Source organism: Oncorhynchus clarkii, chromosome 4 (assembly GCF_045791955.1).
Source record: "Oncorhynchus clarkii lewisi isolate Uvic-CL-2024 chromosome 4, UVic_Ocla_1.0, whole genome shotgun sequence".
Taxonomy (NCBI): Eukaryota; Metazoa; Chordata; class Actinopteri; order Salmoniformes; family Salmonidae; genus Oncorhynchus; species Oncorhynchus clarkii.
In genome coordinates, this window is record NC_092150.1 from 56,273,865 (window position 1) to 56,340,766 (window position 66,902).

The following is a 66,902-nucleotide window of genomic DNA, read 5'->3' on the forward strand; positions in this document are numbered from 1 at the left end:
ACGGTTAGCCTGTCCAGGCAGATATTTCTCTGTGAGAGCCCACTGAGTGGTCTTCTTTTGTTTGTGTCCCAAATGGCACCCCATTCCCTACTACTTTTGACCTCGGCCCATAGGGTTCTGGTCAAAAGTAGTGCACTAAATTTGGGACAGAAGCGGTGCATCTGATTGAGCCGTTCCCATGCAGGGAGGTTATTATTTAACTGTACCGTCACATCAAGTGCAGGCAGCGAAAGGATAGAGAGCTGCAGGCAGGCCAGGCGGGCAGTTTTCACCTTGGAGCACAGACTGAGGCTCAGCCGGGGCAGAGAGGAAGGATGCACTAGAGGTCACGACCTCCCCGTGGATACACCCCGCTTGTTTATGTCGACGCTCCAGACCCACTTCCTCCTTCCCTCCCTCTCTCGGCCTTCTCAATAAATGTACTGCACACAGCTACAGTGTAGACTGTACATGCATTATAGCACACTCATAATAAGTATGTCTACACCTCTCTCAAATGCATGCATGTGCATAGTGTGTACGCACAGCACACACACAGCCCGGGGGTGCGATAACTTTTCGACACCTTTCTGTAAGCTTCTCTCAGAGAGTGCTGCTGCACATAAACAGACCTGATGAGGACCAGTCATTTTGTTTATGCAGCATTCTCCTTCAAACCCGGTCTCGGTGGGTGTCGGGGCTTGACACAAAAACATAGATCTGTTGTTCTGCTTCCCGATCGATATCATGAGGTGTTAAATTGAGCTCAACACTGCTTTCTATGAATTTTAGCAGAACGTAGCTCTTTGCTTTGCCTCTTTTATCTGCAGTTGCAGGTAGTCTTAGATCTGCAGAGAAAATAACTATACTTTGAGTGTAGGTTTTAGGGGGGGGGGGAACCTCGTCATTTCAGTTGAACCATCAGTAACTACACTTTTTCAGAGAGAATTGACCTTGCTGGAGGTTGGTTGGAACACAGGCCGTAATGTCAGAGTGACTTTGTGCACTGATTGACTCATTTCAAAGCAGCCGTACTGTGTTTGAACACGGCGCCAAAGGCAATTAAGAGAAACCGCTGTGCTAGCTTGGTGCCTTGACATTGTCAGAGGCAGAGGACATGGAAGGCGGCATTTAAGACAACTGGGTCCTGTTCTGTAATGGAGAAAATGTATTGAAACAGTGTGCACTACGGTGTGCACTACTGAACACGACATTGGATAGGATCGTTCTGTACTTTAGCACCAATCGTGTAATACAGTAGTCTCTATTCCACTCTACTCTCAGAATGTTTTATAGTTCAACTTCATACTGTTAAACGTGTAGATTGACAATGACTAACTCACAGTAAAGTGTCCCTCTGGGCGCTTTGTGTAAGAGACATGGGGCTCTTCTTGGGTGACCTTGTAGGACAGAACATATGTTCGGATGAACACCATCCGCTCAGCTCCTAATGCTGCTGTAACATAACAGACATAGCAAAGGTCAAGTTCAGGACAAACTGCATTAGCCGCTGGGTGAAATCCCACTGGTCTGGTCTTGATTATCATTGATGGTGATTGAATATTGACCCTGGCCTCCTGCATGGCTTAATCATAGCCTGGAAGGGGACACATCCCAATAATACTAAGCAGCAGCATCCTTTCATATGGCCTATTTCCTTGTGCTCGCTGATTTAAACAGACTTGATGGAGTCCTGTCGAATCAGTGCAGGGTTACAGTAAGTACATGGCAAAGGAAACCATGAATAGTATTGGGATGAAGCCTCGTAGTATCTTTGTGTCTGCAACAAGGGAGTGTGCTGCGTTTGGTGTCAGGCTGGGGGAGGAAGGCAGGACTAATTGTGGCACTTCTCTGCTGGAATGGCGACCCTGTCATTGTGGTGCTGGCAACCCCATAGAAAGACGAAGCCCACATTTTAGGACCCTCCCGAGATCAGAGCTAGCTAGTCTATTCCTCTGAGCTCAGTGGCATATTTCTAAACGGCTCCGCTCCTTTAAAGAGTAACGTTATAGTACTAATGACTCATCATACTGAAGGATGGAAATAGCCTTTTTCTATGCCAAGGGTTTTATCTATATACAATATGGTGTCTCCATGTGCATGTTATAAAAGTGGTCGATGGCTGCAATAAGATATGATTTGATTATGTCCACTCTTTGCTTAAATGACTACTAGCGGGCATATAGTGGATTATATGTGTTGCATTTGATGATAGTTTCAACTAAAGCTTACAACCTCTGTCTTTAAATGATGTTTATTTTATTTTTATACCACCCTCTGTAGGTGTGACTTGGACCTGTGTATGTTTAGGCTTCTATTTGTTTCTGGTAACAGAGGACCTTTGCACAGCATCTATAAAATAAAATCTAAGCTAAACACCACTGTCACCATGGAGAGAGACAGAGCCGTCAGAAACAAAACTTTCTATTCTAGCTTTGGGAATGACACTGGGAAGGTAGTCTAAGTTGATGTCCTCTTTTTATGTCCCTCTCTCTCTCTCTGTCTCCTCTTTGTCCATGGCAGCTCCTGGAACTGTTTGACAGTGAGGACCCCCGGGAGAGGGACTTCCTGAAGACTGTCCTGCATCGGATCTACGGGAAGTTCCTGGGGTTGCGGGCTTTCATCAGGAAGCAGATCAACAACATCTTCTTGCGGTGAGTGAATAGTGAAGTGCCCCTCGTTCACCGGAACAAACAGCAGGGCATCCTTCAAAGACCCACACAGGGATCCTTAAAACTGGGTTCAAATCCCCCGCAGCTCAGCCCATAAAAAGTCCATGGCCGTATTCATTAGGGCCTACGGTAGCAAAATGTTTCACAACGGAATAGAAATGAACATTTCTCATTGGAAGAGTTCAGGTAGTCCCGCCGTGTTTCAGTCCATTTTCCTCCGCTTGTTGCCTAATGAATACGACCCTTGTGTTTTTCTCCAGTTGGCTCCTTTTACAATGCCACCACTGACCACCACCTCCTTTCAAACTGCAACCACCCGTATGTCTCTGAAAGCCCACACCTGTCAGTTAGTTTCCCCTCTTCTTTCTGTCAATGCCCTGGCTGAGAAGGGGAACTGTGCTGCTGTGAGTGTTTCCTTGGCAGGCTTTCCCAGCCATGCTCTTTTAGACAGAAACAGCAGCAGCGGCTTGGGGACAACTGATAGATGGGAAATTATCATGACTATCTCTGTCAGACCCCACTGCACATCTGTTGTCAGTGCAGAGGAAATGTCCTTTGGTCATAGGGTCAAAAGTCAAATGTGATTCTCATAATGGATAGTTTCAGACTTTCGAGATGCAGTGCTATGATGACAGTAGAGTCATTATTTTGGATTGCAATGATGTTGAGCCTTTCTCAATCCTTCGGGCTCCACTCCTAACCCCAAACATAATGTCTCATCTCAAGTCACGACCACTAGCAAAACTGTACCTCCATTCACATTACTCAAGTATAGTAAAATAATTAAATAATCATGAGACACAGAAGCACAGCAGAGATTCCTGTTGCTGTGGTTACAGAGAAACGCTTTACTCCTTGTTGATTGAGGGAGGAGCCCACTCAACGTTGGCCACCAGGATTAAAAATGACATCGGAGGGCATTCAAGTGCTCCATTAGAGCCTCCATGCCCACTGCACAGTCTGACTGGCAGGGCTGTACCAACGGCTTCCAGACAGCCCAAAATGGGTCACTCAAAAATAAAAATCATTGTTTGGGGGTGGGGGGGAGCTCTGTTTGGGCTGTTGGGTCTACTGCTCTGCTTTCTGCAAATGAGGTAGGGGGGGTTAGTTGAGTTAGGAGCACTACAGTGGCTGAGCACATTTCACAGCTTTTACCCGTTGTGATTCGACTCAGTGAGCATCAAAGTCAGCAGAGGGAGCCATTTTAGCCTTCCTAATGCACTGTCTCTCTCTCTCTGCTCCATTGTGTCCCATCAGAACCATACGCTCCTGTAGTCTCTGTGTAGTCATTTGAAGTTTGATTGTGGTTTGTGTTGTCTGATTCTGGTAGGTTCATCTACGAAACCGATCACTTCAATGGAGTGGCCGAGCTCCTGGAGATACTGGGGAGGTGAGTCCAGAGATTTTTGGTGTGATTTCAAGCATGCATCGACAAAATCAACATACATGTTATCACACGTTATCAAGCATCTTTGACTCTAGCTGCATGTTGCACAAAACTGCAGTAGCACAGCAAGCACATGACATTATATTAGGTGGAACTAGGACATGAAACCTTGTACACTCATGCCATAATATCTCCATTTTACCTGATTTACTCATATCGCTACACTAGAGGTTCCCTTGAGTGCTTCTACAGGCTGCTCTGCTGTTAACATCTTAACACCACAGAATTATGTGAATCTCAGTTGCACTGCGGACCTCTGTCCTTTTCAACTATTTGAGTTAAGGTCATCTGGGGGCGCTTCCTGTTAAAAGAAAAATTAAGCTTTGTTATTTTGTTCCACAGTGAAATGTCTCCCTGGTTCTACCTATGAATACTCATCTCTCTCTGCCTCTCAGACCACCCACCCTGTGTGTGTGTACAGTCTCTCATGCATGCGTGTTTGCTTCTCAAGGCGATGATTGGAGTGTTGTATTTGTATATCTGCAGCATCATCAATGGCTTTGCACTGCCGTTGAAGGCGGAACACAAGCAGTTCCTGATGAAGGTGCTCATCCCCATGCACACCGGCAAAGGACTGGCCCTGTTCCACGCACAGGTAACCAAACACCTTATACAAGATCAATAAATAACCCATTTTAAGAATTTGCTTTAACTACTCTCTCTCAGTAGACAACCGCTCTTCTGTTTTTAGCACCTATCTAAATCTGAGAAATGTAACTGGCATTATGTGGAATTATAGGTCAAATGTTATACAATATCATGACATAGTAATTAGCTTAGCTAGCCGTTTGTACTGTCAGGTCAGTCTTTTTGAACAGTAGATGATGTAGAAGCCTGTGTAATCATAACTCATGAGCTAAAATGAACTGTGCTCTGAAAAAAGCCTTGGATAACAGTGCCTTCTAGAGGCCGTATTATACACTTGAAAGCTCTGATAGGGTTGTATGCACTGAGTGTACAAAACATTCCATAACATAGACTGACCAGGGGAAATCTATGATCCCTTATTGATGTCAACTGTTAAATCCACTTCAATCAGTGTAGATTAAGGGGAGGAGACTGGTTAAAGAATGATTTTTAAGCCTTGAGACATGTATGTGTGCTATTCAAAGGGTGAATGGGCTTTTGAACAGGGTATGGTAAAAGATACCAGGATCACCGGTTTGAGTGTGTCAAGAACTGCATTGCTGCTGGATTTTATACGCTCAACAGTTTCCCGTGTGTATCAAAAATGTTCAACCACCCAAAGGACATCCAGCAAACTTAACATAACTGTGGGAAACATTGGAGTCAACATGAGCCACCATCCCTGTGGACCGCTTGACACCTTGTAGAGTCCATACCCTGACGAATTGAGGCTGTTCTGAGGGGAAAAGGTGGTGCAACTCAATATTAGGAAGGTGTTCCTAATGTTTTATACACTCGGTGTATAGTACACACCTCATTGGAATGTTTATGTTAACATTAAATACATAAACTCACTTGCCTGTTCTTTGTCCTTTCAGCTGGCCTACTGTGTTGTCCAGTTCCTGGAGAAGGACCCCACCCTCACTGAGCCGGTACTCTAACTAACTAACTAACTAACTAACATTCCTTACAATCTACTATGGAGACACTAGGTTCCCATAAGAAAAAGTAATATATGGCTCTATATATATATATATATTATATATATATACAGTGCCTTGCGAAAGTATTCGGCCCCCTTGAACTTTGCGACCTTTTGCCACATTTCAGGCTTCAAACATAAAGATATAAAACTGTATTTTTTTGTGAAGAATCAGCAACAAGTGGGACACAATCATGAAGTGGAACGACATTTATTGGATATTTCAAACATTTTTAACAAATCAAAAACTTAAAAATTGGGCGTGCAAAATTATTCAGCCCCTTTACTTTCAGTGCAGCAAACTCTCTACAGAAGTTCAGTGAGGATCTCTGAATGATCCAATGTTGACCTAAATGACTAATGATGATAAATACAATCCACCTGTGTGTAATCAAGTCTCCGTATAAATGCACCTGCACTGTGATAGTCTCAGAGGTCCGTTAAAAGCGCAGAGAGCATCATGAAGAACAAGGAACACACCAGGCAGGTCCGAGATACTGTTGTGAAGAAGTTTAAAGCCGGATTTGGATACAAAAAGATTTCCCAAGCTTTAAACATCCCAAGGAGCACTGTGCAAGCGATAATATTGAAATGGAAGGAGTATCAGACCACTGCAAATCTACCAAGACCTGGCCGTCCCTCTAAACTTTCAGCTCATACAAGGAGAAGACTGATCAGAGATGCAGCCAAGAGGCTGATCACTCTGGATGAACTGCAGAGATCTACAGCTGAGGTGGGAGACTCTGTCCATAGGACAACAATCAGTCGCATATTGCACAAATCTGGCCTTTATGGAAGAGTGGCAAGAAGAAAGCCATTTCTTAATGATATCCATAAAAAGTGTTGTTTAAAGTTTGCCACAAGCCACCTGGGAGACACACCAAACATGTGGAAGAAGGTGCTCTGGTCAGATGAAACCAAAATGGAACTTTTTGGCAACAATGCAAAACGTTATGTTTGGCATAAAAGCAACACAGCTGAACACACCATCCCCACTGTCAAACATGGTGGTGGCAGCATCAAGGTTTGGGCCTGCTTTTCTTCAGCAGGGACAGGGAAGATGGTTAAAATTGATGGGAAGATGGATGGAGAAATACAGGACCATTCTGGAAGAAAACCTGATGGAGTCTGCAAAAGACCTGAGACTGGGACGGAGATTTGTCTTCCAACAAGACAATGATCCAAAACATAAAGCAAAATCTACAATGGAATGGTTCAAAAATTAACATTTCCAGGTGTTAGAATGGCCAAGTCAAAGTCCAGACCTGAATCCAATCGAGAATCTGTGGAAAGAACTGAAAACTGCTGTTCACAAATGCTCTCCATCCAACCTCACTGAGCTCGAGCTGTTTTGCAAGGAGGAATGGGAAAAAATTTCAGTCTCTCGATGTGCAAAACTGATAGAGACATACCCCAAGCGACTTACAGCTGTAATCGCAGCAAAAGGTGGCGCTTCACAGTATTAACTTAAGGGGGCTGAATAATTTTGCACACCCAATTTTTCAGTTTTTGATTTGTTAAAAAAGTTTGAAATATCCAATAAATGTCGTTCCACTTCATGATTGTGTCCCACTTGTTGTTGATTCTTCACAAAAAAATACAGTTTTATATCTTTATGTTTGAAGCCTGAAATGTGGCAAAAGGTCGCAAAGTTCAAGGGGGCCGAATACTTTCGCAAGGCACTGTATGTATGTGTGTGTGTGTACACTACCGTTCAAAAGTTTGGGATCACTTAGAAATGTCCTTGTTTTTGAAAGAAAAGCACACTTTTTTGTCCATTAAAATAACATCAAATTGATCAGAAATACAGTGCAGACATTGTTAATGTTGTAAATGACTATTTTAGCTGGAAACGGATGATTTTTAATGGAATATCTACATAGGCGTACAGAGGCCCATTATAGCAACCATCACCCCTGTGTTCCAATGGCACGTTGTGTTAGCTAATCCAAGTTTATAATTTTAGAAGGCTAATTGATCGTTAGAAAACCCTTTATGTTAACACAGCTGAAAACTGTTGTTTTGATTAAAGAAGCAATAAAACTGTCCTTCTTTAGACTAGTTGAATATCTGGAGCATCAGCAATTGTGGGTTTGATTACATGCTCAAAATGGCCAGAAACAAATACCTTTCTTCTGAAACTCGTCAGTATATTCTTGTTCTGAGAAATTAAGGCTATTCCATGCGAGAAATTGCCAAGAAACTGAAGATCTCGTACAACTCTGTGTACTACTCCCTTCACAGAACAGCGCATGTGGGAGGGCCCCGGTGCACAACTGAGCAAGAGGACAAGTACATTAGTGGCTAGTTTGAGAAACAGACGCCTCACAAGTCCTCAACTGGCAGCTTCATTAAATGGTACCCACAGAACACCAGTCTCAACGCCAACAGTGAAGATGCTGGCCTTTCAAACAGTCCATTTATATTTTCCAATGGGGCTATACATTTGGGTGAGGTTTTTTTCTCACCTGAGTAGCCTCGTTTCACTGCCAAAAATCAAATTAAACCATCTAGTGTTAAGCGAAATAACAGCACAATGTCAAATGCAGGTAGCCAAGTAAAATAATTAGCATCCAATCACGTTAACCGTTACTCTTTCGTGGGAATTCCATTAACTGTCCATATGTAGCCAAACGTAGCTGCTGCTAATGTTGGTATCTGTACTGATGGCTCAAAAGCCATGACAGGGAGACATAGTGGAGTGGTAACGCGCATGCAAGCAGTTGCTCCTGACGCCACTTGGGTACACTGCAGCATCCACCAAGAGGCTCTTGCTGCCAAGGGAATGCCTGGCAGCTTGAAAGATGTTTTGGACACTACAGTGAAAATGCTTAACTTTGTTAAAGCAAGACCACTGAACTCTCGTGTATTTTCTGCACTGTGCAATGATATGTGCAGTGACCATGTAATGCCTTTACAACATACAGAAGTGCGCTGGTTATCAAGAGGCAAAGTATTGACACGTTTTTTTAAATTGAAAGATAAGCTTAAAGTTTTATTTACTGACCATAATTGTCATGATAATTGTCATCACCATGATGACGAGTTTCTCACATGACTGGTCTATCTGGGTGATGTTTTTTCTTGCCTGAATGAATTGAATCTAGGATTACAGGGACTCTCCACAACTAAACTCAGCAAAAAAAGAAACTCACTGTCAACTGCGTTTATTTTCAGCAAACTTAACGTGTAAATATTTGTTTGAACATAAGATTCAACAAATGAGACATAAACTGAACAAGTTCCACAGACATGTGACTAACAGAAATTGAATAATGTGTCCCTGAACAAAGGGGGGTCAAAATCAAAAGTAACAGTCAGTATCTGGTGTAGCCACCAGCTGCATTAAGTACTGCAGTGCATCTCCTCCTCGTGGACTGCACCAGATTTGCCCGTTCTTGCTGTGAGATGTTACCCCACTCTTCCACCAAGGCACCTGCAAGTTCCCGGACATTTCTGGGGGGAATGGCCCTAGCCCTCACCCTCTAATCTAACAGGTCCCAGATGTGCTCATTGGGATTGAGATCCGGGCTCTTCGCTGGCCATGGCAGAACACTGACAGAACGAGCAGTATTGCTGGTGGCATTGTCATGCTGGAGGGTCATGTCAGGATGAGCCTGCATGAAGGGTACCACATGAGAGAGGATGATGTCTTCCCTGTAACGCACAGCGTTGAGATTGCCTGTAATGACAACAAGCTCAATCCGATGATGCTGTGACACACCGCCCCAGACCTTGACGGACCCTCCATCTCCAAATTGATCCCACTCCAGAGTACAGGCCTCGGTATAACGCTCATTCCTTCGACGATAAATGCGAATCCGACCATCACCCCTGGTGAGACAAAACCGCGCCTCATCAGTGAAGAGCCCTTTTTGCCCGTCCTGTCTGGTCCTGCGGCGGTGGGTTTGTGCCCATAGGCAACGTTGTTACCGGTGATGTCTGGTCAGGACCTGTCTTAAAACAGGCTTACAAGCCCTCAGTCAGCCTCTCTCAGCATATTGCAGACAGTCTGAGCACTGATGGAGGGATTGTGCGTTCCTGGTGTAACTAGGGCAGTTGTTGCCATCCTGTACCTGTCCCGCAGGTGTGATGTTCGGATGTACCGATCCTGTGCAGGTGTTGTTACACGTGGTCTGCCACTACGAGGATGATCAGTCCTGTCTCCCTGTAGCGATGTCTTAGGCGTCTCATAGTACGGACATTGCAATTTATTGCCCTGGCCACATCTGCAGTCCTCATGCCTCCTTGCAGCATGCCTAAGGCACGTTCACGCAGATGATCAGGGACCCTGGGCATCTTTCTTTTGGTGTTTTTCCAGAGTCTGTAGACAGGCCTCTTTTAGTGTCCTATGTTTTCATAACTGTGACCTTAATTGCCTACCGTCTGTAAGCTGTTTTTATGGTTCATTGAACAAGCATGGGAAACAGTGTTTAACCTGTTGAGTGTAGGGGGCAGTATTTTGATGTTTGGATGAAAAATGTACTCAAATGAAACTGCCTATTTCTCAGGCCCAGAATCTAGAATATGCGTATAATTGTCAGATTAGGATAGAAAACACTCTAAAGTTTCCAAAACGGTCAAAATATTGTCTGTGAGTATAACAGAACTGATATTGCAGGCGAAAACCTGAGGAAAATCCAACCTGGACGTGCTGTTTATCCTGAAATACTCTCTGTTTCATAGCCTGCCTTCGCTCCATTTAAAGGGATATCAACCAGATTTATTTTCCTATGGCTTCCCCATGGTGTGAACAGTCTTTAGACATAGTTTCAGGCTTTTATTTTGAAAAATGAGCGAGAAAGATTACATCGCGTCATTGGATGGCTGGGTGCCAGCAGCGTTTTGCATGTGCAACAGCTTGGAGCAGACATTTTCTCTCTCCTATTGAAGAAGCTACAGCCCCGGTTGAAATATTATCGATTATGTATTGTAGAAACAAGCTGAGGATTGATTATAAAAAACTTTTGACATGTTTCTACGAACTTTACGGATACTATTTGGACTTTTCGTCTGCCTGCTCGAGCCTGTGGATTTCTGAACAAAACGCGCCAAATAAATGGAGGTATTTTGGATATAAAAATAATCTTTATGGAACAAAAGGAACATTTATTGTGTAACTGGGAGTCTCGTGAGGGCAAACATCCGAAAATCATCAAAGGTAAGCGATTCATTTTATTGCTTTTCTGACTTTCGTGACCAATCTACTTGGCTGCTAGCTGTTTGTAATATGAGAGAGATGTCCTTACATAAACGCTTGGTATGCTTTCACCGAAAAGCTTTTTTGAAATCTGACACGCCAGGTGGATTAACAACAAGCTAAACTGTGTTTTGCTATATTGCACTAATGATTTCATGAAAATTTAATATTTTTAGTCATTTAATTTGAATTTGGTGCTCTGCAATTCAGCGGATGTTGACGAAAATGATCCCGGTAACGGGATGGGTGCACCAAGAAGTTAAACCCTTTACAATGAAGATCTGTGAAGTTATTTGGATTATTGCGAATTATCTTTGAAAGACAGGGTCCTGAAAAGGGGATGTTTCTTTTTTTGCGAGTTGATATTCAATGTGCAGGACAAAATTGAGGCTATGATTAAGAAGTTGGAGTCTTCTCTGTCTGCAATAACAAGGACAACACACGGGTCTTTCCATCATTGTATGATTTTTTTTGTGTGCAAGAAAACTCAAGTTTACGGACAATGTGAAATGTGATATAGCGAAGCACCTGAGTGAGTTGGGTGTGCGGTTACGTTATCCCTTTCATGCCATGCCTCCAGTCCACTTACCGATGTCTGAACAAGAGAGCCTCATCGAAATTGCAACAAGCGGTTCTGTGAAAATGTAATTTAATCAGAAGCCACTGCCAGATTTCTGGATTGGGATGCGCTCAGAGTATCCTGCCTTGGCAAATCGCGCTAAGACACCGATGCCCTTTGCAACCACTTACCTATATGAGAGTGGATTCTTGGCCCTCACGAGCATGAAAACTAAATACAGGCACAGACTGTGTGTGGAAAATGATTTAAGACAGACTCTCTCCAATACAACCCAACATTGCAGAGTTATGTGCGTCCTTTCAAGCACACCCTTCTTGTTAACCTGTGGTGAGTTATTCACAATTTTCGATGAACAAATCATGTTTTATATGTAAGATGGTTAAATAAAGAGCAAAATTATTGATTATTATTGTATTATTATTTGTGCCCTGGTCCTATAAGAGCTCTTTGTCACTTCTCACAAGCCGGGTTGTGACAAAAACTCACACTCCGGAGGTGGCTCCAGCGACCTGTTCGGTGGCTACAAGGAAGAAGCAGCTGCGTCGAGACAGCCCCACAAGATGGCCTCCAACAATTTCGCCCCACCAGAGCCCCAGGGTGTCATCAGGCAAACCAACCCCCCAGGACCTGAGCCCTAGGACCTTGCCTCAGGACTACCTGGGCTGGTGACTCCTTGCTGTTCTCAGTCCACCTGGTCGTGCTGCTGCTCCAGTTTCAACTGTTCTGCCTGCGGCTATGGAGCCCTGACCTGTTCACCAGATGTGCTACCTTGTCCCGGACCTGCTGTTTTCGACTCTCTACCGCACCTGCTGTCTCTAACTCTGAATGATCGGCTACGAAAAGCCAACTGACATTTACTTCTGAGGTGCAGGCCTGTTTCATCCTCTACAACCACTGTGATTATTATTATTTGACCCTGCTAGTCATCAATGAATGTTTGAACATCTTGGCCATGTACTGTTGTAATCTCCACCCGGCACAGCCAGAAGAGGACTGGCCACCCCTCAGAGCCTGGTTCGTCTCTAGGTGACTACCTAGGTTCCTTCCTTTTTAGGGAGTTTTTCCTAGCCATTGTGCTTCTACATCTGCATTACTTGCTATTTGGGGTTTAGGCTGGGTTTCTGTATAGCACTTTGTGACATCGGCTGATGTAAAAAGGGCTTTATAAATACATTTAATTGATTGATGATTGATAATAAATCTATCCTATAGTGTGTGTGTGGCAGGCTTACAATGATGGCAAAAAACAACATTTGAGAATGCGCTGAACCTGACGCTAGAGGGGGTACGGTACGCAGCTGGAGGTTGAATGTTTGAAGGGGTACGGGACTATAAAAAGTTTGGGAACCACTGGTCTACGCCATCTCGATCTAATCTCAATGAGATGACAAGTATCATCTACAGTAGATACAAGAAACAACAATGTAGTCATAAGGTTGCACGGAATGCAATTAGAAAATAATGAATCCCTACCTGTGAGTGTTGCTTTTAAATCTATTGTTTTTAAATACATGCCATGTAAAAAATAAATAAATTAAAAAAAATTCTGGAATACATGTCAAATCAATAAATGCATTGAACAAAAATAAATCTGAGTAAATTTTGCATGATGAAAATGCATATCCATATTATTCTTTTTTTCTATGGGGGTGTGAGATTTATGTTCGACTATATCGTCATCTATTTTAAAATGTATGTCACGTTTGTAAACTACGTGGCAGTAGAATGTTCCGTACTGAAAAACTCAGGGACTTTCAACTTGGCACCGTCCAACAAGTCAGTTTGTCAAATGTCTGCCCTGCTAGAGCTGCCCCGGTCAACTGTAAGTGTTATTGTGGAGTGGAAACGTCTAGGAGCAACAACGGCTCAGCCGCGAAGTGGTAGGACACACAAGTTCACAGAACGGGACCGTTGAGTGCTGAAGCATGTAGCGAGTAAAACTCGTTTGTCCTCGGTTGCAACACTCACTACCGAGTTCAAAACTGTCTCTGGAAGCGACGTCGGCACAAGAACTGTTCGTTGAGAGTGTCATGGAGTGAGTTTCCATGGCTGAGCAGCCGTACAGAAGCCTAAGATCACCATGCGCTAGCCAAGCGTCGGCTAGAATAGTGTAAATCTCGAATCCATTGTACTCTGGAGCAGTGGAAACACGTTCTCTGAAATGATGAATCATGCTTCACCATCTGACAGTCTGAGAACAAATCTGGGTTTGGTGGATGCAAGGAGATACCTGCCCCAATGCATAGTGCCAACTGTAAAGTTTGGTGGAAGAAGAATAATGCTCTGGGGCTGTTTTTCATGGTTTGGGCTAGGCCACTTAGTTCCAGTGAAGGGAAATATTAATGCTACAGCAATACAAAAAACAAAAAAAATAGACGATTCTGTGCTTCCAACTTTGTGGCAACAGTTTGGGGAAGGCCCTTTCCTGTTTCAGCATTACAGTGCCCCGTGCACAAAGCAAGATGCATACAGAAATTATTTGATCTGTGTGGAAGAACTTGACTGGTCTGCACAGAGTTCTGACCTCAACCCCATCGAACACCTTTAAGATGAATTGCAACACCGACTGCGAGCCAGGCCTAATCGCCCAACATCAGTACCCGGCCTCACCAATGCTATTTTGGCTGAATGGATTTAAGTCCCCGCAGCAATTTTTCAACATCTAGTGGAAAGCCTTCCCATAATAATGGGGGCTGTTATAGCAGCAAAGGGTGGACCAACTCCATATTAATGACCATGATTTTGGAATTAAATGTTCAATGTGCAGGTGTCCACATACTGGAGTGTATATGGGTTTTAAATATATGGTCAATGCCATATATTACTTTTCCATATTGGGTTGTGGATGTCAGCTCTCCTGTAAAGCTGTAGGAATGTGTCTGTTTCCTATAGGGAACTAACAGTGCTAGCTTCCTCAAACTGTTATTTTTTTTTTTTTTCAAAATCATGAATTACTCATATTGTACCAAGGTAAATAGCATGTAGCGCTATCGTCCTATGCACATTACCGTTGTTGTTTTTTGACTAAAGACAGACAGAAAAAATGAAAGGCTCTTCCTTGGAACTAAATGTCATCTGTTCAATCCTCAGGTGATTCGGGGGCTGTTGAAGTTTTGGCCCAAAACCTGTAGCCAGAAGGAGGTATGTCTGTCTGGCTCTTTCGGTCTGTTTCTCTGTTATGACTGCCAGATTACACCGCACACTGGAGCAGATACTTGTAAAAAAAAAAGTGTACCGGCATCTCTTGAACATTTGTGTCTTGTTGTTTCCCACCTACCCTAGGTGATGTACCTAGGGGAAATCGAGGAGATCCTGGATGTCATTGAGCCCACCCAGTTCAAGAAGATCCAAGAGCCCCTGTTCAAGCAGATCTCCAGATGTGTGGCCAACCCCCACTTCCAGGTACAGTCTTGACTTCCAACTTACTTTTAGCTCCTAGTGGAAAGGAAGTTGGCAAAGGGCCTCAATTAAAAAGTATCTCCAGCAAACCCTTATCATTTTAAAAGGCTATTTGATCATTAGAAAACCCTTTTGCAAGTATGTTAGCACAGCTGAAAAAAACACCAGTCTCAACGTCAACAGTGAAGAGGCGACTTCAGTTTGCTGGCCTTCTAGGCAGAGTTCCTCTGTCCAGTGTCTGTGTACTTTTGCCCATCTTAATCTTTTCTTTTTATTGGCCAGTCTGGGATATGGCTTTTTCTTTGCAACTCTGCCTAGAAGGTCAGCAAACCGGAGTTGACTTTGAGACTGGTGTTTTGCGGGTACTGTTTTATGAAGCTGCCAGTTGAGGACTTGTAAGGCATCTGTTTCTCAAACTAGACACTATTTCTGATCTATTTGATGTTATTTTAATGGATAATATTTTTCAATGTTGCTTTTCTTTCAATAACAAGGACATTTCTAAGTGACCCCACACTTTTGAACGGTAGGGTACCTACAGTGCATTCGGAAAGTATTCAGACCCCTTGACTTTTTCCACATTTTGTTACGATACAGCCTTGTTATAAAATGGATTAAATTAGATTTTTTTCCCTCATCAATCTACGCTAGGGATGCACGATATATCGGTGAACATATCGGAATCGGACGATATTAGCTAAAAATGCCAACATCGGTATTGGCCAATGTCTAGTTTAGGCCGATGTGCAAAACCAACCTGACGTGCATACCTATGTAACGTAGGTATATGACGCCACGTAAAAGTTTTGCGCTACACGTGCAACACAGCATTCCTAACCTTGCCCGCAATGTCGAGCAGTCATTTGAAAGACTAAGAAAAATTTCAGCGAGACAACTCAAAAGGTCAAATCCATTAAAGCCACGATAATGGATTTCATTGCACTTGACAATCAACCGTTCTCTGTCGTGGGTGATGTTGGCTTTCGCCAACTGGTTGAGCACCGGTACACACTACCAAGTGCGCTATTTTTTCAGATGTTACCCTACCGGAGTTTCACAGTAAAGGCGTCACTGCTATTAGCTTCACGTCATACATACTATGGAACACCGTTTGGGTCTTTGTGTTTCAAAAAATATACAGTAGCACTGTCAAAGCTGTACAAAAAAAGTCTGCAAACACCGGCCACGAACGATGTTTACAATACCGCGTTGGTAATAAAGCATAATTTGTTTGACCACAACTTCTGGGGTAGCTAGCTTTAGTTTGGTACCCAGCTAGCACCAATACAACCAGCCTGATAACAATGACCAGTAGAAACTGCAGTCATTTTCATTATTCTTAGCAATGATTTAGGAATCCTTGTAAGTATTAGCTAGGTTGCCACTTGTTGTTTGCCTATTGAAATTGAACTTCAGTTCATGAAAATAAATAGCTAGCCAGCTACTTAACCCTGTTTCCCAAAGCTAACGTTATAAGCAGCCAGCTAGCTTCATCTGGCTAGTGAGGCTCGACCTGACCGGTCGTGTGTTGTGAAGCTAGCCACAATAAAGATTAGGCACAATAGTGGAAATTGCGGTTTGCCTTCAAAATTAAAGTATGTCATTGACAGTGATGCAAAATAATCTAAATAGTAGAATTATGCCATATATGTGTTTATATGCTGTTATGTACAAAATGTGAAAAAAGCCAAGGGGTCTGAATACTTTCCAAATGCACTGTATTATATTCCGGACTCTGGTCCGGAAGCTAATTTCCTGCAATTCTATTCATTTTACCATAGGTTTTTGTACTGTGTGTTTAAATACTGTATTCGCGACATAGCTCATTCTAATATTTCGACTACATTGCATTTTAATTACTGTTTATACATGCCACATATTTATTTATATACTATATTCTTGACATACAGTAGCTCACTAATATATATACTGCTATACGTATTATTCTTAGTATATCTTGTGTTTATTTATTTTTGATTTATTTTATTTATCTGTTATTTTACCAGGTAAGTTGATTGAGAACACTTTCTCATTTACAGCAACGACCTGGGGAATAGTTACAGGGGAGAGGAGGGGGATGAATGAACCAATTGTAAACTGGGTATTCTTAGGTGACCGTAATGGTTTGAGGGCCAGATTGGGAATTTAGCCAGGACCCTGGGGTTAACACCCCTACTCGTACGATAAGTGCCATGGGATCTTTAATGACATCAGAGAGTCAGGACACCCGTTTAACGTCCCATCCGAAAGACGGCACCCTACACAGGGCAGTAGGATATTTTTTTAGACCAGAGGAAAGAGTGACTCCTACTGGCCCTCCAACACCACTTCCAGCAGCATCTGGTCTCCCATCCAGGGACTGACCAGGACCAACCCTGCTTAGCTTCAGAAGCAAACCAGCAGTGGTATGCAGGGTGGTATGCTGCTGGTGTAAATTAATCCGGTGTACACTCAGTAGCCAGTTTATTAGGTACACCCATCTAGTACCAGAACAGCCTGAATTATTTTGGGCATGGACATGTTGCTCAATTGGTATCAAGGGATCTAACATCTGCCAGGAAAACACTCCCTACACCACCACCACCATCCTGTACCGTTGACACCAGGCAGGATGCCATGAAATCCTGACTGCCATTAGCATGATGCAACTGGGATTTGTCGGACCAGGCTATGTTTTTCCACTCATCAATTGTCCAGTGTTTGGTTATCGCATGCCCACCGGAGCATGCGATAACTGTTTAGCTGATAGGAGGGGAACCTGGTGTGGTTATCTGTTGCAATAGCCAATCCGTGACAATGGCCGACGAGTTGTGCGTTTCGAAATGCCATTCTGCATACCGCTGTTGTACTGTGCCGTTATTTTCCTGTTTGTGGCCCGCCTGTTAGCTTGTACGATTCTTGCCAATCTCCTTCGACCTCTCATCAACGAGCTGTTTTCGCCCACAGGATGTTTTTAGTTTGTCGCACCATTCTCTGTAAACCCTAGACACTGTCGTGCGGGAAAACCCAGGAGGTCGGCCGTTTCTGAGATAATGGAACCGGCACGCCTGGCACCAATAATGATTCTTTTGCCCGTTCTAACAATAAAATGGAACAGTAAGTCATTGCCTCGATACCTGTCTGCCTGCTTTATATAGCAAGCCACGGCCACGTGACTCACGGTCTGTAGGAGCGAACCATTTTCAGTGAACGGGGTGGCATACCTAATAAACTGGCCACTGATCGTATATACGTATAGATTGCATTTGGATTAGTGTTAATTGGATTCGTTCCAACATTTCTTGTGTATTTATTTATTTTGTTTGTCTACTTGTTTGACATGTTACTGCATTGTTAGGAGCTAGTAACAAAAGCATTTCGCTGCACCCGCTGCAACACAATACCTCATAATGACAATGCAAAAATGGGTTTTTAGAAACTTTTTATAATTTATAAAAAAATAAAAACGGCTTTCACATTTACAAGTATTCAGACCCTTTACTCAGTACTTCGTTGAAGCACCTTTGGCAGCAGATACAGCCTCATGTCTTCTTGGGTATGATGCTACAAGCTTGGTACACCTGTATTTGGGGAGTTTTAACCATTCTTCTCTGCAGATCCTCACAAGCTCTGTCAGGTTGGATGGGGAGCGTTGCTGCAAAGCTATTTTGAGGTCTCTCCAGAGATGTTCGATTGGTTTCTAGTCCGAGCTCTGGCTGGGCCACTCAAGGACATTCAGAGACTTGTCCCAAAGCCTCTCCTGCATTGTCTTGGCTGTGTGCTTAGGGTCGTAGTCTTGTTGGAAGGTGAACCTTCGCCCCAGTGTGAGGTCCTGAGCGCTCTGGAGCACGTTTTTAACAAGGATCTATGTACTTTGCAGAGTTTAACTTTGCCTCCATCCTGACTGGTCTCCCAGTCCCTGCCACTGAAAAACACCCCCACAGCATGATGCTGCCACCACCATGCTTCATCGTAGGGATGTTGCCAGGTTTATTCCAGACGTGACGCTTGGTATTCAGGCCAAGCTGTTCAGTCTTGGTTTCCTCAGACCAGAGAATGTTGTTTCTCATGGTCTGAGAGTCCTTGAGGTGCCTGTTGGCAAACTCCAAGCGGGCTGTCATGTGCCTTTTACTGAGGTGTCTTCCATCTGGCCACTCTACCATAAAGGCCTGATTAGTGGAGTGCTGCAGAGATGGTTGTCCTTCTGGAAAATTCTCCCATCTCCACAGAGGAACTCTTGAGCTCTGTCAGAGTGACCATCGGGTTCTTGGTCACCTCCCTGACCAAGGCCCTTCTCCCCCGATTGCTCAGTTAGGCTGGGCGGCCAGCTCTAGGAAGAGTCTTGGTGGTGTCAAACATCTTCCATTTAAGAATGATGGAGGCTACTGTGTTCTTGGGGACCTTCAATGCTTCAGAAATGTTTTGGTTCCCTTCCCCAGATCTGTGCCTCGACACAATCCCCAATCAAGTTGTAGCAACATCAAGAATGATCAATGGAAACAGGATGCACTTGAGTTTAATTTCGAGTCTCATAGCAAAGGGTCTGAATACTTTAGACATGTTTGCATATTCCATTATAGTCAATGGTAAGTGATGACTCAACAAAATGTGACAACCAATTTTCGCTGTAATGAAACAAAATATTTATAAAACGATTTTGGAAATAAACTACCAGCACAGAAAGAGTGAAAGTAAGGCCACATGTAAAAATGGGTGAACTTAATGTGACTGTCATTTGTTAGACTGCCAGCCCAGCTCATTTCCTCTTGATCCCTACAGGTAGCAGAGCGAGCCCTCTACTTCTGGAACAACGAGTATATCCTGAGCCTCATTGAGGAGAACATTGACAAGATTCTTCCTATCATGTTTGGTAGCCTGTACAGAATCTCCAAAGAACACTGGAACCCGTACGTACTCCACTCTCAGGTTCTCAACCCATTGCCCTCAGGGTAAAGCAGTAACAAGTAACAACGCAATGCTTAATACTGAACTCTTAACTAGAGTTTGGGGTTTTAAGTTTTCTGCGATATCCCTATAACTGTATGTATGACATGGTATTGCTTTATTGGGGCGTAATGCAAGTTTGTTTTTTTCTAGTTATCTAATCCTAGCATTGCTACTGTAGGATTGAGTGAGAGCCAGTGAACATCTCCGGATGTGTTTAATTCTGATGCCATTATCCCCTGTATGTTTCCAGGACAATTGTAGCTCTGGTCTACAATGTGCTGAAGACCCTGATGGAGATGAACAGCACGCTATTTGATGAGCTGACAGCCTCCTACAAATCAGACAGACAGCGGTGAGTGAGCTCTTCCAGTTCATATATTCATTTTAGTTCTTCAATCTAACCAAGTAGTGTGAGCAAACTAGTACAATAAATAGTAAGGGATAGAGTTGGGAAACAACTCTGGCTTGTTTGCTTTGTACAACACATAATACATTGGATTACATTACCTCTGTTAATTACCCTTTTTTGAGGACAGTCAGTCCTTTAGTCCCCCTCTGTACCTAAGGTCTGAAATTGGTGTGTGTGTCCAGGGAGAAGAAGAAGGAGCAGGAGAGGGAGGAGCTGTGGAAAAAGCTAGATGAATTGAAGCTGAGCGATGCGGCAGCACTGGTGCAGAACAACAGCCACGGGCTACAGAACGCTGCCCAAAACATCAACAACAACAACAACAACAATCACCACGACAACCAGGAGAAGAGCACCGCTATCTCCGTGGACCATGAAGACCCCGTTGTCGCCATGGATACCACGGAGGGTGTTGAGGTTGTCACAAGTGCCAAATGACACAGGACTCCATTTTGTACTCCGTAACGGTTTCGAGGCCGTCTCAGAACTGTCAGGGAGGGGTGACGGGGAGGAGGGGTCTGAGAAAATAGCAACAAAAAAAAGATAAACCTCAGCAGTATGTTCAATCTATATACAGTAAAACTATTTCAAATGCCAGCAATTGTCCTTTGGCAGAAAACGTATATTTCAATTTAAGAATATTTTGGGATGTTACAGTGTGGCCACAGTATATTGGTAAACTTTTTTGTCTGATCAAAGAATTTATCCTTTCACATTTACTTTCTTAACTGAGAAAAGATGTTTGTGATATTCAATGTATAAACAATATGAGGGGGGGGGGGGGGGGATAATGACTTGAAAAAAACATTTCTGATTGTGCTGCACTTAGAGAAGCTAAATGGCTATTTTAAGATTTGTCTTTTGTATGTGCTTTCATCACTGCTCCCAACACGGTTGCAAACTTAAGGGAAGAGGGGTTCAGGGGGCGAGCTTTAGGGGGTGGGTGGGAGACCATGGAGACAGGAGTGTGTTCATAATCCCTACATAGGAGACCTGAGTGAGTGACACTATCATGAGGTCTCATGTTTTCGGGTGTTTAATATTCTTATCTGAATACATGATGCTTAACGTTATAGCTGCCATTATAACACATTCAAAACCTGCAGCCATAAAACCTATTTACAGTAAGTATTTGAAATGAGCTTAGTTTAGAGAAACAAATGATGAAATGGTCACAGATTTAAGTACGTATAACATATTTTTCCAGTCTAAATAGAGAATCGATTAATAATTAAAAAAGCTGATGTAGAAAAAATAAATGAGCCATATATTTTTTTTCCAGAGTATTGTTAAGGACAGAGATGTTGATTTTTGAAACCAGGTGGTGGCAAATTGTCTGGTTTCTGCAGATTAAACATGGCTGGATGCAGTGTGTGCGTGTATGGGGGAGTTTGCTTTAACGTGAGTGTCTGTTCTCTATTGTAGGTCCAGTCTTTTCTGATGCCTTTCTGTCAGAGTGTATGTACCATTCCAATCTCTGTGATATACAACTGTGTGGGGAACCTGTTTTGTAATGACAGACCTTATCTAGGTTTTGAACACCATCAAAATAAAGTCTACCTTATGTTTCTACTCAAAAAACCCATGGGTATGGCTCTCTTTTTCTTTCGTCTTGAGTAGCAGCAACATTTTAAGTCACTAGATGGCCCCAGAGTTTAAAATGAATCTTGTGTGTTGGGGAATTATAGAATGCTAATTTAAAACCCTATTTATCAAAAGTTAAATATAGTTTCTTAAAGAATTCAAAGCCAGCACAGGTTTCAGATTTTGTTGCCCTAAAGTTTCCTGTTAAAATATTAATTTAGGATTTTTCCCCACTGATCTTCTACACAACCTCCACATTTAAAATGAAAACATTTTTAGAAAATGTCAAATTGATTAGGCCATACAGATGTTATTAAATGTTTAACGGATTTTACTTTTGGAAAAGTGAGGCGAGCAAGCAAAGTTTTTACAATGAAGTAGACAAGTCTTAAAATATCATAGCATCCTTAGTTCAACACCTAACGGCTTAATCAATCGATTTTAGCCTCTTGTGGAGGTTAGAAGAAGCATAGTTCAGACTTAATCCGAGTGGAAGTTGTGTATCTCTTTACTGGAAACTTCAAGACATATTTTTCTATGTATTTTTGTTGAGAAAAGTAAAAAGGGGCATTTAATTAAATTTGTACAGCCTTACAAATAGTAAACCGGAATGTCTTGATTGCAACAGTTTCCTCAGAGGTTGGGATGTAATCTGTAATCTTTTTTGAGAATATTTAAAATAAATCATTTGGGCTCTGATGGGGTACGGCAGATGAATTAAGATCATGAGGCCTTTATAAGAATCAATGGATACATACCATTATTTAACAACTACAAATTGCCCCTTTAAATATTATACCCCAAAATGTGGACTATAAAGTGTAAAAGGGGGGAAAGGAGAAATGATTTGAATACGTTGGAAAAGTGTCTTCATATTAAGATAATTTGATAGTGACAATCTACAGTAGGTACTGCAGTCTGTGTACCTGAATAGTGAGACGCTCACACGAAACAGCCTATCTGTCGCTACTCGGGTACAGTGTTTATAGCATGCCCATTGAACACAGCGAGAATAAATACTCCTGTATAGAGCAGTCCTCACTTCAGAGCCTGACCAAAGAGTCCCATAATAATTATCTTCAGAGACAGCGGCTGTGAGAAGAGAATACACATGATAATTGAGCAAGCAAAGGACGTTATGCTAATTAGGAAGTATGAGGAGACTGACACGAATATGTGATCCAATGCCACACATATTTAGCTTTTGCTGGCCATTAAATGTTGAGGTAGAGTCAGAAGTCTTCAAGTTTCGTGAGGTGATTTACCCTTTCCCGAAATGTTATCAAAAATTATCCTTCTGAACTCTGTATACACAGTTGTGGGTGCGATCGGCACTGTCTCTATTTTCTCCTCCAAACTCGTGCCTGTTGCTGACATACATTACCGTCCAAAAGTTTGGGGTCACTTAGAAATGTCCTTGTTTTCCCTGAAAACATGCATGAAATGAGTTGCAAAATCAATAGGAAATATAGTCAAGATGTTGAAAAGGTTATAAATAATGATTTTTAATTGAAATAAAAATTGTGTCCTTCAAACTTTGCTTTCGTCAAAGATTCCTCCATTTGCAGCAGTAAAGCAGTTTGACACATACAACAACACAGAGATACACATGGAGTAAAACAAACATACAGTCAATAATACAGTAGAAAAATAAGTCTATATACAATGTGAGCAAATGAGGTGAGATAAGGGAGGTAAAGGCAAAAAAGTAAATACAATATAACAAGTAAAACACTGGAATGATAGATTTGCAGTGGAAGAATGTGCAAGGTAGAGAGAAATAATGGGGTGCAAAGGAGCAAAATAAATAAATACAGTAGGGGGAGAGGTAGTTGTTTGGGCTAAATTATAGATGGGCTATGTACAGGTGCAGTAATCTGTGAGCTGCTCTGACAGCTGGTGCTTAAAGCTAGTGAGGGAGATGTGTTTCCAGTTCCAGAGATGTTTGTAGTTCGTTCCAGTCATTGGCAGCAGAGAACTGGAAGGACAGGTGGACAAAGGAAGAATTGGTTTTGGGGGTGACCAGAGAGATATACCTGCTGAAGTGCGTGCTACAGGTGGGTGCTGCTATGATGACCAGCGAGCTGAGATAAGGGGGGACTTTACCTAGCAGGGTCTTGTAGATGACCTGGAGCTAGTGGGTTTGGCGACGAGTATGAAGCGAGGGCCAACCAACGAGAGCGTACAGGTCGCAGTGGTGGGTAGTATATGGGGCTTTGGTGACAAAACGGATGGCACTGTGATAGACTGCATGCAATTTATTGAGTAGGGTATTGGAGGCTATTTTGTAAATGACATCGCCGAAGTCGAGGATCGGTATGATGGTCAGTTTTACAAGGGTATGTTTGGCAGCATGAGTGAAGGATGCTTTGTTGCGAAATAGGAAGCCAATTCTAGATTTAACTTTGGATTGGAGATGTTTGATGTGAGTCTGGAAGGAGAGTTTACAGTCTAACCAGACACCTAGGTATTTGTAGTTGTCCACATATTCTAAGTCAGAACCGTCCAGAGTAGTGATGTTGGACTGGCGGGCAGGTGCAGGCAGCGATCGGTTGAAGACCATGCATTTAGTTAGGGGGAGTGATGAGCTCTACAGCAGTCTCACAACTCAATCGCTGGTTGAAAACTGTTTTCTGCCCCTCCCAAAATATAGAATTTGTAGATAATTGGCCCTCTTTCTGGGACTCACCCACAAACAGGACCAAGCCCGACCTGCTGATGGGTGACGGACTCCATCCTAGCTGGAGGGGTGCTCTCATCTTATCTACCAAAATAGACAGGGCTCTAACTCCTCTAGCTCCACAATGAAATAGGGTGCAGGCCAGGCAGCAGGCTGTTAGCCAGCCTGCCATCTTAGTGGAGTCTGCCACTAGCACAGTCAGTGTAGTCAGCTCAGCTATCCCCATTGAGACCGTGTCTGTGCCTCAACCTAGGTTGGGCAAAACTAAACATAGCGGTGTTCGCCTTAGCAATCTCACTAGGATAAAGACCTCCTCCATTCCTGTCATTATTGAAAGAGATCGTGATACCTCACATCTCAAAATAGGGCTACTTAATGTTAGATCCCTTACTTCAAAGGCAATTATAGTCAATGAACTAATCACTGATCATAATCTTGATGTGATTGGCTTGACGGAAACATGGCTTAAGCCTGATGAATTTACTGTGTTAAATGAGGCCTCACCTCCTGGCTACACTAGTGACCATATCCCCCATGCATCCCGCAAAGGCAGAGGTGTTGCTAACATTTACGATAGCAAATTTCAATTTACAAAAAAAAAAATACATTTTCGTCTTTTGAGCTTCTAGTCATGAAATCTATGCAGCCTACTCAATTGTAGTCATAGCAGACAATATTCACATTTTTGGTGACTTTAATATTCACATGGAAAAGTCCACAGACCCACTCCAAAAGGCTTTCGGAGCCATCATCGACTCAGTGGGTTTTGTCCAACACTACTCACTGTCACAGTCATTTACAGTCATTCGAAAACATAATGTTAACTTTCACTGCTATGCGGATGACACACAGCTGTACATTTCAATGAAACATGGTGAAGCCCCAAAATTGCCCTCGCTAGAAGCCTGTGTGTCAGACAAAAGGAGGTGGATGGCTGCAAACTTTATACTTTTAAACTCGGACAAAACAGAGATGCTTGTACTAGGTCCCAAGAAACAAAGAGATCTTTTGTTGAATCTGACAATTAATCTTAATGGTTGTACAGTCGCCTCATAAAACTGAAGGACCTCGGCGTTACTCTGGACCCTGATCTCTCTTTTGACGAACATATGAAGACTGTTTCAAGTACAGCTTTTTTCCATCTACATAACATTGCAAAAATCAGAAACTTTCTGTCCAAAAATGATGCAGAAAAATTAATCCATGCTTTTGTTACTTCTAGGTTAGACTACTGCAATGCTCTACTTTCCGGCTACCCGGATAAAGCACAAAATAAACTTCAGTTAGTGCTAAATACGGCTGCTAGAATCCTGACTAGAACCAAAGAAATGGATCATATTACTCCAGTGCTAGCCTCCCTACACTGGCTTCCTAACAAGGCAAGGGCTGATTTCAAGGTTTTCTGCTAACCTACAAAGCATTACATGGGCTTGCTCCTACCTATCTCTCTGATTTGGTCCTGCCGTACATACCTACACGTACGCTACGGTCACAAGACACAGGCCTCCTGATTGTCCCTAGAATTTCTAGGCAAACAGCTGGAGGCAGGGCTTTCTCCTACAGAGCTCCATTTTTATGGAATGGTCTGCCTACCCATGTGAGAGATGCAAACTCGGTCTCAACCTTTAAGTCTTTACTGAAGACTCATCTTTTCAGTGGGTCATATGATTGAGTGTAGTCTGGCCTAGGAGTGTGAAGGTGAACGGAAAGGCTCTGGAGCAACAAACCGCCCTTGCTGTCTCTGCCTGGCCGGTTCCCCTCTTTCCACTGGGATTCTTTGCCTCCAACCCTATTACAGGGGCTGAGTCACTGGCTTACTGGTGCTCTTTCATGCCGTCCCTAGGAGGGGTGCGTCACTTGAGTGGGTTGAGTCACTGATGTGATCTTCCTGTCTGGGTTGGCGCCCCCCCTTGGGTTGTGCCGTGGCGGAGATCTTTGTGGGCTATACTCGGCCTTGTCTCAGGATGGTAAGTTTGTGGTTGAAGATATCCCTCTAGTGGTGTGGGGGCTGTGCTTTGGCAAAGTGGGTGGAGTTATATCCTTCCTTTTTGGCCCAGTCCGGGCGTATCATCGGATGGGGCCACTGTGTCTCCTGACCCCTCCTGTCTCAGCCTCCAGTATTTATGCTGCAGTAGTTTATGTGTCGGGGGGCTAGGGTCAGTTTGTTATATCTGGAGTACTTCTCCTGTCTTATCTGGTGTCCTGTGTGAATTTAAGTATGCTCTCTCTAATTCTCTCTTTCTTTCTTTCTCTCGGCGGACCTGAGCCCTAGGACCATGCTTTAGGACTACTTGGCATGATGACTCCTTGCTGTCCCCAGTCCACCTGGCCGTGCTGCTGCTCCAGTTTCAACTGTTCTGCCTGTGATTATTATTATTTGACCATGCTGGTCATTTATGAACATTTGAACATCTTGGCCATGTTCTGTTATAATCTCCACCCGGCACAGCCAGAAGAGGACTGGCCACCCCTCATAGCCTGGTTCCTCTCTAGGTTTCTTCCTAGGTTTTGGCCTTTCTGGGGAGTTTTTCCTAGCCACCGTGCTTCTACACCTGCATTGCTTGCTGTTTGGGCTTTTAGGCTGGGTTTCTGTACAGCACTTTGAGATATCAGCTGATGTACAAAGGGCTATATTTATCAATTTGATTTGATTTGATTTATTTCCATGAAAAACTTGCTAAATCTATTGACAAAGTTGATAAGTTGGCAACACTGAATGGGAAATTAAATAATGCATCAATCTGTGGCGTGATTTGTTGAATCAATTCATCTGACATAACAGAAAGTACATTCCATTACATGAGCCACATCAGTTAGCATCATTTCAACCAACATTCTACAGTACCATGGAAATGTACACTTGAGTTAACCTCTAAAACTGCCAGAGCCAAGCCTTTTGCACACCTGTTGCGTCAAACGGTATGTGTTCCGACAGAAGTCTATTCATTTCATTGGGAGGCTTATCTACAATGTGTAGCAGTGTGTGCAGTGTGTCGAATGCATTGGATTTCCTCAATTTGTGTGTTGCATTGCCGTGCAGTACCAGTAGTAAACCGCCGAAGAATTTGTTAATTTGTCATTTTATTTTTTGGGTTGTGATGCGGCGCATGAATTGTGAAGATTAACTCAAATGTACCCATGGCAAATAACCTGTGTGCACACGGCGTTAGAAGCTCCATGCCCAAGGGAACTAAGTGGAGCATCACAGTATTTTTACGAAACTCATATATCACTGCCAGTCTCTAAAGCAGCTTTGATCAAGCCAGACATGAAAACTCTGACACGCTCGTGATTGTCTACGTGCTGCACTTTTGTATTATCCAATGGAAGCATTGGCATTATCGTTTTTTCCCATAAGACATGGAAAGGCTGGCATGTAATGTGCATAACAATAACTTTTACATGGTTTCTGTCAAATGTGTTATTGGCATATCGCACCCAATATTTGTTTGATATGACGCTGTCATGTTTGTAGAGAAATTGCTTCAGTGAATTTCAGAAATCTTGGCTTGTCAAGGAAAGATGTGATTGGTGATGATACATTTCTTTGCATTCCTATACACTTCCACATTAGGGATATCAGACTCAAGTCATCCACATCCTCTTTGGTGATCAGGGTTCAGATCTGAATCTACCTTCTGAATTCATCTGCCTAATGATGATGGCACTGAAGCTTGGTTCCCATGGGAAATCTTAGCAAAGGTCGAGTGAGAGGGTAGAATCATAATAGCTATTTGGAAAATAGTCATGTAACCTCCTGGCTTTGTATCTACTGCGATAGGATATTTTCCATCATATCACACTCCAATTCACACAAACACATCCAGACCTGAAAGGTTGTGTGCATGTGTGCCTTTTCATGTGTGTGTGTGACCCCCCTCTTTCCTGAGATATTGTTGGGGCTGGTTGTCACGGCCGTGCCTTCTCGTTAGCCTGAAACTAGGGGCGAGCACTTTGGTGGGACGCCCAGCGATCTCATTACTACAGGAAGCCTGTCCGAGCATAGAGATGGAGGGATGACGGGGCTGTGGGTACAACAGGCCAAGGTCAAGCAGAACCCTGTTTCCTTTTTTGTCCCGGGGGCCTCCATTGTTCTAAACCCTCATTAGCCCTAGCTGAAAAAGCCAGTCGGTAGGACCCTGTGCCCCTCCTGTGTACTGTAGAGCCCCACTATTCTACTCTCACAAGTCCCACCACTGTTCCCCTGCACTCCGCTCCACATGCAGACTGGACAGGAACACGGACAGGGATACATGGACACAGACATGGAAGCTCCAAGAACACGAACATTGGAAGATCTTGGGATCGCAGTGATGAGGAGGGGAAGCTATGACGAAGCTGCGGCTTTAGGACTACATCCTGTGAGTACTAACCAACTTTAGTAGGAGTCTTTGTAGCCTTCGTGGTTAAATTTTGAGTGGTGCAGATATTTTTCATTTTTACTTCACCTTTATTTAACCAGGTAGGCTAGTTGAGAACAAGTTCTCATTTACAACTGCGACCTGGCCAAGATAAAGCAAAGCAGTTCGACACATACAACAACACAGAGTTACACATGGAATAAACAAATATACAGTCAAAAAATACAGTCAAAAAATCTATATACAGCATGTGCAAATGAGGTAGGATAAGAGAGGTAAGGCAATAAATAGGCCATGGTGGTGAAGTAATTACAATATAGCAATTAAACACTGGAATGGTAGAATGTGCAGAAGATGAATGTGCAAGTAGAGATACTGGGATGCAAAGGAGCAAGATAAATAAATAAATACAGTATGGGGATGAGGTAGATTGGATGGGCTATTTACAGATGAGCTATGAACAGGTTCAGTGATCTGTCAGCTGCTCTGACAGCTGAATATAGGGTATTGATATAGCAAGGGTCAAATCATAATGGCTTCATTGGTGTTGCCATGTGATGGCTTTATGCATTGTTTTCAATAGCGCCATTTTTGTCAAAAGATTTATCCTGCATAATTGGCTTGACATTCAATTAGAAAGACAAAGACATCACAGAGGCGAAGTTATTTGACCATATTTTCAAACAACAGCCTTTTGCATCATTATCAACAGAAAAATGGACTAATGGCTACACAGACAAAACTCATAAACAACCTACCTACGACTCATGTTTGTCATGGATGCAAGAACACACACACTGCCACACCCTGAACATAACTCTGGAAGCTTTGAATAAACTTTGCAAAAGCATTTGGAGAGGGTGACCTCTCCACCCTAACCTGTGTGTGACAGTAGGGCCTTATGTACATCTCCACGCACACCATGCTGTGCTTGGGCTCAGTCGAGAGGAAGAGATCTCCCACACCTCAGCTCAGCCACAGAGCTGAGGTGTGTGAATAATTTATCCCTTTCTGAATCAGGATCAAATGCTACACAATATGTACAAAAGTATTAAAGTAAATTAATGGATTCGGCTATTTCAGCCACAACCGTTGCTGACAGGTGTATAAAATTTAGCACACAGCCATGCAATCTCCATATGCAAACACTGGCAGTAGAATGGCCTTACAGAAGAGCTCAGTGACTTTCAATGTGGGGCCGTCATAGGGTGCCACCTTTCCAACAAGTCAGTTTGTCAAATTTCTGCCCTGCTAGACCTGCGCCTGTAAGTGCTTTTATTGTGAAGTGGAAACGTCGAGGGGCAACAACGGCGAGCCCATGAAGTTGTAGGCCACACAAGCTCAAAGAATGGGGCCGTCGAGTGCTGAAGTGCGTAGGGCATCTTTCCTCGGTTGCAACACTCACTACTGAGTTCCAAACTGCCCCTGGATGCAACGTCAGCACAATAACTGTTCGTCGGTAGCTTCATGAAATGAAATGGGTTTCCATAGCCGAGCAGGCGCACCCAAGCATAAGATCACCATGCGCAATGCCAAGCATCGGCTGGAGTGATGAATCACACTCTGCAATCTGGCAGTCCGACGGACCAATCTGGGTTTGATGGATGTTAGGAGAATGCTACCTGCCTCAATGCATAGTGCCAACTGTAAAGTTTGGTGCAGGAGGAATAATGGTCTGGGGCTATTTTTAATGGTTCGGGCTAGGTACCTTAGTTCCAGTGAAGGGAAATCTTAATGCTACAGCATACAAAGACATTCTAGAGGATGTTGTGCTTCCAACTTTGTGGCAACAGTTTGGGGAAGGACCTTTTCTGTTTCAGCATGACAATGTCCCTGTGCACAAAGCGAGGTCCATACAGAGATGGTTTGTCGAGATAAGTGTGGAAGAACTTGACTGGCCTGCACAGAGCCCTGACCTCAACCCCATCGAACACCTTTGAGATGAATTGGAATGCCAATTGCGAGCCAGGCCTAATTTCCCAACGTCAGTGCCCAACCTCACTAATGCTCTTGGGGCTGAATGGAAGCAAGTCTCTGCAGCAAAGTTCCAACATCTAGTGGAAAGCCTTCCCAGAAGAGTGGAGGCTGTTATAGCAATAAAAGGGGTAACAACTCCATATTAAAGCCCATGAATTTGGAATGAGATGTTCAACGAGCAGGTGTCCACACACTTTGGTCATGTAGTGTATGTTGGCATCTTGGGAAAACCTTGTAACTCTATTTTTGCGTATTTCAACGTTTTTCTTCTCACAAATTGAAAGTAGTAAATTCCATCTGCTGTTGATGTGCTATGAAAGTTTCATGAAAAAGTATGCTTTTTTTCCAGGATGCCAACAGAATACTGGTATTGACATTTGGTATTTAAGATTTCTCTCCACCATGTAGCAAAATGAGTAAAATTGTCTATTTTTTTAATACAATTGTTCTCTCAGCCCCATGGGAAATATGTGTTGACTTGCAGAAAACTTGCTTTATAATTGCAGCATTTTATCTCCCCTGTCGAGGGGGGCCACTAAAATGTTTGGTCCGCGAGGTGGGGGACCCCCCCAACAAAATTTTGCTTAGGACTCCCAAAAGGGGGTAGGTTTTCATGAGCTTGGGTCCCAGGAAAACACAGAATTGTTTATTTGGGTCCCAGGCTGAAAAAGTAAATATGTTGTTTTGAACTGTTATTATGGTGGAAATTTGACACAATTACAATCATGGTCTTGAATTGGACTCGCATTTTTCTGGTCTCGGTCTTGATGATCTCAGACCCCCCCCCCCCCCCCCCCCCCCCCCCCCCGGTCTTGGTCTTGACTCGGACACGATTTGCTCCAGTCTTGGTCTTGAATCGGTCTCGCTTTAGGTGGTCTCAAACACAACACTAGCTCTAACAGCACCTTCTGAACTGTTGTGATGGGCATGGCAATGTTTTGTGCATACCTGCAATATATCAGGCAAGAAAAAACTGTTTTTGGTCACGAAAATAAACAAATTTTTTCAGATTTAAAAAGTCCAGGTAGCACCACGTTTAATTTAATTTCAAAATATTTTCTCCCCTCTGAACATGACCCTGAACTCTCCGATGGCACATTTCCAAACAGGATTTAAACACAAACACTTTTTCACAAATCTACCACTCCTGGTAGTCACTTCGGATAGTTCCATGGCGTTATGTACTTCCGCGGCTTCCATGGCTGAGTCATTGGCATGTTCTGGAACGCTAAACACAAGTTGCAAAAGAGTGTGTCAAAAGTGTTTGACATTCCTGATGAGGTTATAGCCATCTTCTGTGCTCACTAGTTCAAATGAGTTGTCTTAGGTGTGTCTCAGTAACATGCAACTAAGCGTGTCTCTCAGAACTTGGCATCCATTCACCGTACTTGCGATGTGCACAATGTCTCCAACATCAAAGTTTGGCTCTGTTTGTTTTGTCAGCATATTGTTTTATCTTCTGTTTGTAGGTTTTGTAGTGATTTTGATTGTCTTTTGCTTTTAGTTTATTCCTTCATCTTCTCAATGCTTGGCAACTTTGTTCGATTGTCTCTTCCAAACACGAGAAAGGCTGGTGTTTCTCCTGAAGTGTGATGAGGTGTTGAGCAATAGACTAGAATAGCAATAGACTAGAATATTCCAGCTCTTCCCTTCACTTTTGGCTGTTCTCAAGGCTTTCTTAAGGTATCGATGGAATCACTCGATTTTCCCATTGCTCTTAGGATTATACAGTGATGCTATGATCCCACACTTTGTCAACATTTTTTTTTAAGTCTGTCCAACGAATTGTCTGCCATTATCTGTAACCACCTCTAGGGGGTGTCTAAAGCATGGAAAGACGTTCAATATCTCTGAATACACTGCATTTGAAGATACTGTATGTCAGATATGACAGTTTGTGGGTAAGAGGTGTAATAGTAAATTATGGTAAGTACAGTCGTGGCCAAATATATTGGCGTCCTTGCACTTTTCTTAAAGAATTCCTTATTTCTTCTAAAACAAGTTGACATTTTAAAACTTTTTTGAATCTGCAACATTTGTCTTTTTCGTGATGTGCTCAAACTTGTAGTTGTATGGTTTTGGGCTCCTGAGTGGCGCAGCGGTCTAAGGCACTGCATTTCAATGCTAGAAGTGTCACTATAGACACCCTGGTTCGAATCTAGGCTGTATCATAACTGGCCGTGTTTGGGAGTTCCATAGGGTGGCGCACAATTGGCCCAGCGTTGTCTGGGTTTGGCGGGTGTAGGCCGTCATTGTAAATAAGAAATTCTTCTTAAATGACTTGCCTAGATAAATAAAGGTTAAATATTTTTTTTTATAAAAAATAGTTGTAGTCTGAGTTCAAGTCTTTGAATTCTCGTCGGACACAGACTCAACTTCTCTGGATTGACCATGTAGATCAGTGGCTTGTGATAGTTTTTTAGTCAAAACTTGACTCCATTTAGAAAAGTTCCAAAGTGTTCTACTGCCCATAGGCATCCAAGGGCCTCTCGCTCAATCTGAGAGTATCTTCTAGGGGTCAGTGAACGACTTGTGTAAGAAATTGGCCTGTTCTGTCCATTTTCCTGTAGCAATATAGCTCCAAGTCCTACTGGGCTTGTGTCACTAATCACTACTGTTCATACATCTAGATTTTTTTATGTTTAAAAAAAAAAACGTTTTACCCCAATTTCTTGATATCCAGTTGGTAGTTACAATCTTTTCCCATCACTCCAACTCCTGTACAGGCAAAGTTCAAGAGCCATGCATCCTCTGAAACATGACAATACCAAGCCACACTGCTTCCTGACACACTGCTCGCTTAACCCGGAAGCCAGCCGCACCAATGTGTTGGAAGAAACACCGTACAACTGGCAACCATGTTAGCGCCCAGCCTGCCACAGCAGTCGCTAGAGGGACAAGGACATCCTGGCCGGCCAAACCCTCCTCTAACCTGGACGACGCTGAGCCAATTGCACACCACCTCATGGGTCTCCCGGTCGGTGGCCAGCTGCGACACAGCCTGGGATCAAACCCGGATCTGTAGTGACGCCTCAAGCACAGCAGTGCCTGAGACCGCTGCGCCAGGCGGGAGGCCTGGTACATCTAGTTTAAAGTATATTTTTGTCATCTTTTTGTTTTACATTGTTTCACTTTGAAGACACTATCTATGAGTGGCGATGGCCCCTAGTAAAATAGACAGTCAACATGGGTTATAATCTATAGTAAGACACTATCTCTGAGTGGCGATGGCCCCTAGTAAAGTAGACAGTCAACATGGGTTATAATCTATAGTAAGACACTATCTCTGAGTGGCGATGGCCCCTAGTAAAGTAGACAGTCAACATGGGTTATAATCTATAGTAAGACACTATCTATGAGTGGTGATGGCCCCTAGTAAAATAGAGTGTCAACCTGGGCTTTAATCTATAGTAAGACACTATCTATGAGTGGTGATGGCCCCTAGTAAAATAGAGTGTCAACCTGGGCTTTAATCTATAGTAAGACACTATCTATGAGTGGCGATGGCCCCTAGTAAAATAGACAGTCAACATGGGTTATAATCTATAGTAAGACACTATCAATGAGTGGCGATGGCCCCTAGTAAAGTAGACAGTCATCATGGGTTATAATCTATAGTAAGACACTATCTATGAGTGGTGATGGCCCCTAGTAAAATAGAGTGTCAACCTGGGCTTTAATCTATAGTAAGACACTATCTATGAGTGGCGATGGCCCCTAGTAAAATAGACAGTCAACATGGGTTATAATCTATAGTAAGACACTATCAATGAGTGGCGATGGCCCCTAGTAAAGTAGACAGTCATCATGAGTTATAATCTATACTAAAACATTATCTATGAGCAATGTGTGCCACAGGAGTTGCTGGTGTGCAAGATCCCTACCGGCCAAACCCGGACGACACTAGGCCAATTGTGCGTCGCCCCACGGACCTCCCAGTCACGGGCGGCTGCGACAGAGCCTGGGCACGAACCCAGAGTCTCTGGTGGCACAGCTAGCGCTGCGATGAGTCCTATGAGCCCTAGACCACTGCACCACCTGGGAGGCCCTATGCTAGTAGTTCTTGCCTAAGAAAATGTGTGGGGTTCCCATTTAATTCAGTAAAAGTACTTTCTGTTGTGCCTCTTTCAGCCCTTATGCTGCCAGTCATCCAGTCATTTATGATGCAGTACTATCACTTTATTTAGGCTACTCATTATGTTTGTACAAATACAAAACTTTCAATCAATCATTCGACCAATCAATCATTGTGTCATCACTATAATTTCCATTCCGACATTCTATCCATCACAGTGTCATTCTATACTGTCGAAGTACAGTTCTAGGTCATTGTGCATACCGTATGTAGGTCATATGAACTTCATCCACAACAATTCTGACGATTTTGGAGCTGTATAGGACTGAGACCAACACATCTCTTATTATGTGACTTGTTAAGCAAATTTTTACTCCTGAACTTATTTAGGCTTGCCATAACAAAGGGGTTGAATACTTACTGAATCAAGACATTTCAACTTTTTATTTTGAATGAATCTGTAAACATTACTAAAAACATAATTCCCCTTTAACATTATGGGGTATTGTGTGTAGGCCAGTGACACAATCTCAATGTAATCTGTGAGGACAGATGCTGGAGACGAGAAGCAAGTACAGGGAGTGAACATGAACAGGAACAAGGGAAAACAAAACGACAATAATGCTGACACAGGGATAAAAGAGTCAGATATAGGGAAGGCAATCAAAACGTGAAGGAGTCCAGGTGAGTCCAATGAGTGCAGATGAGAGGGCAAACGGGATCAGGCGTAACAGTAATCCCCCCTCAAGGGGCGCCACCCGTTGTCCCAGCTGGGCGAGCCTGACGGGCCGGGCGAGGCATTGGCGCTGGACTAGCCGGCTGAGGCGTAGAAGCACGACAAGCCGGCTGAGGCGTGGGATCCTGACGATCCAGCTGAGGCGTGAAAGCCTGATGATCTCGCTGAGGTGTGGGAGCCTGATGAGCCTGCTGAGGCAAAGCAACATCACACCTCCTCCTCCATGCTTCATGTGGGAACCACACATGCAGAGATCATCGATTCACCTACTCTGCATCTCACAGAGACACGGCAGTTGGAACAAAAAATCTCAAATTTTGACTCAGATCAAAGGACAGATTTACACCGGTCTAATGGCCATTGCTCCTGTTTCTTGGCCCAAGCAAGTCTCTTCGTCTTATTGGTGTCCTTTAGTAGTGGTTTCTTTGCAGCAATTCAACCATGAAGGCCTGATTCACGCAGTCTCCTCTGAACAGTTGATGTTGAGGTGTGTCTGTTACTTGACCTCTGTGAAGCAGTTATTTGGGCTACAAAGGCTGGTAACTCTAATTTTATTGAAACACTCACTCCCTGAACTTGCTTCCCGACTCTCAGCGCACATTGTTAATATTTACCGGCTCTTTAAGTCGTTTTGTTTGTCTTTTCTTATTATCTGCTAAGCCAGTATAATTTGAACAGGCTCTACTTATTTCACCTTTGACCTTTCTGATTGGAACATATGTCATTGATGGCTTTGGTATGCGGATAAGGCTGTTTTCTAGTGCCTGAAGAGTCAAATTTCTCCCAGAAAGGTTGTGTTCCAGGAAAAGAGATAGCCTTTTTCAAGATGGAATGAGGAAATCCATATGTGGTTGTTTGACTGGGGATGTGAGTAGGACAACAGAAGAATGACTATCCAAACCAATTGGACCTTTCTTGACCATTCTGTTTGTAGGCCAAAGAATACAAACCCATCATGCCTACTATATTTATAGCATTTGTAAGTTCAGATAAATTTTGCCTACTGTCAATTTGAACACAGCTTTCACCCTATGTGACTCCTCCAAAGCTCTGTGTGGTGACTTTATAAGTTTGACACAAAATTGAATGGTGCACAGGGGCATTCATGTTGCGAGTTCGTCGTCACACATTGTCAACACGAACCCTCATTCGTTTATAACAAAGAATATAGAGCGGCAGATGAGGGTGGTGAATTAGGGAGGCTGTGTTTTAGGTTTCCCATGCCTGAACAAGCTGTCATTGTTTTAGCCTGAGCCAGTTTGCTCTAGAATGTTGTGGGCCTGACAATGGGACTGTAGCCCTGGTTCCACAGTGATGGGGTGGGGGCTGGGGAAACGGGCTGGACAGAGCCTGTGTCCCAAATGGCATGCTATTGCCTATATATGGGCCCTGGCCTTAGGTAGTGCACTATATAGGGAATAGGGTGGCATTTGGGACACAGACAATGTCAGTCCATTTCCCTCGGGCACTCATGTAGAACAATCTGGACGAGAACGGTCTAAATCAAGCTTTGCCAAACCAAAACATAAACTCATCGGGGACCCAGGACTGAGTTTCAGGAACACTGGTCTGAAAGATGGCTGTACAAATGAGGTCCAAATGAGGTCAATTTGGAGGACCATTATAGGTCCAGTTTGTCATAATGAGCCTGTACAGACAAAGATATGGCTATAATGGATTTCTGAAATCCAATTGAGAATGTCACAGCAACTCAGTTTGCAGTTACTGTATCTATGAATCCTAACCTTTTACCATTGTTCTATTCCTGTGCCGTTTACCCCGAAGTGATTGATTTGATCCACTTACTCAGAGAAAGTGTGAAATGGCAGGGATATGTATGTGTGACAATGTACAGTATATGCTAACATTATGATCAAACCTTCTGTTCTCTCACAGCACCTTCGCAGTTTGGCCCAGAGGCGTCGCTCCGCCCCCTCCCTGGCTTTTGAGAAGGCTCTGGGCAGCATGCCGTGGTCCTCCGTCAGGTGAGTTTGCTCTGCTCCTCTCTACTCTGTTATCACAGTAGTATCTGCTGCCACCACCCGTCCCAAGGGGGCAGTAGAAAGCCCCTCCACTCACAGCCAGCTGCCACTTTGTCAGATTCAATAGATACAAATGGGATAAAAAGATTTCAATGGAAAGAAATGGGACGGAAAGGTATTTCGAACTTCAATGGATAGACACACCTCTATTCGTTACAATCTTTTTGTTTGAATTTTCTCACTTTGATACACATTTATGAACTTTGCTTCTAAAAAACTCCCTCACTTACTCGTGAAAAGACTTGGCTTTATTCAATACCGTCAAACTATTTCTTCAAAAGCAAAGCACAAAGAGTAATTCCAAGAGACATGTCATTTACACAAGAACACATTATTTTATTGCAACTAAAACATAATTTCATAGGCTTTCATACATACAGTACCAGTCAAAAGTTTGGACACTTACTGATTCAAGGGTTTTTCTTAATTTTTTACTATTTTCTACATTGTAGAAAAATTGTGAAGACATAACTATGAAATAACACATGGAATCATGTAGTAACCAAAAAAAAGTGTTAAACAAATCAAAATATATTTTAGATTTGATCTTCAAATAGCCACTCTTTGCCTTGACAGCTTTGTGCACTCCTGGCATTCTCTCAACCAGCTTTATGAGGTAGTCACCTGGAATGCATTTCAATTAGCAGGTGTGACTTGTTAAGTTAGTTTATAGAATTTCTTAATGCGTTTGAGCCAATCACTTGTGACTAGGTAGGGGTGGTATACAGAAGAGAGCCCTATTTGGTAAAAGACCAAGTCCATATGGCAAAAACGGCTCAAATAAGCAAAGAGAAATGACAGTCCATTTCTTTGACTGACCTTCATGTCTTAATCAGGAAAATGTCAAGAACTTTGAAAGTTTCCCTAAGTGCAGTCGCAAAAACCATCAAGCGCTATGATGAAACTGGTTCTCATGAGAACCGCCACAGAACCGGAAGACCCAGAGCTACCTCTGCTGCAGAGGATAAGTTCATTAGTTACCTGCCTCAGAAATTGCAGCCCAAATAGATGCTTCACTGAGTTCAATTAACAGACACATCTCAACATCTGTTCAGATGAGACTGCGTGAATCAGGCCTTCATGGTTGAATTGCTGCAAAGAAACTACTACTTAAGGACACCAATAAGAAGAGACTTGCTAAGGGCCAAGAAACACGAGCAATGGCCATTAGACTGGTGGAAATCTGTCCTTTGGTCTGAGTCCAAATTTGAGATTTTTGGTTCCAACCGCCGTGTCTTTGTGAGACGCAGAGTAGGTGAATGGATGATCTCTGCATGTATGGGTCCCACTGTGAAGCATGGAGGTGTGATGGTTTGGGGGTGCTTTGCTGGTGACGCTGTTGCTGATTTAGAATTCAAGGCACGCTTAACCAGCATGGCTACCACAGCATTTTGCAGCAATACACCATGCCATCTGGTTTGCCCTTAGTCACACTATTATTTATTTTCAACAGGACAATGACCCAAAACACACCTCCAGGCTGTGTAAGGGCTATTTGACCAAGAAGGAGAGTGTTGGAATGCTGCATCAGATGACTTGGCCTCCACAATCACTCAACCCAATTGAGATGGTTTGGGATGAGATGTACCGCAGAGTGATGGAAAAGCTACCAACAAGTGCTCAGCATACGTGGGAACTCCTTCAAGACCGCTGGAAAGAATTCCAGGTGAAGCTGGTTGAGAGAATGCCAAGCGTGTGCAAAGGGTTGCTTCTTTGAAGAATCTCAAAACATTTTGATTTGTATAACACTTTTTGTGGTCACTACATGATTCCATGTGTTAATCGTTTTGATGTCTTCACCATCCTACAATGTAGAAAATAGTAAAGAATTAAGAAAAACCCTTGAATGAGTAGGTGTCAACTTTGACTGGTACTGTACGAACAAACATAAGCTCAAACTTCCCCCTGCTGTGACCACTAGTTGAATGGTGTCACTAGGCCTCCCAGTGACACATCAGTCGGTGTACAGGGGGCTGCAATGCCCACTCTCTACGGTAACTGGGGACAAAGGTCTGGCAACTGTTGTCTAAACCCACTCAGGGCTCCCTCGTCACTCCCAATGTTCAAGACTAGGGGAACTCTGTTTCTTCAGACAGATTAGGGGCGATGGAAAATGAAATCAGAAAACAAACAAGTGTGGGGTTGTGAGGACTGGCGAAGATACCAAAAAAAACATGATATTTACTTTATTTGTTTATTGTTTATCAGGACAAAGGTGAATAATCTTACAACCCCAGCAATAACTGACTGTCCATCACATTACATATTCAAGGTCTGTAACGGCGTTCGTCTGTAGGAGGAAGAGAAGCGGACCAAAGCGCAGCGTGGTGGTTATTCATGTTTTAATAAATCGCTACACATGAACAAACTAACAAAAACAAGAAATGTGAAAACGCAAAACAGTCCTATCCTGTGACACCAAACACAGTGACAGGAACAATCACCCACAAACAAACAGTGAAACCCAGGCTACCTAAGTATGATTCTCAATCAGAGACAACTAATGACACCTGCCTCTGATTGAGAACCATACTAGGCCGAAAACATAGAACTGACCCAAAACATAGAAAAACAAACATAGACTGCCCACCCAACTCACGCCCTGACCATACTAAATAAATACAAAAACAAAGGAAATAGAGGTCAGAACGTGACAGTACCCCCCCCCAAAGGTGCGGACTCCGGCCGCAAAACCTTGACCTATAGGGGAGGGTCTGGGTGGGCGTCTGTCCGCGGTGGCGGCTCTGGCGCGGGACGCGGACCCCACTTCGCCATTGTCTTAGTCCGCCGTATTGTCCACCTCCGTGGCTTACTCCCCATGCCCACCCCTCTCAATGACCCCACTGGACAGAGGGGCTGCTCGGGACAGAGGTGAAGCAGCAGCTCGGGACAGAGGGGCAGCTGCTCGGGACAGAGGGGCAGCTGCTCGGGACAGAGGGGCAGCTGCTCGGGACAGAGGGGCAGCTGCTCGGGACAGAGGGGCAGCTGCTCGGGACAGAGGGACAGCTGCTCGGGACAGAGGGGCAGCTACTCCGGGCGGAGGGGCTCTAGCGGCCCCTGGCTGACTGGCGGCACTGGCGGCCCCTGGCTGACTGGCGGCACTGGCGGCCCCTGGTTGACTGGCGGCACTGGCGGCCCCTGGCTGACTGGCGGCACTGGCGGCCCCTGGCTGACGGGCGGCACTGGCGGCCCCTGGCTGACTGGCGGCACTGGCGGCCCCTGGCTGACGGGCGGCACTGGCGGCCCCTGGCTGACGGGCGGCACTGGCGGCCCCTGGCTGACGGGCGGCACTGGCGGCCCCTGGCTGACGGGCGGCACTGGCGGCCCCTGGCTGACGGGCGGCGCTGGCGGCGCTGGGCAGACGGGCGGCGCTGGGCAGACGGGCGGCGCTGGCGGCGCTGGGCAGACGGGCGGCGCTGGCGGCGTTGGGCAGACGGGCGGCGCCGGGCAGACGGGAGGCTCCGGCAGAGGCGCCGGACAGACGGGAGGCTCCGGCAGAGGCGCCGGACAGGCGGGAGGCTCCGGCAGAGGCGCCGGACAGGCGGGAGGCTCCGGCAGAGGCGCCGGACAGGCGGGAGGCTCCGGCAGAGGCGCCGGACAGGCGGGAGGCTCCGGCAGAGGCGCCGGACAGGCGGGAGGCTCCGGCAGAGGCGCCGGACAGGCGGGAGGCTCCGGCAGAGGCGCCGGACAGGCGGGAGGCTCCGGCAGAGGCGCCGGACAGGCGGGAGGCTCCGGCAGAGGCGCCGGACAGGCGGGAGGCTCCGGCAGAGGCGCCGGACAGGCGGGAGGCTCCGGCAGAGGCGCCGGACAGGCGGGAGACTCCGGCAGAGGCGCCGGACAGGCGGGAGACTCCGGCAGCGCTGGAGAGGAGGAAGGCTCTGGTAGCGCCGGAGAGGCGGGAGACTCCGGCAGCGCTGGAGAGGAGGAAGGCTCTGGACGGATGGGCCGGAGAGACAGCCTGGTACGGGGAGCTGCCACCGGAGGGCTGGGGTGTGGAGGTGGTGACGGATAGACCGGGCCGTGCAGGCGCACTGGAGCTCTTGAGCACCGAGCCTGCCCAACCTTACCCGGTTGAATGGTCCCGGTCGCCCTGCCAGTGCGGCGAGGTGGAATAGCCCGCACTGGGCTATGCAGGCGAACCGGGGACACCGTGCGCAAGGCTGGTGCCATGTAAGCCGGCCCAAGGAGACGCACTGGAGACCAGATGCTTAGAGCCGGCTTCATGGCACTTGGCTCGATGCCCACTCTAGCCCGGCCGATACGAGGAGCTGGAATGTACCGCACCGGGCTGTGCACCCGCACTGGGGACACCGTGCGCTCCACAGCATAACACGGTGCCTGCCCGGTCTCTCTAGCCCCCCGGTAACCACAGGAAGTTGGCTCAGGTCTCCTACCTGGCGTAGCCATACTCCCTGTTAGCCCCCCCCCAAGAAATTTTTGGGTCTGACTCCCGGGCTTCCATCCACGACGCCGCGCTGCCTCCTCATACCAGCGCCTCTCCGCTTTCGCCGCCTCCCGTTCTTCCTTGGGGCGGCGATATTCTCCTGGCTGAGCCCAAGGTCCTTTACCGTCTAATTCGTCCTCCCATGTCCAATCCTCCTCGCGCTGCTCCTGCTGCTGCTTTCTCCTTTGCCCATTACCACACCGCTTGGTCCTGTTGTGGTGGGTGATTCTGTAACGGCGTTCGTCTGTAGGAGGAAGAGAAGCGGACCAAAGCGCAGCGTGGTGGTTATTCATGTTTTAATAAATCGCTACACATGAACAAACTAACAAAAACAAGAAATGTGAAAACTCAAAACAGTCCTATCCTGTGACACCAAACACAGTGACAGGAACAATCACCCACAAACAAACAGTGAAACCCAGGCTACCTAAGTATGATTCTCAATCAGAGACAACTAATGACACCTGCCTCTGATTGAGAACCATACTAGGCCGAAAACATAGAACTGACCCAAAACATAGAAAAACAAACATAGACTGCCCACCCAACTCACGCCCTGACCATACTAAATAAATACAAAAACAAAGGAAATAGAGGTCAGAACGTGACAAGGTCAGTCTTCAAACATAAAGTGTTCTTCCCAGCCTGTGGTTCAAGGGATTACTAGTAAAAGCAATCCATATAAGGTTGATCTAATGTGGCTCACATTAATACAGTACTTTGACAACTGGTTGCTGACAACTATGCCCATCAATTTATTTTCTCATATATCGAACACTACCCAGTGGTGGAAAAATGACTCAAGTGAAAGTCACCCAGTAAACTACTAATTGAGTAAAATTGTTTGTTTTAAAATATACTTAAGTATCAAAAGTTAAATTCCTTATATTAAGTAAACCAGACACCAGTATTTTATTTTTTATTTCCAGATAGCCAGGGGCACACTCCAACAACCAGACATCATTGTTACGTTCGTCGTTAGATGAATGAGACCAAAGCGCATTGTGGAAAGTGTTCATGATTTTCAATGCTGAACTCCGACAAAACAACAAAATACAAAACCGAACGTAAAGTTCTGCAGGGCTTAGACAGCAACTATGCAAAAAACAAGTTCCCACAATCTAAGGTGGGAAAAAGGGCTGCCTAAGTATGATCCCCAATCAGAGACAACGATAGACAGCTGCCTCTGATTGGGAACCATACTAGGCCAACAAAGAAATAGAAACACAGACCTAACCAAATAGAGAATAAAAAAGGCTCTCTAAGGTTAGGGCGTGACAATCATTTACAAACGACGCATGTGTTTTAAGTGATTCAACCTGAACAGCAGCAGTATGGATGACCAGGGATGTTCTCTTGTTAAGTGCATAAATGTTTCCATTTTCTTGTCATGCTAAGCATTCGAAATGTAACGAATAGTTTTGGGTATAAGGGAAAATGTACATTTAAAAAGTACATTTATTTTCTTTAGGAATGTAGTGAAGTAACACAAAAAGTTGTCAAAAATATAAATAGTAGGGACTCCTGAGTGGTGCAGCGGTCTAAGGCAGTGCTTGAGGCATTACTACAGGCCCGGGTTCGATCCCAGGTTGTCACAGTTGGCCGTGACCGAGAGACCCACGAGCTGGCGCACAATTGGCCCAGCGTCATGCGGGTTAGGGAAGGGTTTGGCCGGCCGTGATTTCGTTGTCCCATCGCATTCTAGCGACTCCTTGTGGCGGGCCGTGTGCCTACAAGATGACTTTGGTCATCAGCTGGACGGTGTTTCCTCCGACACATTGGTGCGTCTGGCATCCGGGTTATGCGAGCAGTGTCAAGAAGCACTGCAGCTTAGCAGGGTAGTGTTTTAGTGGATGCATGGCTCTGACCTTCACCTCTCCTGAGTCCGTAGGGGAGTTGCAGCGATGGGACAAAACTGTAACAACTACCAATTGGGGAGAAAAAAAGGGGTTAAAGTACAAAAAATATATATGTAAATAGTAAAAGTACAAAAAATATATATGTAAATAGTAAAAGTACAAAACATATATATGTAAATAGTAAAAGTACAAAAATATATATGTAAATAGTAAAAGTACAAAAAAGATATATGTAAATAGTAAAAGTACAAAAAATATATATGTAAATAGTAAAAGTACAAAAATATATATGTAAATAGTAAAAGTACAAAAATATATATGTAAATAGTAAAAGTACAAAAAATATATATGTAAATAGTAAAAGTACAAAAATATATATGTAAATAGTAAAAGTACAAAAATATATATGTAAATAGTAAAAGTACAAAAATATATATGTAAATAGTAAAAGTACAAAAAATATATATGTAAATAGTAAAAGTACAAAATATATACAGTGCCTTGCGAAAGTATTCGGCCCCCTTGAACTTTGCGACCTTTTGCCACATTTCAGGCTTCAAACATAAAGATATAAAACTGTATTTTTTTGTGAAGAATCAACAACAAGTGGGACACAATCATGAAGTGGAACGACATTTATTGGATATTTCAAACTTTTCAACAAATCAAAAACTGAAAAATTGGGCGTGCAAAATTATTCAGCCCCCTTAAGTTAATACTTTGTAGCGCCACCTTTTGCTGCGATTACAGCTGTAAGTCGCTTGGGGTATGTCTCTATCAGTTTTGCACATCGAGAGACTGACATTTTTTCCCATTCCTCCTTGCAAAACAGCTCGAGCTCAGTGAGGTTGGATGGAGAGCATTTGTGAACAGCAGTTTTCAGTTCTTTCCACAGATTCTCGATTGGATTCAGGTCTGGACTTTGACTTGGCCATTCTAACACCTGGATATGTTTATTTTTGAACCATTCCATTGTAGATTTTGCTTTATGTTTTGGATCATTGTCTTGTTGGAAGACAAATCTCCGTCCCAGTCTCAGGTCTTTTGCAGACTCCATCAGGTTTTCTTCCAGAATGGTCCTGTATTTGGCTCCATCCATCTTCCCATCAATTTTAACCATCTTCCCTGTCCCTGCTGAAGAAAAGCAGGCCCAAACCATGATGCTGCCACCACCATGTTTGACAGTGGGGATGGTGTGTTCAGCTGTGTTGCTTTTACGCCAAACATAACGTTTTGCATTGTTGCCAAAAAGTTACATTTTGGTTTCATCTGACCAGAGCACCTTCTTCCACATGTTTGGTGTGTCTCCCAGGTGGCTTGTGGCAAACTTTAAACGACACGTTTTATGGATATCTTTAAGAAATGGCTTTCTTCTTGCCATTCTTCCATAAAGGCCAGATTTGTGCAATATACGACTGATTGTTGTCCTATGGACAGAGTCTCCTACCTCAGCTGTAGATCTCTGCAGTTCATCCAGAGTGATCATGGGCCTCTTGGCTGCATCTCTGATCAGTCTTCTCCTTGTATGAGCTGAAAGTTTAGAGGGACGGCCAGGTCTTGGTAGATTTGCAGTGGTCTGATACTCCTTCCATTTCAATATTATCGCTTGCACAGTGCTCCTTGGGATGTTTAAAGCTTGGGAAATCTTTTTGTATCCAAATCCGGCTTTAAACTTCTTCACAACAGTATCTCGGACCTGCCTGGTGTGTTCCTTGTTCTTCATGATGCTCTCTGCGCTTTTAACGGACCTCTGAGACTATCACAGTGCAGGTGCATTTATACGGAGACTTGATTACACACAGCTGGATTGTATTTATCATCATTAGTCATTTAGGTCAACATTGGATCATTCAGAGATCCTCACTGAACTTCTGGAGAGAGTTTGCTGCACTGAAAGTAAAGGGGCTGAATAATTTTGCACGCCCAATTTTTCAGTTTTTGATTTGTTAAAAAAGTTTGAAATATCCAATAAATGTCGTTCCACTTCATGATTGTGTCCCACTTGTTGTTGATTCTTCACAAAAAAATACAGTTTTATATCTTTATGTTTGAAGCCTGAAATGTGGCAAATGGTCGCAAAGTTCAAGGGGGCCAAATACTTTCGCAAGGCACTGTATACCCCAAAAAACGACTTTAAGTAAAAATACTTGAAATTACTACCTAAGTACTTTACACCATTGACACTATCCATCTATACCATCTCAAATTCAACCAATGTATTACAAATGTTTTTTAAACTATACAAAAAATGAAGAGTTTATAAAATACTTATAAACCCTTTCATAAAGGACTAGTGTTATGACAATTTATATGGTTTCATCATGTGGATTCATTTATGGAATCTTCCATATGACTGAATGATGTCTGGAACACAAAATCAGTCTTTGATCAGCCCCAACAGTAGTTCACACCAAGACCACCACAGTTACAAACGGACAGGTGGGGTCCACTCCAACCAGACAACCTAACTTCATCAGAGACGCCACACTCCCACCCGTTCAACACACAAGCAAGTGAACCCTAAGCTACAGTGAGGGGGCGGCGGATGCTAGTTTCACTACAGTGGGTGAGACAAGTGTCTTTGACGTAGAACACATCAGACATGGAAATATGATCTTTAAGCCTATACTGATAATGTTGAAGTATGCTAAGTAGTGATGTCGTGTAGGCACTGTGTTTAGTGGTAAGGCCAAGTAGGTCAGCGGGTGTAACCTAGGAGAGTCCCTCTGCGATATCGATTTGAATATCTGTACAAAAAACACACATTGAAAGAGGGACATGAAGATATAAGTTCCACATAGAATACAATGTGAATTCTCAAAACCATTTCTCTAATGCTATTTACTTCATGTTCATAAAAGAGAAATAATAGTTAGCCATAATTTATACGTTTTCCAGAAATGAACAAAGCATGGGAATGATACTGAATGTTTATGTAATGAGTGAGAATCTATTTTTGTTCTCAAGAAGATTAGCAACATTGCAAAATGTTAATTGCCACTTGTTTTTCTGTGAGACACAAGCAACATCTTCATTGTAAATAATGATTGTGGGAGGCAAGAAAGGTTTAAAGGTCAGAGGGAGACTGAGAAGAGTGAGGGTGTTTGAGTGTGAGGGAGGTGAGAGTTCTAACCTCATCTGATGTGTAATGGGAAATAAAAGAACAAACTTTAATACGAAAACTGCCTTTCAAAGCCACACACACCATTTCACAGAGTCCTTAATTAAATGCATTTGATTTCATACAACATGCCCTTGTGAGAGTCATGGCAACAGGCTGGAAGCCAATTGTCATGTGCTCCCTCTCCGGCCTCTAGGTCACCAGGCTGCTCGTTATGGCGCACACCTGTCACCATCGTTACGCGCACCTGCGTGTCTTCAGACTCACCTGGACTCCATCACCTCCCTGATTACCTTCCCTATATATGTCACTCCCTTTGGTTCCTTCCCCAGGCGTTATTGTTTCTGTATTATGTCTGTGTGCTGTTAGTGTTGCTTGTCTTGTATTATGTTGCATTTATTTAAACATTCACTCCCTGAACTTGCTTCCCGACTCTCAGCGCACATCGTTACACCAATATGGAGATATATGTGTTTGCTCTACGTTTTGCATAAGTGTGTCATCTCATTCTGTGTCTAAGTTCAAGAAAAAATAAATGTCTGCACTCTGGTATGCTCCCATGGTGATTTAATCAGACACACACAAAATACAACTTTTTGATCCGAGTTGGATCTTCGTCAGGTTATCCGAAACGTTGGCTTTGTGTCTAATTAAGTTACCATAGGAGCATACCAGATTTGCTGACATATATATTTTTTATTTGATATGTTCTTCTGTCCTATTGGATGTGGCTGTGCATATTTCTCTTTATACATTACCATACATGATAGTTTCATCTGTTGCTGGCCCTAAAACAACCAAGTGGACAAAACGGGGCAAATCTGGTTGAAATTATGTCATAATAACCAGTTTTGTCCATTGGGAAATATGTGATACAATTTCCAGTATACATCACAACAACCTCGCAGTAATGAAAACCTGTGCTAAGCCCATGTTCAGTAGTGGTAACACACCCAGTGCTGTTACATTCATGCCTCCCCACAGGAGAACGGGGTTCAATCCCTGTGTCCTCCTTTCCTCATCATCCCCATTAACTTCTGTGCTGTCTAAAGAAAGCATAAAAACACTGTCGATCTGAATAATAAAATCTATAATTTAAAAATAAGTCATAATGAAAAGCTTGCCTAACATTGATCTGCTGGTAGTGTAGGCCCTGTGTGTTAAAATAACTGACCTAAAATGCCCCCAAAAACGTATAAAACAATTCTGAAGTTTTACAAATGATGTGGTCATATGGCAAAAATAAAAACTGACCCTTAAATCCACCCACACACGTACCATGCAGGCACACAAACATAGCTCCTCCATAGTTCTGACCCCCACTCTCTCTACCCTAGGGAGGAGGCGCCGTGCTGGGTGTCGATGGAGCAATGCCCTTTCGTCCTGGGTCTTAGCAGTGAGAATGCGGAGCTGGTCCTGGACGCCTGTGTTCAGATCACAGAAGGCATGAAGACCAGAAGGAGACAACTCTTCCTCTTCAGCGACGTGATCGCCATCACAATGCTCAAGTAAGATATGGAACATGATAAGAACACAAAACAACACAAACTCCCCTTTTAAACGTCCCCTTTTCAGGACCCTGTCTTTCAAAGATAATTCATAAAAATCCAAACAACTTCATCATAAACAACCCCATTGTAAAGGGTTTAAACGTTTCCCATGCTTGTTCAATGAACCATAAACAATTACTGGACATGCACCATTTGCGAAAACTTAGGACACTAAAAAGGCCTGTCTACTGACTCTGAAAAACACTAAATGAAGATGCCCAGGGTCCCTGCTCATCTGTTTGAACGTGCCTTAGGCATGCTGCAAGGAGGCATGAGGACTGCAGATGTGGCCAGGGCAATAAATTGTAATGTCCGTACTGTGAGACACCTGAGACAGCACTACAGGGAGACAGGGTGGACAGCTAATCGTCCTCGTAGTGACAGACCATGTGTAAAAACACCTGTACATCCGAAAATCACACCTGCGGGACAGGTACAGGATGGCAACAACAACTGCCTGAGATACACCAGGAACGCACAATCCCTCCATCAGTGCTCAGACTGTCCGCAATAGGCTGAGAGATGCTGGACTGAGGGCTTGTAGGCCTTTTGTAAGGCAGGTCCTCACCAGACATAACCGACAAAAACGTTGCCTATGGGCACAAACCCACCGTCGCTGGACCAGACAGGACTGGCAAAAAGTGATCTTCACTGACGAGTCACGGTTTTGTCTCACCAGGGGTGATAGTCGGATTCGCGTTTATCGGCGAAGGACTGAGTGTTACACCGAGGCCTGTACTCTGGAGCGGGATCGATTTGGATGTGGAGGGTCCGTCATGGTCTGGGGCGGTGTGTCACAGCATCATCGGACTGAGCTTGTTGTCATTGCAGGCAATTTCAACGCTGTGCGTTACAGGGAAGACATCCTCCTCCCTCATGTGGTACTCTGCAGGCTCATCCTGACATGACCCTCCAGCATGACAATGCCACCAGCCATACTGCTCATCCAGGGGAGTGGGGTTCCTGCAAGACAGGAATGTCAGTGTTCTGTCATGGCCAGCGAAGAGCCCGGATCTCAATCGAATTTAGCACATCTGTGACCTGTTGGGTCGGAGGGTGGGGGCTATGGCCATTCCCCCCAGAAATGTCCAGGAACTTGCAGGTGCCTTGGTGGAAGAGTGAGGTAACATCTCACAGCAAGAACTGGCAAATCTGGTGCAGTCCATGAGGAGGAGATGCACTGGAGTACTTAACTTCTTATGGGCAGGTAGCGTTTACTTATGCACACTTTTCATCCGGACGAGAAAATACTGCCCCCTACCCAAGAGAGGTTAATGCCACAGGTGGCCACACCAGATACTGACTGTTACTTTTGATTTTGACCCCCCCTTTGTTCAGGGACACATTTTTCCATTTCTGTTAGTCACATGTCTCTGGAACTTGTTAATTTTATGTTTTAGTTGTTAAATCTTGTTATGTTCATACAAATATTTGTAAAGTTTGCTGAAAATAAATGCAGAGGATGTTTCTTTTTTTTGCTGAGTTTATATATAGTCTGCATAGCAACACACACAGACACCACATAGATTGTCTGAGTTTTGCCTTCAGAGAACATAACTGATTTACCTCCATTTCCTCTCCCCTAAGTCCTTCACTCTCTCTTCTCCTTCCCACCCTCCATTAATTCTGCATCCTATATGGTAATCTATATAGCCCAGCTCATATGGAGGGAATAGGGTGCCAGGCGCACCGGTTTGTGTCAAGAACTGCAATGCAGTTCAAGAATGGTCCAGCCCGAAGGACATCCAGCCAACTTGACACAACTGTGGAAGCATTGGAGTCAACATGAGCCAGCATGCCTGTGGAACGCTTTCGACACCTTGTAGAGTCCATACCCTGACGAATTGAGGCTGTTCTGACAGCACACTTGTGACTGAAGACAGATCCTCAATACAGTTGATGCTAGGCTTTACACAAAATCCTGTTCCCTCAACAAGGCCTACAGTAAGTGCGTGGGTCTATGGATCCACACGCGACAAGGTGACAGTTTCAACATTGTAGCTAATCAAAAGTGGTGAACTAGGCCTTGAGTGAGTTCCTTCCTACTCACGAGCTGACAGGCAGGCAGACAGACACAGGAAGCTGATCATGGAACACAATGCATTCATAAAGAGAGAGAAATCGGACAATTTCCTGTTTCTGAGTGATAAGCAAATAATCACTGATTTAGAAATAGATGACAATGATGAGGAATACATTAGTACCTATAGCAACCATTGGGATAGAGAAGTGGATTGTGCAGGTTTCTCAGCTTGATGAGCTGAGATACAGTCAGGCCTGATGAAAACATTAACTGACTCTCTAAATTCTCAACCTGCTAGCCCTCATATACCATCCATGATCACATAATCCTCTCTCTCTCTCTCTCTCTCTCTCTCTCTCTCTCTCTCTCTCTCTCTCTCTCTCTCTCATATTTAGGTCCAGTGCTAGCTACCGTCTGAAGCACAGGGTGAGTCTGGAAGATCTGTGGCTTTATGGCTTTGAGGACGAGGAGGAAGAGGGAGGAGGGGGAGAGATTGACCTCAGGACGTCCCTGGTCCTGGCCTGGCCCCTTGCCTTCTGTGTGGTGTCCTTCCAGTGAGCAACAGCCATCCTCTGTGTGCATACATGAGTGCACACTCATACATGTGCACACACACACAGACGTGCAGGCAGACACTCAGGCAGGCAGGTGCACACAAAAACACATTGAGTTTCTTAAAGGCCCAGCGCAGTCAAAAACGTGATTTTTTTCCCCCCCGTGTTTTATATATATTTACACACTATTAGGTTGGAATATTATTGTGAATTTGTGAAAATCATGATAATGCCCTTCTAGTGTAAGAGCTGTTTGAAAAGTCCCCCTGAAATTTCAGCCTGTTTTGGTGGGATGGAGTTTTGGCCTTCAATGGTGACATCACTATTCGGTAAATTAGTTAATAGACCAATAAGAAACAGAGTTCCAAGCCTCTCTGTCAATAACAGCAAACTTTCCGTTTTCCCCTCCCCATTCAAAATTCGTGCTTGAGAAATTGCCCTTTTGCCAAGAAGCTATTGTTGTTTCTTTTTGACCATTTTAATCATAGTAAGGTACCCAGAAATGATTTCATATTGAGATAAAAACAGCTGCATTGGACCTGGTTTGGATGGTCTCCATAAGATTATGAATGAAATAGGGAAATGAGAACAGTCTACACCATCACAAGATAATGGCTGGTGAAAGAGGAAGTGCTGAAGCTGACCATCAGACCTAGGATCACATGTCAGGGACTTTACAGCACTGGACTTTATCAGGAAGACTATCTTTGAAATAAAGATGAAGTGTTGGAATTGCATGGTCACAAATAGACAAACAGACACAACATTGAACAAAAAAAAATTGAAAGGGGATGGAATAGTGATTGAGTAACAATGAGTGTCTGTTTTGATCAGTAATAATAGCTATCCCTCGTTGGTGTAGATATGGGTCATTTAGTCATGTTACTGGGGTCTGAGTCATGGACTCCCACAGTTTCTTCTCAAGCAAACAGTCAAATAACACTGGTAGAACGTTGTTGACTAGAGTCATTCTTAGAGTCTGTGGTTCAACAGTTTATTGCACTACAAATTACCAGTAAGCACCAACAGTATATGAGCTGGTCTATCCGTATAGTGTCTGTAATCCAAATGTAGGCACAACCAAAGATGAAAGAATACACAGGAAAAATTACTACAAAATATGCACTTTTAAAGGCCTAACACAGTTATTACTATCATCTACACAGGTGAGTGAGGGTTTGTTTAAGTTAGAGTCTCCCTCATGTCTCTTTCCACATGGCGACAACAGCAGCAGCCCCAACACATAGGGGAAGTGAAAGGTGTTTTGATCGGGCCGCCATGACTCTGCTTCCTGTCCCCATGACTGAGCTAGAGTTTCCATCGCTCTAGTTAAAAGAGCCAGAAGGCGTGCTGTGTCTCTTTAGTCAGTCTGTCTGTCCATCTGTGTGTTTGCTTCGTTCCTTTTTCAGTGTGGATTAGTAACTCCCATGCTGTTATTTTGCCTGCAGCTCGCCTGAGGTAAAAGAACGCTGGTTGGATACTCTTCACAGGTAAACACTATTATTATCTCCATATATAATACAAATGCCACTTGATTAAGCCATAATGGGTAACCTGGGTTACTGGGTTATACTATATGAAGATAGTCATTATGTGTAAGAACTTGCAGTATCAATGGGACTGTACTGCTAATGTCATTCAATTAGCTATAATAATTATTGAAGCACTGTGAATAGAATTAGTATTTTAAGCATACCTGTGTTGGAGATGGGAACTGTATTTTAGTGAATTTTGCAATATTCTTCATGATGTCAGAACATATAGTTCAATATAGTATATATTTCCAACATTCTTTTCTGTCACACAATTGTTAATGGTTATCATTATTTTCACTCATATTCAAATTATTCAGAATATTCATTTGATCCTCTTTTAAAACACACCCCGCAACACACACACACACACATACGCACGCACGCACGCACACACAACGGCAAACACACCCTTTTGACACACACAGAGAGCGGTTGTGTAGAGACCACATGTACGACAACATCCATCTAGTAGTCACTCTCTATTATGGCTCGTGAGAATAACTAGGGACTGACTGGAGATCAGTGAAATATTTGTATATATATATTTTATGTATGTATTTGCCTCCTTCCAGGAAAATTAAAGCAGCAAAAGAGAGGGCAGGTTCTACCACTCCACCACCAAGTGTCCTGATGAAGGTGCTGAGCGGCAGCATCACAGTAAGTCTATCGCTTAGGCCATGTCCCAAATGGCAACCTATTTCCCTTTACAGTGCACTACTTTTGACCAGGGCCCATAGAGCACTGGTCAAACGTAGTGCACTATAGGGAACAGGATGCCATTTTGGAGGCAGCTTTATCCTATTCTCCAGTGTGCTAAATTTACAGAAAACAGCTATCAGAACACCTGAAACAGAGAAGAAAACGGTGAACTTTATTACCATAGCGCATACTTTGTAGACTGTAGTCATAGTCCCTGATACATCACCCAGATTCTTGTTACCCAAAGCGGTGATGGCAGATACTGTAGAAACGATGGTTATACTTTCACCTGTGTCCAGCCAGTTCTTGATATCGAGATACCAGTGTTTAGCTCGGTCATTGATATCAAGATATTGTATTGCACTTGTATACAGCCAATTTAGAGCATTGACTTTCATTCTATCTCTTGCTCTCCTGTTGATGGCTCTTATGGCTCTGAAGAGGCATATTACCTCTATAAAGGTATCGGACATTCTCAGAAAGGAGCTCAGACACACTTTGCAGCCACATTCAAGCATAATAGGCTTTTGTTTGACACCATTCAAATTGTACTTATAGAATTGGAATGAACATACATTGACTTTTGCCTAATATATAGTATAATTGCCTCTGGAAGGAGTCACAACTTTCATCTGCACTATAAATAATAATCTCTCTCTCTTCGTTTCAGGCTAAAACTCTAACAGGAGGGGGCATGGAGCCTTCCATCACGTTTTCGCTTGATGTGAGTTCCGTACAGTACACTTTCTGCTTCTTTCATCCATGTGTCAATTCTGGTTCAACATGTGTTGGGGAAAAACACCTTGTATGTGGTTATATGAGGTTTATTTTGAGGGTTTATAGGGGAATTCAGACCGCTGCAATCTGTTTATCAAATAGAAGCACTTATAACACAAGTGTATACATTGTAACAGTTTATTGATACTGTACAGTGATTGTGCTTTTTTAAGGAGGGTTTGTGTTGTTTCCTTCAAGTGGAGTACCTAGTGGTGTTCTTGAGGGGACATTTGTTTGAAAGTGGTGGGCTTTTTTGATGGGTGTTATTGACGGGTAAATTGTTAGATAATTACCAACCCGCGCACACTCGCATGGAAACAGGCATGCAAACAGAGGGTGTGGCTCCCCTGCCACATGTTCCTCATACATGCTCATGACTACATCTCCTGTTTTGCGTTTCCAGAGTGACACAAAGATTCCCGCCCTGCCCAGCTGTGTAACACAGCCCATTGGTGAGTTTGAAAAACAACATCTCTGAACCACAAGGTTGGTTAAGGGCCCACAGTGTGTATATATGTGTTTGTGTGTGTGCCAACTTAGAGAAAATAATTCAAACCGTAGGAGAGAGAGAAACAGGACACACCAATGATCAGTGTGAATGTCAAGCTAAAACAAGAACTTCAACTTATATAATGTGTTTATCTCTCTCTCACACTCACTGTCTTTCTCATGAATGCTATTAGTACACAGTAACCCGTAATACCTCCTTTATAATAGTGTATGCTATACCTACACAAATTGCCTAAACGTTTGGCTTCTTTCGTAACAGAAAATGGTAGCAACAGTAAGTGGAGCATCTTGAGGAAGTTGAGGAGAAGCTCCACCCTCACCAGCATGTCCTCCCGTCCAGACACAGACTCCAAGAGCCATCTGTTTGGACAGTCTCTCTCCAAGACCTGCCCAGATGACGGGACTCTTCCGAAGCCTATCACAGTATGTCAATCTACCAAACTGTACCACAACTATCTTTGTTCTGTAATATCTTTGTTCTGTATTATCTTTGTATGTCAGATTTTCATAATTTGTACAAGGTGTGGGGCTGTGGGGATTGAGTGAGAATTCTACCAAGGTGTTTAGTTCAAAGGGTTTATTGACTAGGGTACTTGATCAATCAGGCCATTCAATTGTTACTAATAAGTGCAGTTAGTTACCAAAGCACTTGGTAATGGTTGCTAAGGACTCGCTTGTCTGCAACCCAACCACAGATTGAATCTGTGATGTTCCACTTCCAGCTGACATGCACAAGTCTGTCTCAGTCTGCCCCTGGCCTACCCCTCACAGAATCATTTAAGCATATAGGGCTCCCGAGTGGTGCAGCGGTCTAAGGAACTGCATCAGTGCTAGAGGCATCACTACAGACCCTGGGTAGATTCCAGGCTGAATCACAACCGGCTGTGATTGGCCCAGCGTCGTCCGGGTTTGGCCTGGGTAGGCAGAGTTGCAAAGAAAAAGCCATATCTCAGACTGGCCAGTAAAAATAAAAAATGAAGATGGGCAAAATAACACAAACACTCTGCCTAGAAGGCCAGCATTCCAGAGTCGCCTCTTCACTGTTGAAGTTGAGACTGGTGTTTTGCAGGTACCATTTATGAAGCTGCCAGTTGAGGACTTGTGAGGCGTCTGTTTCTCAAACTAGACACTAATGTACTTTTCCTCTTGCTCAGTTGTGCACCGGGGCCTCCCACTCGTCTTTCTATTCTGGTTAGAGCCAGTTTGCTCTGGGAAGGGAGTAGTACACAGCGTTGTATCAGATCTTCAGTTTTTTGGGAATTTCTCGCATGGAATAGCCTTCTCAGAACAAGAATAGACTGACGAGTTTCAGAAGAAATAACTTTGTTTCTGGCCATTTTGAGCCTGTAATCGAACCCACAAATGCTGATGCTCCAGATACTCAACTAGTCTAAAGAAGGCAAGTTGTATTGCTTCTTTAATCAGAACAACAGTTTTCAGCTGTGCTAAAATAATTGCAAAAGGGTTTTCTAATGATCAATTAGCCTGTATAAACTTGGATGAGCTAACACAACGTGACATTGGAACACAAGAGTGATGGTTGCTGATAATGGGCGTCTTACGCCTATGTAGATATTCCATTAAAAATCTGCCAGTTTGTCTGTTTCTAGCTACAACAGTCATTTACAACATTAACAACGTCTACACTGTATTTCTGATCAATTTGATGTTATTTTAATGGACAAAAAATGTGCTTTTCTTTCAAAAACAAGGACATTTCTAAGTGACCCCAAACATTTGAACGATAGTGTGTATATTTATATAAACGCATCCACAGCAAATTGTTTGACTTGTTCATGACATTTCTCAGCCTGGTTTGACCTCTTTTCCTCCCTCGTTCCTCTCTCTCCCCACCAGGATATATTGGTGCTGCTGCGCAAGAAAGGCCCCTCCACAGAAGGGGTGTTCAGGAAGAACGGCAACAGTAAGAACCTGAAGGCCATCAGGGAGCAGCTCGACAGTGGGACGGAGGTGGAGATGGAGGCCTTGCCAGTGGTTCTCCTGGTGGGACTACTCAAGGTAAAGAATAATCCATCTGTTCACTGCTTTGTCCTTTCCTTTTCCAAGTCCGTCAATCTGTCCGTCCAGCTGGAGCAGGGAGACAAAGGGAGAAGCAGCTCTATGACCTTCAATTAGACCTGTTAGTGTGTTAGCACCTATTACTACTTATCAGCAGTCTTCTACTGTAATTTGTTCTAACCCCCGACACCTTCCCTCCTAATTGCAGAGCTTTCTGAAGGAGCTCCCGGGCAGCCTGCTAGTGTCGGATATGTATGAGACCTGGATGAAGGCCCTGGAGACTAAGGATGACCACCACAGAAGCTTAGAGCTCAAAAGGTAAGCTACCAGCCATTCAAAAATAAATAACCTAGAATCAGATTTTTATTTTATTTTGAATTAATGCAGCATTACCAAGTTACTACCAACTACTAATGAGCTGACACTAGGCTAAATGTAGCGTTAGCAACTGTACCCCCTGTTGAGCCATCCCCATTGGTGAGCTATATTACTGTCGTACTTGTGAGGCATAATCTTATATAAAACTGTAGGCTACATTAGAGGCCGTAGCTGTAAACGTTATGCTAATGTTAGACTAATGTAGGCATTTTGGTTTAAAAAAAAACTCTACTTTACCATTACCGTTTAGGTGTTGCAAAGAATAGATTCAAGGGGCTTTTCAATTGAGTTTTTTAGAGTCAGAAAATGAGGAAGTAGTTCCTCTACCCTCAATGTGTTTCCTCCCCCTCTCAAAAAGAGAAGCTACAAAAACAAATTGCGAGCGGCAAACTGATCTACATTTTTGTCCTGTTCTTTCTCTCCTTCCTTCCCTTTCCCCTCTCAGGGTGGTAGACAAGCTACCAGGACCTAACATTCTCCTGCTGCGAAACATTCTGTGTGTGCTCCATCACATCACGGAGAGGGCAGACACCAACAAAATGGACGCCAATAACTTGGCATTGTGCATCGCACCCACTCTGCTGCAGAAGGACACCATGTCCTTAGACGTGCAGACCGTGGGGAAGGTGAGAATCCGGTTCTGACTGGACTCTTTGAAGCTGCCAGTGTGGTTTTCATGTACCGAAAACAACCGTGTGTGTGTGTTTGTGTCTGTGTGTGGGCCTATAGTTTTGCATGAACTCTATCCTACTATAGTCTGCGCTGTAACAGGACTGGGTTGTTTACCAAAAGGAAATGCCAAATCTTCACACTTTAAAACAATGTTACTTTCAATCACTCAACCATTGTTCTAAGTAATAATAACCTTTTGTGTTCTTTGTGATGTTTCCTTTAGGTGAGAGAGCTGACACAGTTCCTGATCGAGCGTTGCTGTGAGATCTTTGGAGAGGACGTCCTGAGCCTTTTGGGAGATCCCGAAGAGGAGAACCCAGGTAAGTTAACTGGGCTGCTTTAGGTGCGACTCTCTGCAATGCTACACATTCTTTCACAGAAAATAAGAACATTTTCTTGACACAGATTTCTGGGAACATGTTTCAAAAAGCTTGAAATAAAATAGAACAATGGGAATAGGAATCATACATTGTACACTGCAACTCATCAATGTTCTCTTTCTCCTCAGATTCCGTGTCGTCACAGCAACACGATTCTGCTTATGACAGCAACGACCCAGACGCTGAGGGGGACAGTATGGGGTCCACGCAAGTAGAGGGTGAGGGGGAAAGGTGCGGCTCGTCCCCATCTCTCCTCTTTGCGTTCGGGATACAATGCGGCCCTATCCCCTCCAACACCATCTTCCACACCTTCACCAACAATAAGCCCTTCAACCGCCGCTGCTCAGAGCCAATCATCTTCCCCTCTGCCGAGAAGAGGAGCCTGATTGGCCTGGCCCGTAGTAACGACGATTTCTCCGTGGAGGGGCGGGACTTTGAGGAGCATCCACTCAAGAAACAGATCTCTGATGACTCCTTCCTGCTCCCAGAATGTGGTGTTACCAACACCAGGCATGCCACCACGCTGTCTCTCCCCAAACTCGGTGGCAGCCAGACGATGACTTGGCGGCAGCTTGACCCGTCATGCCTGTCATCCTGCTCCCTGGAGAGCGCCTCCTCCAACACATCAGAGGTCTCCCTGTTCACCAGCTCGCCGCTGACATCCCCGGCCTGCCAACACAGGGGCCAGTCCACATGCCATGCTCCCCTCTCCGCCAAGCCCAGGGCAGAGCCCCCGAGGGCAGACACGACGGAAGTGGTCGAGCGATGCACCCAGTCCATGAAGGTGGACAGTAAAGCCCTGACGAGGACCAAGAGCCTGGGGGCCTTTGGCTTCGCCTGGGGCAGTCTCAAGAAAGGCGACCTCCAGAAGGAGAAGCCTTTCTCTTGCGGGACCCTCGAGGAGGACTCCCAGAGTGAGGTGGAGGCCCCAGTGGCCGAGGCCCCTCTCAGACAGAAGCGCCCCCTGTCTGCGGTGGAGGTCTTCCTACAGGTGGACAGCAGACTGCCCTCCCAGCCCCCTTCGTACGAGCAGGCAGTCCAGAGTGCGGCTCAGCCCTCCCCACCGCATTATGGCTCCATGACTGTCAGTGCCGTCGCTGCCACTCTCAGCAGGAAGTCCCGCCCAGCCTCTATGAACGCAAACTTCCTGTACTCCTGTCCCGTCAATCAATACACAGACTGCTTCTCTCAGGGGATAGATGGGGATGATGTCACTGCAGCCCAACAGCATTCGGTCGGGTTCCGCCAGCGAGCGATGTCTGAGTCCGTGTCAAGAGCACGCCACGAGACCCTGTCACACCATGAGACAGCATCACACCATGAGACTGCGTCACGGAGGTGCAGACAGCCTGTGTTCGAGGAGTATTCTTACACCAAGGAGTCCTACGTTTGAAGGACTTTTTCAGACATTATGTTTCACTTTCTTCACTTTAAATGTACACAAATTAAAATGTGCAACTGTTAGGTTGGACTTGCTGAGTAGTACTGTTTAGAGTACAAAATTACGATATTTTACCTGAAAAGCTATTTATAAATAGACACCTTCTCTAGTTTATCTACAGCAAAGCTATGTAAATAATCACAATCTGAATCTGCATGTATAGAGGGTAACAATATGCTATTGTTGGTATTATTTCCATTGTTTTACTTTTGTTAATATACTGCTATGTACTGTACATAAATGTATACATTTGTGAAAATGTTTTCTTCCCCGTGTCTTTTTGTATGTCTTGACTCTACAACATCTTTACTTCCACTACAATAAAGCACCTTTATGTAACATTGTGATTTTGTTCTCCAGTTCTTACGGTAGGAGTAGGAGCACTAAAGTCCTGTGACCTTGCAGCTCTGAGTAGAATCAATTGGTTATTACATCCTCAAGCATGCAGTGCCACTCAAACAACCATGTGGTAACGCAATTGCATAGACTTCAGGAAGCGTGCAACACCTACCTCTGCAACATCTATCAGAGGTCAGAACATAGAAATTGTAGAGGAATACAAATATATGGGTGTCCTCTTGGACAATAAGCTTCAGTGGAGTAAATGTACAGACCTGATCTACAAAAAGAGCCAACAGAGACTGTACTTTCTCAAAAAGCTGGGATCTTTTAATATAGACTGTACTATATTGACTCTGTTTTACAAATCTTTTATTGAGAGTATTTTAACTTTTTGTATTGTTTGTTGGTTTGGCAATGGCACTGTCAGCCAGAGAAACATGCTGAGAAGGATTATTACCACAGCAAGCAAGGTACTTGGAGTCAAACAGACAGGCCTGGATGAGATCTTTAAGGTCAGGGCCCTCCGTAAGGCTCACAAAATCATTTTAGACCCAAGCCACCCCCTGTCCCTGGACTTTGAACTACTCCCCTCTGGGCGCAAGTATAGGGCACCCCTCAGCAGGAAAAACACAACTAGACAATAATTTGTGCCAGGTGTGATATCCCTCCTAAATAGCTTGGGTGAATGTTCCTATCGACTCCGTAAGGCCAGCAGTCTTTAAAAAAATATATATATTTATTTATTTCTTATAATTGTTCTATTATGTAACTGTTATGAAAGTTGTATTGCCAATTTTGTTTTGTATTTAAAAGTGTACATGACACTGCAACAAAATTTCCCCAGGGGGACAATAAAGTCAGTAAGTAAGTAAGAGATGAGCTCTTAAGCCATACTGCTTTCTTAGTTCTGCCATTAGTGAACTCATTAATGAGGAACTAACTGGGTTGGCCTCAAAGGGTCGGGGCGGTGAGCGTTAAGACCAGTTAGGTCCAGCTTGCTCCTCCTTTCTAGGCCAGTTATGCAACACCATCTAACATCCTTCATTGAGAGAACTGTATGTTCTGGCTGCCTGCTCGAGAAAGAGGAAGCCAGAAGCTGATCACGTGGACGGATTTGGTTTTTCTCTGAATCGCTCGTTGTTGCGGATGCCTTAAGCTGATACGATGCCACTGCTTCCTCTCTCGACTTTTTAGTGAGAGAGATTTCCTCTCTTAGTGTTCATTAATGTTATTCAGCTCTAGTAGGCTTTCATTTGCCTGCAGTACAGACACACGTAATGTACTAAAGTATTCATTTAACTGTGTATGTTAAAGCCTTACTTATTCATGACTACTCTCACCAAGGAGGATTCATTTTCAGACTTTCCTAGATTCATTTACTACGAGCATGATTCATTTCCTAAAATCAGATACGGACTCTTAGACCAGTTGACCAGCTGTGATGAAAAAATTGTGTACCAATCTAAGAATCTGGACCCAAAGCTGCAAAGTTTGTATCATGACTTGGAACCTCACACTGCCCACCCGCAACGTCACATTTGTTAAAACGCAAGATAAAAAAAAAAAAGAGTGGTAAAAACAGTTGGAAGAAGACATAATGCATGCCATTTGTTATTGGAAGTTTCTATGGACAGTGTGAATAGAATATGAATGTGAATATGAATATGTATATTGTGTTTCATGACATTTATCATGCCTTCTAGGACCCTCAGAGACTTGAGCACTTCTAATGTTCATTGTCTTGCATCAGATAGCGCAACGTTTCTCTGCACTAATGGTTGAGGGACTAGCATCGCATAGGAGTGATGGCGCCCGACATAAGACAATGTCCTGTTATAGTATATGATAAAATAACATTACAGTAGATTCATACAGCACATGACAAATCAATGTTTGGTTATGATGAACCCAACCATTATATATAAGCCATACTGACCATAGAAGACAACGGAATCACACACTTAGCTTGATGCAGGCTGAGGCTGAAATTGAAGCTACAGAGAAGGGGGTCAGCCAAGTTACTGCACCTGGATGCATTTAGGGCTCTATTCAATCAGATCCGCTTCAACTAACTCTTGCATAACGGTTGTTTTGGCGGTGTCGGAGGTGGAACTGCGTTAGAGCTGTCAAAACCACATGTGGCTTCTGGCATTATACCTAAAGTGGACATTGCCATTGGCTGCACAGAGTTGCATTACGAGAAATCCCATGCAGCCAAGTTTACACGTTTGAACACTGGAATGTGAGATGTAATCTAGACCTCGATTAGGCTGATAGAAATCCTCATTATTTAGTTGAATGATTTTCAGTTTGAGCGTCATTATTTCTATATAGCCTATACTTTCTCCTTGTGAACTTCTATCTCCACTGGAACAGGTGTTGCTTTGTGACAATGATCAAGATCAGCTGCTCACCGATTTGACAGCTCCAATGCAGTTACACCTCCGACACCGTCAAAACACCAGCAATGCGGGTTTCGGCTCTCGCCGGTTAACGCTTGATCTGATTGAATCAAGGCCTTGGTTTCAGAACATCGTTTTACTAGAAAAGAGACAAACGACTCATGATTATTTTCATCCTCAGTCACTATGGCTGTGTGTCGACAGGCAGCCTAATTCTAATATTTTTTCCACTAATTGGTCTTTTAACCAATCACATCAGATCTTTTTCAGAGCTGAACTGATTGGTCAAAAGACCAATTAGTGAAAAAAATATCAGAATGGGGCAGTCTGTGTAAACACAGCCATAGAGCCTTACATAACGTGGGCAAGATTGACTGATTGACAGAATTAATGGATGGATAGATGTCCTGCTTTTTACATAACTGTAAGAACATGGCGGTCCACAGAAATGACTAATGAGCAGAGAGGCACTATAGTACCAGGCTGTACCCTTTTACAGCCCTTAATGATGACAGACAGCAGTTCACAATGTACGCGCAGACAGAACACAGGGTGAGCGAGGGTGACGGAGGTGGTCAACAAACATCAATACAGCTTCCCAAAGCCTTTTCAGAAATGGGAGATCGCATCCCTCCATCTAATCAAACAAGGATGTGAAGAGATGGTCTGAAAATAGCCCTCCTGAGAATTGTTTATTAAATGTTCAGAGTAGGCAGGGTAGCCTAGTGGTTAGAGCGTTGGACTAGTAACCTGAAGGTTGCAAGTTCAAACCCCCAAGCTGACAAGGTACAAATCTGTCGTTCTGCCCCTGAACAGGCAGTTAACCCACTGTTCCTAGGCCATCATTGAAAATAAGAATTTGTTCTTAACTGACTTGCCTAGTTAAATAAAGGTAAAATAAATAGTATATTATTGACATGTTATTTCCACCGGTTTGTTTTATGTAAATGTTAACGATAGAGACCTTGTCTATGATATTGAGCCCACAACCCTGACAACTGAAAAGGGCAGGAGTAGCTGAATGCACTGACTGACAAAATTTCCCAAGGGAAGATTTCATTAATTTGCTCAGTGTTGTAACACTTTCGGTTACATAAAACTTTAGCTAATAATACACACAGCACAAACAAGCAATTATGTCGTAATATCTTCACTGTGCCGTGCCTGCGAGCTTATAAATACAAAGTCGAAGGGATAACCTAATTGAAAAGATAATTGAGAGTGTACCATAAATATTGGATAATTACTGTTAGTACAAACTTGCATCTTTGCAACCAATCACTGGCATGAAATAAAGGCATTGAAATGCAAAGCATCTTATGCAATGTTTACTTTTACCACAGTGGTTTCACTTTTGTTACTACAGAGAACTAGCCTCTCTACTTCATGTGGCCTGGATTCCTTTCTGTCACTTTTGGGGACATTTAGAGAACTGATATTGCTGTTTGTGGTTGACATGCACATTTTGTGTTGCAGTTTCATATAGCATTGTGGCTAAGAAAGGTTTTGTGTTGCAAGTTTCATATAGCCTTGTGGCTAAGAAAGGTTTTGTGTTGCAGTTTCACATAGCCTTGTGGCTAAGAAAGGTTTTGTGTTGCAGTTTCATATAGCCTTGTGGCTAAGAAAGGTTTTGTGTTGCAGTTTCATATAGCCTTGTGGCTAAGAAAGGTTTTGTGTTGCAGTTTCATATAGCCTTGTGGCTAAGAAAGGTTTTGTGTTGCAGTTTCACATAGCCTTGTGGCTAAGAAAGGTTTTGTGTTGCAGTTTCATATAGCCTTGTGGCTAAGAAAGTTTTTGTGTTGCAGTTTCATATAGCCTTGTGGCTAAGAAAGGTTTTGTGTTGCAGTTTCATATAGCCTTGTGGCTAAGAAAGGTTTTGTGTTGCAGTTTCATATAGCCTTGTGGCTAAGAAAGGTTTTGTGTTGCAGTTTCACATAGCCTTGTGGCTAAGAAAGATTTTGTGTTGCAGTTTCATATAGCCTTGTGGCTAAGAAAGGTTTTGTGCGCCATATATATATAAGCAGAGCAATAAGCAGATAAGCAGAGCAATATAAGCAGAGCAAAACAAAAACATTTAAAATGCTTGTTTTGTTTGAATTCAGGGTTTTCAAGTGAGAAAGTTTGAAACAACAAGTTGCTGTGGTTTCATGTCACTGATGCATCGACTAGTGTTCTCTCTCCACTCTGAAACCACAACTGTTTCTTTGTCAGAGTGAACATGTTTAGAATGCTGTAAAATGTCAACAAGTACTACAAACAGAGTTGAGACAACTCAGTGTCAATTCAGTATACGCCTACTACAAACAAGACCTAAAAAGAAAGTAGGCCTAACAACCCCAAAAGGAGAAGTAGACTTGCCTACACATCAATTTTGCACACGGTTTGCGTATGCTTTTAAATGACTTTGCTGGAGTCTGGAGCATAAAAAAACGAATACATAGCAACATATGTTGGAACGAGACAACTGCAATCCCCAAGATTACACATCCTTAGACAATTGGGAAGGCTATCGGTTAGTGGACAAACATTGATAATCAGAAAATGTGCACGGTGTCTCCAAGGTGACTTTTCTAAATGTGAGAAGTAACAGACAAAAACACCTTGTGTCATTGACAGAACTGGAGTACTGAAGGTTTTAGTACCCTCGGCTGATCAGAATGAAAGAATATCAAACCCATATAGAATATCAAATCTCATTCAGATATTTGTTAGGTTGCGTCAACAGGCCTAAAACTCAATTACATAAAAATACAAAGAGAGTCGCACACCAGAGGGAAGGTCCGAGGACCAGGAACGGGCCAGTCACTTCTGCTGAGGCGCGGGAGTCTGCCGAGCCAACCGAGTCTTGTGAACCTGATGAGCCAGCTGAGGCATCCCTGGTTGTTCCAGTAGCGGCACCCGGACCCGACGTCACCTACACAAAATACTCCCTGATGCTCTCCTTCTGTAACGTGTACGTTGGGAGTCGGGAAACAAGTTCAGGGAGTGACTTTTAATAATAAATAACACAAAGACCAAAACAAGAACCACGAGTAGCATACAGACATGAAACAACGGAACAGAAACAATAACCCCTAGGGAAAGAACCAAAGGGAGTGACATATATAGGGAAGGCTATCAGGCAGGTGATTGAGTCCAGGTGAGACTGATGATGTGCTGATGCGTGTAACAATGGTGACAGGTGTGCGTAATAATGAGCAGCCTGATGACCTCGAGCACCGGAGAGGGAGCATAGTAACTAAAATCCTTCTATGGAAGAGATACATAGATGATGTCTTTGTGCTCTGGGGAGGAAGTCAGCAGGAACTAAATGACTTCCAAACTCTGCTAAGTGAGAATATCTCACATTCACCATGCAGACTGATGACAGAAAAATGAACTATCTGGACTTATGGATCATTAAAGGGAATGATGCATTACACACAGACTTATACACAAAGCCCACAGACCACAACATCCTGCTACGTTCGGACAGTATGCATCCCTTCCCCTCAACAATGGTTTACCATGTAGACAGTTGTGCAGGGTTAAACACATCTGTGTCCAACAGTCAGATTTTGACAACAATGCTAAGAAAACGACAGACAAATAAAAAAATGAGAGGCTACAAGGACAAAACTCTTGTTGATGCAACAATGAAAATATCACAAAAACCAAGAGAGGAATTACTAAAAACTCAACCAAAGAAGAAAAACAAGGCAACAGTCTTTTGTACTAAGTACACCACGTGTTCTGAGAAAATGAAATCAATCCTGAAAAGCACTGGCATATTCTGCAAACAGACAAGAAAATTGCACACCTCTTCAAGGAAGAGCCAAATAGTGTTGAAGTTGACCCACATTTCTTGTGGTTTCTTTCCAATAGGTGATATATTGTTTTCGTTTTGCTTTGTGCTAATTTGTTTGGGCCAGATTTTCTGAGTGCTGTCTGGGGGCTTTCTTGGGTTGGTAGTGGTTAGTGAATTGGTTGAGGGGACTCTTCTCTATGGTCACCTCAGAGGGGTTGGGTTAAATGAGGAAGACACCTTTCAGTTGAATGCATTCAGTTGTACAACTGACTAGGTATCTCCCCTTTCCCTCTTGACAGTTGTTGGCTTTGTAATGGTAGCAGTGGGGGTCACTCGTTTGTAAATGATTCTACAATTTGGAAGCACTTTTTGGGGATATTGATCAGAAGAGGGAATTGGAGTAATTCTGCTCTGCATGCATTGTTTTCTCTGTACTCTGAGGATGTTCTTTCACAATTCCGCATGCATGGTTTCAATTGGGTGTTTTTCCCATTTGTCAAATTCTTGTTTTGTAAGCGAACCACACACATTGTTGCCATATAGTGCAATTAGTGATATTATTGATTTGAATAATTGGTATGTCTAATTTAATAGATATTTGAATGGCATAGAAAGCCCTCCTTGCTTAGTCTTTCAGTTTATTCACAGCCAGGATGAAGTTCCCTGTGGAGCAGATGTATTTTGGCTTTTTTTGGTCCCAAATTCTGTGTGTGTGTGTGTGTGTGTCTGTGTTCTA

General features: G+C 43.7%; 3 protein-coding genes across 3 annotated transcripts in view; all 3 read left to right on the plus strand.

The window, feature by feature from the left end:
• The window catches only part of LOC139406967 (serine/threonine-protein phosphatase 2A 56 kDa regulatory subunit alpha isoform-like), a 118,576-nt gene extending 96,777 nt beyond the window's left edge, over nucleotides 1-21,799 (plus strand). Inside the window, exons 5-13 of the mRNA XM_071150185.1 lie at nucleotides 2,503-2,633; nucleotides 3,982-4,041; nucleotides 4,585-4,693; nucleotides 5,604-5,657; nucleotides 14,578-14,628; nucleotides 14,770-14,889; nucleotides 19,645-19,772; nucleotides 20,063-20,164; nucleotides 20,404-21,799. Coding sequence (XP_071006286.1) covers nucleotides 2,503-2,633; nucleotides 3,982-4,041; nucleotides 4,585-4,693; nucleotides 5,604-5,657; nucleotides 14,578-14,628; nucleotides 14,770-14,889; nucleotides 19,645-19,772; nucleotides 20,063-20,164; nucleotides 20,404-20,656 — 1,008 coding nt within the window. The 3' untranslated portion in view covers nucleotides 20,657-21,799. The remainder of the gene's footprint in view (nucleotides 1-2,502; nucleotides 2,634-3,981; nucleotides 4,042-4,584; nucleotides 4,694-5,603; nucleotides 5,658-14,577; nucleotides 14,629-14,769; nucleotides 14,890-19,644; nucleotides 19,773-20,062; nucleotides 20,165-20,403) is intronic.
• Nucleotides 21,800-28,678: 6,879 nt separating this feature from the next.
• Nucleotides 28,679-52,087, plus strand: LOC139406969 (rho GTPase-activating protein 20-like). Its single transcript, XM_071150187.1, has 4 exons — nucleotides 28,679-28,843; nucleotides 37,528-37,616; nucleotides 48,435-48,605; nucleotides 51,066-52,087. The coding sequence occupies exons 1-4, from the start codon at nucleotides 28,703-28,705 to the stop codon at nucleotides 51,226-51,228; spliced, it is 564 nt and encodes a 187-aa protein (XP_071006288.1). The 5' UTR covers nucleotides 28,679-28,702; the 3' UTR covers nucleotides 51,229-52,087.
• Nucleotides 52,088-52,248: 161 nt separating this feature from the next.
• LOC139406968 (T-cell activation Rho GTPase-activating protein-like) lies at nucleotides 52,249-59,974 on the plus strand. Its single transcript, XM_071150186.1, has 10 exons — nucleotides 52,249-52,714; nucleotides 53,332-53,416; nucleotides 54,129-54,182; nucleotides 54,639-54,687; nucleotides 55,005-55,168; nucleotides 56,603-56,764; nucleotides 56,973-57,082; nucleotides 57,588-57,768; nucleotides 58,038-58,134; nucleotides 58,323-59,974. Exons 2-10 carry the CDS (start codon nucleotides 53,390-53,392, stop codon nucleotides 59,585-59,587), a joined length of 2,109 nt encoding a protein of 702 aa, XP_071006287.1. The 5' UTR covers nucleotides 52,249-52,714; nucleotides 53,332-53,389; the 3' UTR covers nucleotides 59,588-59,974.
• Nucleotides 59,975-66,902: the final 6,928 nt, after the last annotated feature.

What these genes read in the sequence shown, in the direction of transcription:
- LOC139406968 (XM_071150186.1), top strand. Translation starts at nt 53,390, where the DNA reads ATGAAGGTGCTGAGCGGCAGCATCACA. An exon ending in CTCTTCCGAAGCCTATCACA is followed by an intron (nt 55,169 to 56,602) that starts GTATGTCAATCT and finishes TCTCCCCACCAG; the next exon opens with GATATATTGGTGCTGCTGCG. An exon ending in ACGTGCAGACCGTGGGGAAG is followed by an intron (nt 57,769 to 58,037) that starts GTGAGAATCCGG and finishes TGTTTCCTTTAG; the next exon opens with GTGAGAGAGCTGACACAGTT.
- LOC139406969 (XM_071150187.1), top strand. Translation starts at nt 28,703, where the DNA reads ATGCAGACTGGACAGGAACACGGACAGGGATACATGGACACAGACATG. An exon ending in CGGCTTTAGGACTACATCCT is followed by an intron (nt 28,844 to 37,527) that starts GTGAGTACTAAC and finishes GTTCTCTCACAG; the next exon opens with CACCTTCGCAGTTTGGCCCA. An exon ending in ATCGCCATCACAATGCTCAA is followed by an intron (nt 48,606 to 51,065) that starts GTAAGATATGGA and finishes TCTCATATTTAG; the next exon opens with GTCCAGTGCTAGCTACCGTC.